Raw genomic sequence first — 72,089 nt, 5'->3', positions numbered from 1 at the left:
ATGTGTGTTTTGATTTGTTAGTTTAATTTGAATCATGCATATTGTTGTTTGTATTATTGTCTCTTTGTTCATCCATTAATGGTCTAAATTAACCAGGATTGGTTCCCGATATGGCTGATTTATTTCCATTAATTTGGAGTTTGTGTTGTTCATCATGTTCATGTAAATTGTTGTTAAAGATTGTTGAGAAATTGGTCATCTTGACTATATTTTGGTTGAGTTATGATTAATTGATTGTTTAGAGCAGAGGGGTAATTTGGTAAATTGTATTGCATTCGGGGTAGATTTGTAATTGCAATAAGGTCGGAGGGGTAGTTTGGTAATTGAACATTATTTTGATTCTTTATGTTAAGCATGGGGGACAAATATAATGGGGTGAGGTTTTTGATGTACTTGTTTAATATAATGGGGGACAAGACAAAACATAATGGGGAGGAATCTTGTACTTGTTTAATGTAGGCATGGGGGACATATTGTAATGGGTTGAGAGTGTGGTATTTGTTTAATGTAGGCATGGGGAACATATTGTAATGGGTTGGAAATCTTGTACTTGTTTAATGTAGGCATGGGGAACAATATTTAAAATAAAGAAGACATTTAATAGTGGGCCAAAGCATGTCATTGGGGGAATAATTTTGGGGTTGGGAATGGAAGACTTGTCTTGCTATATATAGAGTCATTCTTGACATTAAGAAGGAGACTAGAACTTGAACATTGAGAGGATTTTTTAGAGAGAAGAAAAAAGGTTGAACATTATTGAGAGATTATTGTTGAGAGACTTTTACACTTGAGAGTTGACATACTTTTATACTAGAGAGAGTTTGTGATAGTAAAAGAGAAAGACAATTTGAACTTTCACTCGAACAATTCTGTTTGCTTTTCTTCGAGTGTTATTCAAAAATCCGAAGCTGCTGCATCTCGTATCTTTTTTCTCTTCTGCTTTGACTGCGATTGTACTTTTGCACTGCTGAGTTTTCAATCTGTTACTGGGTCATTCTACTGGTTGTTACTGGTTTCGCGGTGTTGCTGAACCTGCTGTTGCTGTGTTATTACTGCTGCTGACTCCTATTTCTTTTGTTCTTGTACTGCTATTTCCAGGTACACATTTGTACACTCTTGACTTGAAGCGAAAAATGAAATATTAATCAGGCTCCTGTTCCTGTTGAATTCTTTTGTTTGGATCTGTGTTTGAATATTAATTTTCCTCTCTTGGTATAAAAATGTAGTTGATTGATTAAATGAGCAATGATGTCACATATGTATAACTTCTTCATCTAATAATGTTAGTTTACATTAATCGAAGAATAGTTAATCTTTTTTGATATTATTTTGTATTTATCTCATGTTCTAGCAAATAATAAAATGTGGAATGAAAGCAGTTTTTCCTTGTACAAACGCGATCGCAATTTTCCGTTCACATTAGCCGTAACTTAATAACTAATAAATTGCGTTTTTCAGCATGTAAATAATTAGGAGATTTTTTTTATTTTTAGAGACGAACTTAATAGAAAATGTAGTCGCTATAGGTTTATCCTTTTAAAATAAAAATGAGACGAGCCTCGCCAAATAAATCACAAACCGCCGGGGCCCTCAATAAAATACATAACCATTGACTAGACTTTGGATTTGGCCGTTTAATGAACCTTCACGGCCTCTTCCTAAAATAACAATACGTTAGACTCTTTAGGACGCGCCTTAATAAATCTTACCTTCGTAAACTCGGGTGCACATTTATGTGACCCAAATCCAATTCTCAACGGAGTCGAAATGTGTTTCTAATCACGGGTACATTGATTGTGACGTGGTTCGAGATGCGTGTCCATGACGTTGCAAATTCATTTTAAAAAATAAGAATGAGATGAGCCTCGCCAAATAAAATACAAATTGCGGGGCCCTCAGTAAATATTTGCTTTAAAAATTATTTGGACTTCGGGATGGACCGTTTAGTAAAATTCCACGGTCTTACCCAAAATAAATACGCTAGTCGCTTTAGGCGCGCCTTTAATAATTTAATTTCCTTAAACTCGGGTGCACATTGATGTGACCCAAATCCAAATCTCAACGGAGTCAAAGTGTGTCGACGACCACTGGTACATTGATTGTAACACGGTTCGAGATACATTTTCACAACGTTGCAATTCTTGATAAAAACAGTAAATGATAAAAGCGGTTAAAAGTTAAATTTTGCACATAAGTTCACACTTGTATAAAATCAGATAATCAAGCCGAATATAACAGTTGAGCGACCGTGCTAGAACCACGGAACTCGGGAATGCCTAACACCTTCTCCCGGGTTAACAAAATTCCTTATCCGGATTTCTGGTACGCAGACTGTAATATAGAGTCATTATTTTCCTAGATTCGGGATTAAAATTGGTGACTTGGGACGCCCTAAACCTCCCAAGTGGCGACTCTGAAATAAATAAACAAATCCCGTTTCGATTGTCCTTTAATTGGAAAAAACTCCCTTGCACCCCCTCGGGTGTGGAAAAAGGAGGTGTGACAGCTCTGGCGACACTGTTGGGGAAGATAAATGACTCAGAACCACCAGTTTAGGGTTAAGAATTCGAGCTTAGAATAATTGTTATTATTTGGCTTTATTTATTATCTGATTTTATTACATGTTTTGAGCCTAATGTGCTAAATGCTGATTTTACCGCTTTGATATTATTTGAACTGTACATATAAACTGTGCCGAAACCATTCTCTTCTTACCTCCGGGGAGAAGCTCGCTGGCCGAGACTCCCTATTATGTTAGTGTCGATACCTGAAATAAGAAAGAGGCAGGATAAGTTACAAAGCCGGACGATCCCGCGGGTCCCCGGTACGTAGCCCCCTCCTCGACTCGAGTTGTCCGCTCGGGTACACAGTCTAGAACAAATACCCAGATTATGAACCTAGAATAACTCAGTTTCATGCCGGATCCCTAGTAGGAACGTTTGTTTGCATCACATGCATTTGACTTTGGAGGCTCAACACAGGGGTTGGGTCTGTTTAGGACAGGTGTACCAAAAATGGAAATGACCATCCTGATGCATCTTACTTGCTACTACTTGCGCATTTATTTGATTCAGACTTGTGTGTTGACTGTCTTGTGAATATCAGGAATAACATTTTGAAATGCGAAAAAAAAGGAAATAGCGGTTAGAGAATTGATTGCTTATTTTTGAATAAAACCAAATGCCCGAATACTGTCAAAACTCTGCCGAAATTTTAAGAAAAATGAGAAAAAAAAATGTTTAGTTTGTTTTATTAAAAGGAAAAATATATATAAAAAAATCATCATTGTTCTGTTTTGTTTTTCAAAAAAAATAGAAAAGAAAATAGTTTGTTTTGCCATGAAAAGAGTCTTATTTTTTTTAAAAAAATGTTTTTTATTTGTTTATGAAAATGCAAAAATAAAAAAAAAATAATAAAAGAGTCTTTCTTTATTTGTCACAAATATATATGTATATATATATAAATCCAAAAAGTTTTTTTATTTCCAAAATAATATATATATGTCTTTATTTGTTGCAAAAATATTTGTCTTGCCAAAAAGTCTAGAAAAGTTTTTAGACCCCCAATTTTCAAAACAATAAAAATCCAAAAATATTTTCCATTATGGACTTCTTTAGAAAGTCTTTCTAATTGTTTTTTAAAAAAAATAATAATAATAATAAAAAAAATCCGAAAATATTTTGATTCTTCTTTCAAAATTGAAAAGAAAATTCTAAATTCAAAAAACATTTTAAGAAGCATTTCTTTTATTAAAGGTAAAATTCCGAAAAATATTTTCTTCTTTTCTTTAGAATAAAAAAAAAACGAAAATTCAAAAAAAATATATCTTAGAAGTCTTTCTTTTAAAAAAAAAGAAAATCAATCAAAAAAAAAATACTTCCTTTCTTCTTTTAAAGTAGTTCTTTCGCAAATTAAAAAAAAAAAGTTAGTTCATCTACTTATTCTTGATTGCCCGAACTACGCAGGTTTGATTCTCACTGGATGTGAGATACGTAGGCAACCCTCATCGGGTCCAACCCCCTTTTGCTAAAATAGCCAAAAACAAATTAAAAAAAAAACATGTCAAAATTTCAATTCTGTCATAAAGAGTTCGGGTGATGCTGTTTTGTCATATATAGCCGAATGTTCCCGAAAGGGACGCCGGAAGGCTGACTTTGCATAAACAGCCACCTTCGGGTCATTTTTTTTTAAGATTTGGTCGAGTTGACCCACATAGCCTTAAAAAATCTTCGTCCCCGAGACGTTGAAAGGCCGTGTTTGCAATATTGAGTTTTCTATTTTTGAAAAATGATAAAAAGAGTCATAAATAAATCAGGTGATGTTGTTTGTCATAAATAGCCGAATGTTCCCGAAAGGGACGCCGGAAGGCTGACTTTGCATAAACAGCCACCTTTTGGGGTCATGTTTAGGAGTTTGGTCCAGTTGACCCGCACAGCCTTAAAAATCTTCGTCCCCGAGGCGCTGAAGGGCCGTGTTTGCAACACCAGGTTTTATTGTAACTTGAAAAAAAAAACAAAGAGTCAGCTGTCAAGTGAATACCGTCTTTTGTCAAAATAAGCCAAGCCAGCTTCGGCCGCGTCTTAAACCGTTCTTGCCGAAATAGCCTTAGAGTATCGTTGAGTTGTCGAAAGGCTGTTTTCGTAAAAGAACGGACGAGTTTGTAAAGTGTCATAAAATAATCCTCCCTGGCCTTAAATTCATGTGGAATTTGGAAGGGGCCACATTTGCAAAATAACCATTTGGTTGCATTTGTCGAACAGAGGAAAGGAACTAGCCGTTTGTTTTGAGTTTGTAATTCTTTGATTAGAGTATGCGAGTTATTTGATTTTCGAGGCCGTTTTTTGTCTTTTGTAAAAAAGTCTGTTAGTATGGTTAGTTTTTAAACTTTTGCAATCAAGTTTGTTTTAATTTGAAAGTTGGAAATTCCAAAAAAACATAAAATGTGTTTATTATTGTTTATCTTTTAGTGGTCCGAACTACGCAAGGTCTGATTCATGCGGGGTCATGATACGTAGGCAATCTCCATAAGATTCGACCACCATTAAAAAAGAAAAAATAAATAAATAAAGGAAAGTGTGGGAGATTTTCAGAGGGGCACAATTGTCTAACTGCTTAGGTGCATTGTATCTCTGATATATGATTGTCTGTCAAATGCCCTAACACTAATGTGATGGCTTCCCTTTGCTGTGTTCATATACAGAAAAGTGGTTGGTTGTGGTAACTCCTCCCTGCAAAGCAAAATCAAAGGACAATGGCTCAGAACCGCAGAACCGAGTGGGTCGGTATTGATGACCGACAACAATTGGTCAACGGAACAACGGGTTGGTAGAAGAAGTGAGAATGCTGAGACAGCATGTGGCAGACATGTATCAGGCATGGATAACGGGAAAAACGCCACCCCCTCCACCGCCAAGTCTCTTGAACTCGGTCATTTCCCAAGCACCCAACACCATAATGGAAGATCCCCCATACTCTCCATCCCAACCCACTTATGGCAGCTTTCCCAGCTATCCGAGTAGCTCCATCACTCCTCAATGCTTCTCCGCTCCCCAACACCACTTCTTTCCCCGTGACCTCAAAAGCCATAACTCACTTCCCAGGGACCCGACTCCACGAAATGCTTACCCACCCATACAAGCCCATCAAAAGCCATCTGGATCAGGTTTCCAGCCCTGTCAACATGCAAGAATGAAGAGGTTGCTGAAACGAGGAAAGGCTCTCACCCCCATCGGGGTATCTTATGCCAGTCTATTTGAAAGGCTAAGGCATGCTGGCTCGATTGAGCCACTCCCCACATGTACTCTAAATCCACTTGCAAAGAGCTTTGATCCGGCAGCGCGATGCGCCTACCACTCCAATGTCATAGGGCATAACATTGAGAGCTGTCATAGTTGGAGAAGGGAAGTAGAGAAAATGATCCGAGAAGGGCAGGTTGTGATTAATAACAGTGACATGGATCACTCGAACCCCCTCGAGAACTTGCCGACGGAGGTTGATGAGGTTGAAGCTGGTAATGGTCTAGGCAGTATTGATGCAAAGTTCAGTGGCTAAGATGCCAGTTTTGATAAAGTGGGAAGACACTTCGTTCCTTGGTTAACAAAAGAGAAGCTTGTGGTGGCCTATTTTGTTGTCATTTCTGTTGTTCGGATCATTAGGATTGTAATTCGGATTGTTTTGTGTCAATATCTTGCCGCTTATCTTTCTGTTTTGTCATAGCGGTCTGTTTAAGTTTTGTCCAGGTTGTTTAGGATTTTATTCCGGTTTGTTTTTGTTTTTTCAAACCATTTCACCGGTAATCTAATGCAAAATCCGGTCTTCTATTATTTTCAGTTTTCTTTTGTTTAGCCCTTTTATCATTTTTATTCAACGCCGATTCTAGTGACATGACATGCGCACACACTTTGGGCCTAATCTTAAAAGTTAATCATAAAACCCCGAAAAGGTGATCAAAGCATTTAAAGGAAATAAGAACGGTTTGACATTATTTGGATCCCGAGTCATGTGGAACTGGGGCAAGTTAAACACAAAGAAAACCGTTAAAATCAAAGATTCGCCAAATTGGCATGAGGGTCGTTCATAATAATGAGAATGAGAGTGTCGCCCAACGGTGCTTTAGAAGTGACAAATGAACAAACAGATGTTGAATATAATTGTCAAGTCCAGCACCATCAGAAGAGACTACAAATTTAAATCGTGTTGTTTGCACTTGGCATATTTTGAAGACTGGAATGACGAAGACATTTTGTTCTGCTACCCAAACACTTTATCCTTCGTTACCCCTTTTGAGCCTTATTTATTTTATTTCATACCCCTCGTTCGGAATCAGTGACAACTAAGAAAAAAAGAGAAAAAAAGAAAAATCAACAAAACGACAAAAGAAAAATGAAAAAGAAGGAAAGAAAATGATGAAAAAAGAGAAGAGAAAAAAGAAGAGGAAAGTCAAATGAAAACCGAGTAATTGGGAACTACGTTTGACCTGATTCCTCAAAGAGGATACGTAGGCGCTTCACGGCTCGGTCATAGTTTTGAAAAATGAAAAAATCAATTAAAATATCCCCAAGCAAGAAACTGGGGCAAAGGTTGCGTTTGTTGTAAATAAATCTAATTCCGAAGGTTGTAACTAAGAACCCAAAATTAATGTATTTTTTGAGCCTTTTATACCCTTTCTTTCTAGCCTATCCAAAACCCACATTACGGTCCAAAGAAAGACCTTCTAATCAGTCTTCAAAAGATGCCAAGTCAGACAAATGAAGAGTCTTACCGGCGAACATAACATTCTGTTCCACAGCAGAAAAGACTCTAATCTCCAACAGAAAGAGTCATACCGACAACACTCCAAATCCCCCCAGCTGGAGAGAGATATAAAACGAGAGAGTCTTATTGGTGAAAACCTTCGCAGGCACCATAAGGCGATGAAAGCTGAGAGAAGAACCCAAAAATGAGAGAGACTTGATAGTGAAAACCCTTCGGGCACTACAAGTCGAATAAGATTGAGAATCAGATGGGGAATCGCCAATTGAAGATCTTGAAAGATGATTGACGGTAGAAGATAGGCCACATGCGCATGTCATGGCCATTAGAGTCGGTATCTGCGTCTGATAGATTTTTATTTATAGTTTCTTTTGTAAAAGAGTCATCGTTTCCTTTGTCTTTTATTTTGTTTCTTTTATCTTTCTCCTTTCATAGAAAAATTCCCCAATAGAGTCTGTCTGGTCAGAACAAGTGTGAATTGACTTCAAAATATGCCATCAGCTTTCCAATTATACAAAATGAGATCTGACTAGTACATCCAAATGGTATAGTCAGCAAGGAACGAACGCGAGGCCAGTGTCAAGAAAGATATCCCCATCAAAAGGGAATTGACAAAGGGATTGACGAGTGTCGAGAGGGATATCCTTGCCAAAACCAAGGTTATAAACCTCAGCAAAAGGCCCGTGAACAAAGCAAGGAGAGCTGTGAGCATATTTGGGAAATTCATACGAGATTAAAATTCGGGGAAATGCCAGTTTCCGGGCTATGCCACAAAAGAAGAGGGATATCTACAGCAGGAAGGGATATCCCCAACAAATAATATCATCCCCAACAAGTTGTGGAACGCAGATCAAGGAAGGAGAAAGGGAAAACTATCCTAGTAGGAGTATCACAACCAACCACCGCATTTTAAACTAACAAATTTTGTTTGATTTGAAACAGGTAAAGGAAATGGCATTGATGCAGAAACGCATGCCACAAGGGATATTATCAAACTGGGGCAGAAAATTTTCCTCCCATTAGAAAATTTTCTGGAAGTCAGGTACCCCCAGCTGATAACATTTTACCCCCAACAGGTAAGTAAATAAGTCCCCAACAGTGTTATCCCTAGCAGTTTCGAGGAGTCCAACACAAGTTTGGTGAAAATCGGTATTCTCAGCGGTTCCTTTCGGTGAAGGGCAAAGCGAGTCTTAAGGGAGTTGGTCTTCGAAGAAAGAAGCTAAAATAAAAAAGAAAAAATAAAAAAAAAAAGAAAAAAGAAAAAAAGGGGAAGTAGTTTGCGTAGAGGAATGAAACATCCTACTTAAAAGGAAGTAGTTTTGGAAGGAGTAAGATAACATATTTACTCAGCAGAGTTATCCTCAGCAGTGTTATCCCCATTAGGGTTACTCAGCGGTTCACAGTGTTATCCCCAACGGATCATCGAGATGTAGAAGCATCCTCGACAGAGTTTCGACCAAGTTTCAAGAGGGTCGGACAACCCAGAGTGGGTAAGGAAGAAAAGGAAAATTCATCCCCAGCAAATTCATCCCTAACAAGTTTCGAGGTAAGACCTTTTTCAAGTTTTTTTATTTTTTTTTGGGTTCATCCGCCCTCGAATAGGATATTTTGGGTTCATCCGCCCTCGAATAGGATATTTTGGGTTCATCCACCCTCGAATAGGATATTTTGGGTTCATCCGCCCTCGAATAGGATATTTTGGGTTCATCCGCCCTCGAATAGGATATTTTGGGTTCATCCGCCCTCGAATAGGATATTTTGGGTTCATCCGCCCTCGAATAGGATATTTTGGGTTCATCCGCCCTCGAATAGGATTCTATTTTTAAAGTTGTTGTCCATACCAGGCGCCCACCTGTATAACGAGAGGAATACATTTCAGTCTTTAAATTTCTTGACAGGCGCCCACCTGAATAACGAGAGGAATACTTTTGTCTGTGCATTTCATATTTTAGGCGCCCACCTGTATAACAAGGGAATACATTTTGTGTCTTTACCATTAGGCGCCCACCTGTATAACAAGGGAATACATTCCACGTCTTTACCCATAGGAGATGCATTTCCTCCTAAGTTTGTTTTAGTTTCATCCATAGGAGATGCATTTCCTCCTAAGTTTGTTTTAGTTGCACTCATATGAGATGCATTTCCTCCTAAGTTGGTTTTAGTTTCACCCATAGGAGATGCATTTCCTCCTAAGTTGGTTTTAGTTTCACCCATAGGAGATGCATTTCCTCCTAAGTTTGTTTCAGTTCTACCGATAGGAGACGCACTTCCTAAGTTCAGTTCTACCCATAGGAGACACACTTCCTAAGTTCAGTTTTTACAATAGGAGACGCACTTCCTAAGATAAGATTCACCAAGAGGAGACGCACATCCTAAGATAAGATTCACCAAGAGGAGACGCACTTCCTAAGTTAGTTTCACCAGTAGGAGACGCACTTCCTAAGTCAATTTCACCAGTAGGAGACGCACTTCCTAAGTTAATTTCACCAGTAGGAGACGCACATCCTAAGAATAGTTTCATCATTAGGAGACGCACATCCTAAATTAAGTTTCACCAATAGGAGACGCACATCCTAAGTTCAGTTTCACCAATAGGAGACGCACTTCCTAAATCCATTGTACCAATAGGAGACGCACTTCCTAAGAATAATTTCACCAATAGGAGACGCACTTCCTAAGATAAGTTTTACTCATAGGAGACGCACTTCCTCAGATAAGTTTCGCCAATATGAGACACACTTCCTAAGTAAGTTTTACCAGTAGGAGACGCACTTCCTAAGAATAGTTCACCAATAGGAGACGCACTTCCTAAAGTTCAGTTTTACCATAGGAGACGCACTTCCTAAGCTCAGTTGTACCAACAGGAGACACACATCCTAAGATCAGTTTCACCAATAGGAGACGCACTTCCTAAAAAAAATAATTTCACCAATAGGAGACGCACTTCCTAAGGAGACGCACTTCCTAAGATAAGTTTCACCATAGGAGACGCACTTCCTAAGTTAGTTTCACCAACAGGAGACGCACTTCCTAAGCAAGTTTCACCAGTAGGAGACGCACTTCCTAAGCAAGTTTCACCAGTAGGAGACGCACTTCCTAAGCAAGTTTTACCAGTAGGAGACGCACTTCCTAAGATAAGTTTCACCAGTAGGAGATGCACTTCCTAAGTTCAGTTTCACCAATAGGAGACGCACTTCCTAAAAATATTTCACCGATAGGAGACGCACTTCCTAAGTTCAGTTTTACCATAGGAGACGCACTTCCTAAGTTCAGTTTCACCAATAGGAGACGCACTTCCTAAGTTCAGTTTTACCATAGGAGACGCACTTCCTAAGTTCAGTTTCACCAATAGGAGACGCACTTCCTAAAAATATTTCACCAATAGGAGACGCACTTCCTAAGGAGACGCACATCCTAAGCAAGTTTCACCAGTAGGAGACGCACTTCCTAAGAACAGTTTTTCCCCATAGGAGACGCACTTCCTAAGTTTATTGTACCCATAGGAGACGCACTTCCTAAGTTTATTGTACCCATAGGAGACGCACTTCCTAAGTTTATTGTACCCAATAGGAGACGCACTTCCTTAAAGTTTAGTTTTGCCCATAGGAGACGCACTTCCTAAGTTTACTTTTATCCCATAGGAGACGCACTTCCTAAATTAAGATTTCACGCATAGGAGACGCATTTCCTAAATTATTTTCATTCATAGGAGACGTACTTCCTAGTTCAAAATCATTAAGGTTTCACCCATAGGAGACGCACTTCCTAAGACTATTTAACCCCTAGGAGACGCACTTCCTAAGTTTAATTTCGTGCATAGGAAACGCACTTCCTGAATTAAGTTTACTTTAGGAGACGCACTTCCTAGTTTGGCTTTTTCAGGTTATACTTTTACTTTAGGAGATGCACTTCCTAGTTTGGCTTTTTCAGGTTATACTTTATTTCAGGAGATGCACTTCCGGAATTGAGATTTTACCCTTAGGAGATGCACTTCGTAGTTTGATTCATTTTGAGTTCGACCATAGGAAACACAATTCCTAGTCTAGTTCTTTGAAGTTTTCACCCTTAGGAGACACGCTTCCTAGTTTAGCTCATTCCGATTCAACCATAGAAGACGCACTTTCTAGTTTGAGTCATCGAGGTTTTTAGTTTAGCAGACGCATTCGCTAGCAAGAGTTTTTGGTTTTACTCGTAGGAGATGCACATCCTAGTCTAGTCTTTAGTTTACTCTCATCATTGCATCAGTAGTATAAATAGGTTACAATTTTGCTAAAGACTCACAAATCTTCCCAGTGCAAACTGGGTTAGAAAATTTTAGTTTGTTTTGTTTGTTCTGGTTGTAGGATCCTACCTGGAGAATAGAGGTTGTTAAATTCAAGATGATGAAGCCAAGCGCCCGCCCATAATAACAGAAGAATACATTCCAGTCTTTACTTTTCAAGTGTTGAAGTTGGGAGCCCGCCCAGATAACAGAGGCATACATTTCAGTCTTTAATTTTCAAGTAGTGAAGTCGGGAGTCCGCCCAGATAACAGAGGCATACATTCCAGTCTTTACTTTTCAAGTGTTGAAGTTGGGAGCCCCGCCCAGATAATAGAGGCATACATTCCAGTCTTTACTTTTCAAGTGTTGAAGTTGGGAGCCCGCCCATACAATAGAGGCATACATTTCAAGATCAAGTCAGAAGACAATAAAATAGAGGGTTACAACAAGAATCCCCAGCAGGAAACAATAAAATCCCCAGCACCGGGAAACAGAAGGTTGCAACAAGAGATCCCAGCACAAATTCAGGCGTCTGAGTCAAAAGGAAGAAAAGAGGCATCTTGAAAGAAGCAGCTGGTGAACATTAAATCATGCCCAACATAACAAGTCTTATGAAGAAAGTCGTACCCACCAGAGGAACCGCCAAAAGCTTAATGAAGAAAGCCATGTCCCCAGCGGACCGAGCAAAATGATATTCAGAAAAGCAAATGGCCAGTATCATTCCAAGTTCAAGGAAGAAAAGCACCGGAAGAAGCACAAGCCGACAAGAAAGCAAGGCAACAAGAACAAATTTCAATCTAGCCTAGCTTCTTGTTTTATTTTAAGCACGGTGTAATAAGGAGATCAGTAAGCAGTGATAACAGCATGCAACAACAGTAACATTGCAGTCCCACGGTAGTCCCAGCTACCAAAACTTCCCGAACTACATTAAACTGATTCCCCTTTAGCCAGGGATATGTAGGAAACCTTTGAAACAAAGGTTCGGTTAAATCTTTTACAAAAAATGCTTCACACGGAGTACTCGGATAGGCAAAAATCGCTCGCTTTATCTTTACACGAAAACCCTTCGTGTCTCCGGGCAAAGAGGGGCAGCTGTAAGCACGTGATTTTTGCCCTATATGAGAAATACTCCCAAAAAATGCAAAATAAAATGATTTTCCTTGGTGTGCAATTTTGAATATTTTTGTGACATTTTTGGATTATTATTTGTATTTGTTTGCGTTTGCTTATTTGCTAACTAATAAAAAATACAAAAATATGTCGCATTTGCATGTAGGATTTAATTCTATAATTGTTAGTAATTAAATTAGTTTTACAAAAATTAAAAAATTACAAAAAAATATGCATCTTTTGCATTTTTAGCATTTAATGTCCAAATGAACAATTTTATGCTTAATTATTACTTAATTGTGCGTTAATTGTTATTGGTAGTTAACTTGCGCTTTTATAACTTAATTTAGTTCTTAATAATAATTTAGGTATTTTTATAATTTAGTTTTAGAAAATAAAAGAAGAAAAGATAACAAAAATACAAATAGAAATCGGATTGGGCCACTTCTTCAATTTTCAACCCCAGGCCCAAACAATTGTCCACGACCCAGTCCACTACAGACCGGGTTGACCCGGTCCGCCCCATTAACCCATTAACCCAATACCCCTATGTTGCATTTCAAAGACACAAAACAAAAGAAAAAAAAACGAAAAGAACAAAAAACCCTAAAAAATGGTCCGCCCCCCTCCCTTACTTTCTTCTTCCCCAAACTCAAACACCCCAACGTCCATGGCTGCTGCCATTCACCAGCCCCGTCGACCACTGCCCAAACCACCACAAAAACACCACCTCCTTCCTCCAGCAACCACCCGCGAACCCTACTGCCCAAACTGCTAGCCCATCGACTTCTTCCTCCGTGAAACCCATCACTACTGTCGCAACCATTCCTCCATTGAAGCCGACGACCACAGCTGTTACTGCTGCGTCGTCACTACTCAAACGACCCCCCACAGCTGCTCAGTCCCTTCAAAATGACCACCGTAGCCCCGACGAGCAGCAGTTGTTGCTGCTGCGTCGTCACTGTTCCATCACCGTCGTCACCGCCGTTACGCCCAGTCGTTTCCATGGCCAAGCTCGTCAACCAGTCGTTTTGGCTGTGTTGTTGTTGCCTCAACGAACAGCTGCTTCTCTCTCTAAGTTGCTGCGTCAACTTCCTCCCCGTCTGTTGCACCGAACAACTTCAAGCTCGAACAACCGGAGCGCACGAACAACTGCTTCAGTCTCCGAACTGCTGCTGCTCGCGTTTCTGGTAGTTGAATTCGCTGGCCATGGCAGCAGCGTCATTAGCTTCTTCTGCCTCCTTCGTCGTCCCGTTTGCTACTGCTTCATCGTCCAGATTTTGCTACTGTCCCATTTCTTCAGTTACTTCTTAATCGCGTTCATCATCGTTGGTTCGAGATTTGGTCGAGGCTCGTCAAGTTCGTTTTTGGTTTAGTCGTTTGTTCGTCGTTCATCTCCGGTTAGTAGATTTTTGAAGTTTATTTTGTCCGCATTTCGTTTTGATATTTTCGAATCTAAAATTGGCAAAGGTTTGTTTTGTTTATCGTTTGAATTAATTTTTAGTTCATGTTCATGTGTTGTTTGTTAAATTAATTTTTCAGATTTCAAATGAAAGATTAATTAATTGTTTTTCATGTTTATTTCATGTTTGTGTTGTTGATTAAGTGAATATTTGTTAGTGTTATGTTTGTTCGATTCAAATTGAAATTTAATTAATTATTTCTTCAATTTGTTTCATGTTGTTTCCAGAAAATATTAATGTTGTTTGAATCGTTAGAATCCGTCATGTGTGTTGCTTAAAAACAAATTTAATTCATGTTCATCTTTGTTTGAAGTCCATGTTTAAATCCAGCGATTTAATGTGAGTTTATGTGTGTTTTGATTTGTTAGTTTAATTTGAATCATGCATATTGTTGTTTGTATTATTGTCTCTTTGTTCATCCATTAATGGTCTAAATTAACCAGGATTGGTTCCCGATATGGTTGATTTATTTCCATTAATTTGGAGTTTGTGTTGTTCATCATGTTCATGTAAATTGTTGTTAAAGATTGTTGAGAAATTGGTCATCTTGACTATATTTTGGTTGAGTTATGATTAATTGATTGTTTAGAGCAGAGGGGTAATTTGGTAAACTACATTGCATTCAGGGGTAGATTTGTAATTGCAATAAGGTCGGAGGGGTAGTTTGGTAATTGAACATTATTTTGATTCTTTATGTTAAGCATGGGGGACAAATATAATGGGGTGGGGTTTTTGATGTACTTGTTTAATATAATTGGGGACAAGACAAAACATAATGGGGAGGAATCTTGTACTTGTTTAATATAGGCATGGGGAACATATTGTAATGGGTTGGGAGTGTGGTATTTGTTTAATGTAGACATGGGGAACATATTGTAATGGGTTGGAAATCTTGTACTTGTTTAATGTAGGCATGGGGAACAATATTTAAAATAAAGAAGACATTTAATAGTGGGCCAAAACATGTCATTGGGGGAATAATTTTGAGGTTGGGAATGGAAGACTTGTCTTGTTATATATAGAGTCATTCTTGACATTAAGAAGGGGACTAGAACTTGAACATTGAGAGGATTTTTTAGAGAGAAGAAAAAAGGTTGAACATTATTGAGAGATTATTGTTGAGAGACTTTTACACTTGAGAGTTGACATACTTTTATACTGGAGAGAGTTTGTGATAGTAAAAGAGAAAGACAATTTGAACTTTCACTCGAACAATTCTGTTTGCTTTTCTTCGAGTGTTATTCAAAAATCCGAAGCTGTTGCATCTCGTATCTTTTCTCTCTTCTGCTTTGACTGCGATTGTACTTTTGCACTGCTGAGTTTTCAATCTGTTACTGGGTCATTCTACTGGTTGTTACTGGTTTCACGGTGTTGCTGAACCTGTTGTTGTTGTGTTATTACTGCTGCTGACTCCTATTTCTTTTGTTCTTTACTGCTGTTTCCAGGTACACATTTGTACACTCTTGACTTGAAGCGAAAAATGAAATATTAATCAGGCTCCTGTTCCTGTTGAATTCTTTTGTTTGGATCTGTGTTTGAATATTAATTTTCCTCTCTTGGTATAAAAATGTAGTTGATTGATTAAATGAGCAATGATGTCGCATATGTATAACTTCTTCATCTAATAATGTTAGTTTACATTAATCGAAGAATAGTTAATCTGTTTTGATATTATTTTGTATTTATCTCATGTTCTAGCAAATAATAAAATGTGGAATGAAAGCAGTTTTTCCTTGTACAAATGCGATCGCAATTTTCCGTTCACATTAGCCGTAACTTAATAACTAATAAATTGCGTTTTTCAGCATGTAAATAATTAGGAGATTTTTTTTATTTTTAGAGACGAACTTAATAGAAAATGTAGTCGCTATAGGTTTATCCTTTTAAAATAAAAATGAGACGAGCCTCGCCAAATAAATCACAAACCGCCGGGGCCCTTAATAAAATACATAACCATTGACTAAACTTTGGATTTGGCCGTTTAATGAACCTTCACGGCCTCTTCCTAAAATAACAATACGTTAGACTCTTTAGGACGCGCCTTAATAAATCTTACCTTCGTAAACTCGGGTGCACATTTATGTGACCCAAATCCAATTCTCAACGGAGTCGAAATGTGTTTCTAATCACGGGTACATTGATTGTGACGTGGTTCGAGATGCGTGTCCATGACATTGCAAATTCATTTTAAAAAATAAGAATGAGATGAGCCTCGCCAAATAAAATACAAATTGCGGGGCCCTCAGTAAATATTTGCTTTAAAAATTATTTGGACTTCGGGATGGACCGTTTAGTAAAATTCCACGGTCTTACCCAAAATAAATACGCTAGTCGCTTTAGGCGCGCCTTTAATAATTTAATTTCCTTAAACTCGGGTGCACATTGATGTGACCCAAATCCAAATCTCAACGGAGTCAAAGTGTGTCGACGACCACAGGTACATTGGTTGTAACGCGGTTCGAGATACATTTTCACAACGTTGCAATTCTTGATAAAAACAGTAAATGATAAAAGCGGTTAAAAGTTAAATTTTGCACATAAGTTCACACTTGTATAAAATCAGATAATCAAGCCGAATATAACAGTTGAGCGACCGTGCTAGAACCACGGAACTCGGGAATGCCTAACACCTTCTCCCGGGTTAACAGAATTCCTTATCCGGATTTCTGGTACGCAGACTGTAATATAGAGTCATTATTTTCCTCGATTCGGGATTAAAATTGGTGACTTGGGACACCCTAAACCTCCCAAGTGGCGACTCTGAAATAAATAAACAAATCCCGTTTCGATTGTCCTTTAATTGGAAAAAACTCCCTTGCACCCCCTCGGGTGCGGAAAAAAAAGGTGTGACAAAAACAGGATTAAAACACATGAAAAATTGAAAACACGGAGGAATAAGCAAAGCAGATGTCCATTTCTCTTCTTAATACTAAGGAAACTGAAATTCACCAAATTATTCCAAAAAGAATACATAACGCTGGTAACAAACACAAAAAATAAAGGATATAAATTTAAAAAAGAAGAATGAAAGAAGAAGTAAGACAACAACGACGGCCCAGTATAATCCCACAAGTGGGGTCTGGGAAGGCTAATATGTACGCAGACCTTACCCCTACCCCGAGGAGCAGAGAGGTTGTTTCTAGGAGACCCTTGGCTCAAAAAAGCAACAAGAGACGATATATTAGTACTATTAATAGACTCATAATAAAATAACATAACATAGCACAAAATAACATAAAATAATAAAATAACAGCAATATAAGAAATATAGGAAATACGAAAAAGATGGAAGGTATAATAATATCCAGCAGATAAAGCCTGCATCAGTAGCTGACCAGTAGCATCCTAAGACTAACTCCTAACTGGCTAGTATCACTCTAGTGCGCTGTAAAAATATTCACAACTTCCCCCTACCGTATAACCTTAATGCTTGACCTCCACAACTCCCTGTCAAGGGCCATGTCCTCAGTAATCCTAAGTCGCGTCATGTCTTGCCTGATCACATCTCCCTAATACTTCTTAGGTCTCCCTCTACCTCTCCTCATGCCCACCACAATCAGTCGCTCACACCTCCTCACCGGTGCATCAATGCTCCTCCTCTGAATGAAGAGCTCACCAAAAGGGGAGAAAGAGCAAGCAAAACTATAGAAAATAGGGGAGAGAAATTAGCAAGGCAAATGATAAGTTGCTTAGATCCATGCTATTTACTATTTAGGCGAAATACATAAACAACCCCTCCAAGTTGTCCACAACGGTCATTTGAACACCTTAACTTGTTATGTGACCATATAGACACCTATATATTCTCTTAAACCCCTTACGCTGACATAGAAAATTTTGTGTGTTACACTTACATCTAAGCGCATGAAATTTTTTAAAATTAGGCTTATCTTTTTTGGTGGGTTTGGATAAAAAACAACAACTGAATTGGGATTTGAATTTTCATTCAACCTCTGCAAGATGTGATTTTCAGTAGCAGTTCAATAACTTTCCGATTGATGAGACTATCATCGACAGCAAGAACATGAACTTCATCAGAATCAAAAGACGGGCACAAATTATCAAACTCCTCCATCTTCTCCGCCATCCACTGCCGCGAAAATACTCCATTCCTCGCCATGACTAAAATATACTTCAGAAGAAGTGAAAAACAGAATTTTCTAGGGAGAAGAAGTGAGAAAACAGTGATATTTGTTCATATTATACAAAAGGGGTGTTGGAATGTTAGTAAAATGTTTTCTTCATATACGAATTACGATATCTTTTACTTTCTCTCTCTAATTCTCAGCTACGAATATAAAATTTGCGTAATAGCCATAAAAATTAGAGTTTCGTGGCTATTCACAAATTGCTAAAATTTCTTAGCTACAAAAATTAAATTGGCAAAGCTAATACCTCATTTTTGCTATAATTAATTTATGTCGTGGCAATAACTGCCTAAATAGCTACAAATTTTTTGCTACACTAAAATTTTGTAGCTAATTATTAGTTTTTGCCACATATTTGAACTACTGTAGCAATAATAATCTTTTAGCCATGACAAATTATGTCAAATAAAATATTGAATATTTTTGCTTCAAGTTATAAAAAGCATGGCAATAGTGGGGTCAATAGCTACGATGGAATATCATGGCAAAATAATATAGCCACGAATTTATATAGCTACAATAAGTATTGTAGCTAATTCTAATTTTTTGCTATGCATTTGACATCACAGTAGCTATTGTAATATTGTAGCCACAATATATTTGTTTGCACATATTTTATAGCTAAAAGAATAGTCTTGCTTCAATTTTCAAATCTCGTAGCAATTGTTGGGACATAATAGCTACATTTATTTGTCATAGTAGCTACATGTATTACAGATTCGTGTTGAAACCGTGATGTGCTAAATTTATATACAACATGGAATCTACATGGTCCAAAGATGCTGAAAACAATTCATACATAATTACAAAGGTGGCTTACTGTGGGAGTAAAACAATGCCACCATTGAAGAATTAACATCAATATATATAGTTGCTCATGCGTGCTATACATATTTTAATCTTAAACTAGTAATCTTTTAGTTGTGTTTCTACCAAAAAATCTGGTGTGTCGTGTTGCTCTTTTCCTTGGAAGAAATCTTAAAAAACCATGTCTTGGGTGCTCAAACTTGCGATGCGACACTATTCTTATCTTACCTGTAATAGCTGGAAAAGAAAAGGCTAAGTGGCCTCAACCTTAAAGGAGTATCATAAGCCAACCACCTAAAGAGTACTCCCTTTAGCTTAGTGTGAGAAAAACATTATTTCAAGTAAGACAGAAAATTAGTTTTTACTTTTTCACAACATACAACTGGAATCTCCACACAAAATAATGTCCTTATAGTAGTTTGATAAATGTCAATAACGTACTACAAAAACTGTGTTTACATTAGGAATATAATAACACACATATTAGTAATCTTAAACTAATAATACACTACTCTAAAATCTGGAAAGTAAAAATGTCTGCTCTGGGTTTAAATTGCTGATTTTGGAATTCTGATTGAAACCACCCCAGAAAAGGAACTAGAGTTAATAGAAGCAATCCCATCACAATCTCATAACATACATCCCATATATTGCCTTGTTAGTCCCTTTATAAGGCAGAACATGAATTGAAAATTCGTACTAAATTTCAGTTGTCCATGCCTGGATTCTCATTAAACAAAGAAGCATAAAATTTAACATACTATAATTGGGACCGACAAGCAACAAAGCTCAGACCATTAACGGCATTGCCATGAGCACGACTAAAGCTCAAGTATTGAAATTCACAGCTGATCAAATAAGAAAAAGTATCAACATTAATTGAGTGTAACCAAATATGCATCTAAAACTTCTAAATATTTATAGTAACAAATCTTCATCATCGGTTTCAGGCTCTGATTCGATGTCTTCAATAATATTATCAGCTAAGGTAACATCAGTACTGATAACATCGAGATCATTTCTTCTCCAATTTATAAAGTCTTCATCTTCCTCAAATGTATATGAGAAATTTTGAGCATCTTGTTGAAAAGTTTCTTCACTGACAGCACCACCCGTAAAATAAGTAGAATGACCATTCAAGACAATGGACCAATTCGGATGAAGATTATCCTTGACATAAAAAACTTGTTCTACTTGAGATGCAAGTACAAATGGTTCATTTGTTGCTAGCTTTCGGTTAGTATTAACACTAACAATGCCATGTTTATATATCTTCACTCCTTTCCCAATGTGATCAACATCCATCCAATCACATTTAAATAAAACAATTCGTTTGCCTTTGAGGTATTGAAGTTCTACTATTTCAGTCAGAACACCATAATAATCTATATTTTGACCATTCATTATTCCTCGTACTAAAACACCACTATTTTGTTTTACTCTATTTCCTTCCAATTGTTTAGTATGAAACTTAAAACCATTTATTTCATACCCTTTGAATCTTTGGACTCCATCAAAAGGACCTCTAGCCAAAGAATACAACCCGCGACTTGCATGAGAATTTTTTTTCTTGCGCATTTGCACGATCTACATAAAAATAAATAATAAAATAATGATGCTAAAGAAGTATTATAAATAACATTAAAAATACAATGAAAACTTACAAGATGGAAAAACCAATCATCGAAGTTCATGTTCCTATTGTTCTGCTCGTACTCACTGTTTAAAATAATCATAATAATGAGAAAGGGCTAACAAAATTAAATTCACAATATATAATACCATAAAGAAACAATAACAACAATATGCTCAGTGTAGTCCCACAAGTGGTGTATGGAGGGTAAAGTATACGCTGACCTTACCCATGCCTTTAAGAAGGCAAATAGGATGTTCTCGGTAGACCCTCGGCTGAGGGAGGGGGGACAATAACAAGCAAACTAATCTGACAACCGAAGCAAAATACAAAACTAGTAGTAGGTAATGCAATCAAAAAATCGAAAATAAAAGACAACAATAAGTAGTAATAGAAGTCTAGTGATACCAAAAAGAAAAAAACACGAAAGACGCCAAATGATGTATCAACATGTATTTTTAGGAAAGTGTTCGGAGAAAAAAAAAGCACGAGAAGAGTTTGACATTTTCTTTTAGGTAATGATTTGATTATTACCATACAGACCCAAAGGAAACTTTTTAACAGGGAAATTAGAAAATACATGCTACATATCTAATGTGCACGTTACAGTAGATTCCTTGACTAATAAAGTTCTTACTAAGGCGTTTTCACCAAGATGATTATAGCCACAAAAAATCATCAAAAAGAGTTGTAACCAATATGAATCGGAAAGATTTACTTGATGAGATTTAAACAAAGATCATAAACAACAAATCATGTGCTTATCTTCACTGGACAATACCAAAAAGAACTTTTATGGTCGAACACTTCTAACTCAAACTCTTATAAATGCTTGGATGTTATTGTAGAAACAATAGCATAAAGAAAAACAATACCATAGAAATGCTTGAACTTCTTCACAATTTCTCAAAACATAAAGATGCACTTGTTTTCGCTCAACCTCTTCAAGAATTCTAGATGTATCGCTTAATAAAGGGCAACCCTTTTGCTTAAATATTGATAATCCATTGCATGACTCAGCATGATCACCTTCATAATTTTTGTCCACTGGATTATACCCTCTTTCTCTTCCATAAAAATACCTTGAACAAAATATTAAACTTTCTTCAACAATATACCCTTCTGCAATAGATCCTTCAGGTCGACATCTATTACGAACATAACATTTCAATTTGCGCAAGAATCTACATGATATAAAAGGCAGTTAAAACTCATAGCATGATAAATTAAGTTAAGCTCTTAGCATGATAAACTAACAAGCCACAACAAATTAAACTGAAATTGTGAAATAGAAAAACATACCACTCTATTGGGTACATCCATTTGTACTGTACAGGTCCAGCAATCTTGGCCTCTTGTGGAAGATGAATGATCAAGTGCACCATAATATCAAAAAAAGCTGGTAGGAATATTTTTTCTAATTTGCTTAATGTTATTGGAATTTGAGCTGCAAGCCGATCTAACACATCAACTCTTACTGTTTTTGAACACAACTCTCTGAAGAAAATACCTAGCTCGGTAATAGCAGCATAGACATTGTTCGGCACAACTCCGCGAATTGCAAAAGGAAGCAACTGTTCCAAGAGAATGTGAGAATCATGACTCTTTAGTCCATAAATTTTTCGATCCTTTACTTTTACGCACCGTGATAAATTCGAAGAATAACCATCTGGAACTTTAATAGTTTTCAAAAACTTGCATACTTTAGACTTCTCTTCCGGTGATAAAGTATAGCATGCTGCTGGATAATACCACTTTCCATCTCTTTGAGTTGGATGCAAATCTCTTCTTATACCCATTTCCTTCAAATCACGACGAGCATTCAGATTATCTTTTGTTTTTCCTTCCATATCTAATAACGTCCCAATAATATTGTCACACACATTTTTTTCAATGTGCATGACATCTAAATTGTGACGTATTAAATTATTTTTCCAATAAGGAAGTCTGAAAAAGATGCTTTTCTTCCTCCAGTTATGAGTGGCTTTATCCCTTCCGTGTCTTTGTTTCTTCTGGGTCTTACCAAATTTAAAGCCATCCAAACTAGCCAACTGGTTTAAAATATCATCTCCAGAAAGAATTTTTGGAGCATGTCTTCTTTTTACTTCCCCATTAAAATCACGTTTATTACTCCGCCACTTATGATTAGATGAGAAAAATCTACGAGCACCCATGTAAGAAAACTTACGACCATACATTAGACGAATAGACAGAGTCTTTTTATTGCATGAAGGGCATACACCCAACTCCCAAATCACGATACGGACCTAACGGAACTGTCAAAATACTTATCCGAGTCCGTTTACTCAAATGTTGACCGAAGTCAACTCAGTTGAGTTTTAAGCTCTAATTATACGGACTGCGCATGCAAGTCAAGAAATGATTAATAGCGATTTTCAAGGTCTTAAAACATATAAATGATCATTTAATTTAAAGATGACATTTTGGGTCATCACAATATGTTTCCTTTCATATAATTCAGATTTATCTTTTTGAATATTTAACCTCCTATAGAATTTATTCTTGAGTCCCAGCTTGGTTAATATCTTTCCACCCGTATGATTTATATTTTTTCGTCTTTGCTTGGTTTCTTTTACGTTGTTGCAGAATAGCTGATGGATGTTTACTCTAGCCATCTTTTATTTTATTTTTTACTTTATCATCCTTTAAACAATAAAAATATTTAGAGAGTTTTGTTAGTATAGTGGATGAGTAAAAGTGAATGAAGGAAGTATTAAATCTTTTTCTTATTAAACTAGCTAGGTAAGAAGTCCAAATATTTAGATATTTGAAATTGATTAATATTTTAACTTATGTGAATTGAATTAATTGAGAAATAAATCCATTTTACAATACTTATAAAATCAATATGAGAAAGATTTTATAGGGTGCCTATAATTGATTTCTTATTGACTCGAAATATGGGACATACAATCACATATTAAGTTAAATCTAAATTAAAATAGTCTCAACACAATAATTAAATATGCATTCTAATTTTATTATTCTAATCATACAAAAGAATTAACCCACGTTAAATTTAGAACCAAAATAATTTGATAGCCTCCAAAGTAAAAATGAAAGATTCCCTCCACATTTTTATCCATGTTAAATTTAGCACCAAAATAAATTGATAGCCTCCAAAGTAAAAACGAAAGATTCCCTCCACATTTTTCCCTCTAAATAATTTGTCCTAAATCAAAGCCTACTTTTCTATTAAAGAGATTAGGGAGAATAAACTAAAATCACGTCACTTTTCTATTAGAGAGATTAGAGAGCAAAAAACCCTAAAGCACTAAACTCATAAAAGAAAACCAAGAACGGAGGGTTAGGATTTTTTTTTATTACTTATCTTGTCATCCCTAGAAGCAAAGGTTCTATTTTCTTTCTCTGTCTCAGTCCCACTTTCAACCTTTAAATTTCTATTATTTTGTCTGATTTTGTAGATTTTGACTACTTTTATTGTTCTTAAATTATCGGCATATATTACCTTTTGTTACTTTTTGGTTCAATTTTATTAAGAATTGAATTCCCGGTGATTGCTTTTTGTGAGACCTTAAAAATAAGAAATTTACATTTTTTTCTGTGTTACTTTCAAACTCATTGAAAAAGATGTGGTTATATGATGGGTACAGATATTTTTAAAAGTTCTAAACTTTGTTGCTATATATTATATTTTTTAATTGAGTTATTTGATTTTTTAGTGTTATGATTTATCGGCATTCGTAGTTGACTTGCTTTGCTCAAATTTATTTTCTTTATAACTTTATCTAATTTGATAAAATTTACATTTTGAGGATTTATTCAATTGTTAAAGTTGGTACTTAGTACTTATAACAAAGATGATGATGATGATGATGTATTTTAGTGTCTTACAAATTCTTGTTTGTAATCAGACATGGGTAGGAATGATCTTTGGAAAAGAACTAATCGCATAACTGATAATCATGAGCCGGAAACTGTTATGAGTTCTAAGAAAGGATCTATTACTCAAAACTTGCTCACGCAACATGCAGAAGAACTTGTTTATCCAGGTAATTCCAATATGACTATTATGCAATATTGAATTTATTATTAAATCTTTTTTTAATTAGACAAATTTGTATCTTTGTTTAATCTTATCTAGCTAACTCATGTATCTTCAATAATTTTTTAGGAAGCATGGACATGATAAGGGAGAAAGAAATTAGCTATCATTATGGTGGCCATTTTATATTTTCTCCTACTAGAAAATATGTAGGTGGACATTTAAAGAAAACAAATATTGATGTTGATTTCATATCTTTCTTTGATTTGTTGGACGAGTTAAAAGAGCATTGTAATTTCAATATTTGTGAGGGAGAGAAGTTCTTTTATTTGAGAGGTGATAAAATTATTAGTGATTATGATGGGCTAGTTGAATGTCATGACGATCAAGATATTAAGAACATGCTTGTCAGTTATAAAATGCATAAAGAAAGGCCTATTGAGATTTTTGCACTGCTGAAAAATGATATTTTTATGAGTACTTCTCTTGGAGAAAATAGTTCTAGGGGTAATGAGTCTGAAAAGGTGATGGAAGCAAAAGAACATGAATCAACAAATTCAACATGTAATCATTATTTTTATTGATCTTAATCACATATATCGATATTTTTACTTGACGTTATTTATTTAATCTTCTAGGTTCCAACGCTGTGAAAAGAAAAACTAGAGGTCCTACACGGTGTGTAGAAATAATTAATTTACAAGAGGGACAAAAACTATCAGTAGAATTTGATGAGGATCATCAAGCAATTGGTAAGAATGCAAGCTAATTAATTTGGTTTTTGGGCCAAACAGTTAGAAGCCGAACTTGTTGCCCTTTAAAGGTAAATAGTTGGAAAGAGATTGAGCAAGATAAGATCAACCATATGTGGGACATCGTTTTGGTACGAAAAACTAACAAGCTAATAACTCTATAATATTTTATAATTTCTTATGGATTAACATTTACTAGAATATATGATCATAAACTATGATGGTATTTATTTCTTACAGGAGAAGTTTAATTTTGATGTGTCTAAGGGAAGAAAAAGCGCAATTCTTGGTAAAATGAGTGACCTCTATAGAGACTATAGGTACAAGTTGAAGAAGAAGTATTTTGATTCAAAAGCAGGTTACCAACTTCGCCTACGCAACAAGCCTAAACTTGTTGCCGCAGATGAATGGAAATATTTGGTCAATCTTTGGAGTGATGCCGACTTTCAGGTATTTAAATTGTAAATTAAATTTTTTATGCTTTTATTATTATTATTATTATAGTTTCATAGTTTGATGATCTCAAATAATTTATATAATTCTTCAGTCCGTCTCAAATTTTCTTTTTATTCACTTTCGGACGAATATCATTTTGATATCCATTTTGAAAATACGAGAACTTCTTCTTCTTTTTTCAGATTGAAGGGCATATTAAGCTCTCTTTCCTCAATAACTAATTATTTTAATTCTTTTTTAATTTTTATTCAGAAGAAGAGTATGCAGAACAAGGCAAATAGATCAAAACGTTCCTTGCCACCATATATTGTGACCAAAAGTTATGCAAGACTAAGATACGAAATGGTATGAACACTATAATAATATTTTTAGAACGAATTTAGAAGAATTATATTCATATATTTTATTCTATTATTGATACCGATTATTTTTTTGTAGGAGCAAAAAAATGGAAAACCTCCTTCCCGTGTTGAAGTTTTTATGGAATCTCGCAAGAGAAAAAAAGGAAAACAAGTTGATGCTTTTCAACAAGATGTTATTGTAATGTTGATATATTCTCTTTTCTTTTTATCTCCTTTTTAAAGTATACATTGGTACACATATGTAATTGATTTGCATTATTTGATTGTTGGTTCAATTCGACCAATTTAAAAAGCAGCAAAAAGAAGGAGAAATTTCTTTAAATGATGATGATATCTTCGAAAAAGTTCTTGGGGCTGAAAAAAATGGATATCTTCGTGCATATGGACCCGGAAAAAATATCAGTGAATATTTTGGTGGTAGACCAACAAAAGTACATCTTATAAAGCAACTAGAATTCACCAGAAAAGAAGCAAATGAGCGTGTGAAAGAAGTTAAAAGGGAAGCTAAGGAACAAATTAAAGAAATCAAGAAAGATATGAATGAACAACTAGCACAAATGAGTACACAATGGGAAGAAAATTACGAATGATACTTGCAGCACAAGGTCTACAACAAAATGATGCAATCTAACGGTATGTAACTTAGACTTTTATTAATATCTTTTTATATTAATAAATTAGTATATATGCGATTCTTTAAGGTAGTATTCATATTAAAAATAAAATTTAATTGTTTTATATAAAAATGCTTCATTGTATCATTTAGTTATTTACTTTTTTCTATTGTTATTGCAGCTTGTGGAGGACTTATAAAAGCATCAAGGTCACCAAGCACATGAATAATGTTTTTCCTCTTGTCAAAGCTTATTGATATGTTTCAAACGATGTTTTAATATTTGAATTGATATTGTTGAACCTTTGTTAAATCTTTTTACTAATAAATTGCATTTATTACGTAATTGAAGAAGATTTATGCTACATTTGCCTATATGTTTCATTGCCAAAATTTGATTGTATTCCTAAATAGGCTTTATATGAAATATTGTGGCTAATAATGGTTGTGGAAATTTTTTTAATTAGTAGCAATGAAATTTATAAATTTGTAGCTACACACACACATATATTTCTATATAATAAGAACATGGCTATACATTTTTTCATAGCAAATGAAGAAAATTTATTGCTACAATTTTATGCTTCATGGCAAAAGAAAATGGAATCTTAGCTATGGAATTTTGAATTCGTAGCTAAACATATACTCCTACAATTGCCACACATCAAGAACATGACTATTTATTTTTACTTTCCGTAGCAAATGAATAAAATCTTTTACTATAGTTCTATATATTTCATGGCTAAAAGTATGGAATTTTAGCTACAATATGAAAAGGTTTATGGCAAATGCTTCAATTCATAGCTAGGAATTTTTAAGTTGTAGCTAAAGATGAGTACTATTGCCACGAGACTAGGCTATAGAAATAGCCACAAAATTTGAGTTTGCATAGCAAATAAATTTAGTCTTTTTGCTACGATACAAAATTTCGTAGCTACAATATGAAGATTGCTACAAATTTTCTTTGTCGTGGCAAAGGAATAAAATCATTTGCTATAAGTATATTTTTCGTAGCAAAAAGCTTCTACAATCATAGCTACAACACACAAAATTTCTGTAGCAATAAGTATTATTCCTTAGCCACAGACCATGTAAAGTCTGTAGCTAACTTTTAGCTACGCTACATTTTACTACGAATGCTACGGAAAAATATATTGTGGCTAAAGTGTTTTGCCACGAAAATTTTCATATTTAGCTACAATATTTTTCATAGCTATAGATGTGTAATGTTGTAGTGAAACACAAAAAATAAAGGATAGAAATTAAAAAAAGAAGAATGAAAGAAGAAGTAAGACAACAACAACGGCCCAGTATAATCCCACAAGTGGGGTTTGGGAAGGCTAATATGTACGCAGACCTTACCCCTACCCTGAGGAGCAGAGAGGTTGTTTCCAGGAGACCCTCGGCTCAAAAAAGCAACAAGAGACGATATATTAGTACTATTAATAGACTCATAATAAAATAACATAACATAGCACAAAATAACATAAAATAATAAAATAACAGCAATATAAGAAATATAGGAAATACGAGAAAGATGGAAGGTATAATAATATCCAGCAGATAAAGCCTGCATCAGTAGCTGACCAGTAGCATCCTAAGACTAACTCCTAACTGGCTAGTCTCACTCTAGTGCGCTGTAGAAATATTCACAACTTCCCCCTACCGTATAACCTTAATGCTCGACCTCCACAACTCCCTGTCAAGGGCCATGTCCTCAGTAATCCTAAGTCGCGTCATGTCTTGCCTGATCACATCTCCCTAATACTTCTTAGGTCTCCCTCTACCTCTCCTCATGCCCACCACAATCAGTCGCTCACACCTCCTCACCGGTGCATCAATGCTCCTCCTCTGAATGAAGAGCTCACCAAAAGGGGAGAAAGAGCAAGCAAAACTATAGAAAATAGGGGAGAGAAATTAGCAAGGCAAATGATAAGTTGCTTAGATCCATGCTATTTACTATTTAGGCGAAATACATAAACAACCCCTCCAAGTTGTCCACAACGGTCATTTGAACACCTTAACTTGTTATGTGACCAGATAGACACCTATATATTCTCTTAAACCCCTTACGCTGACATAGAAAATTTTGTGTGTTACACTTACATCTAAGCGCATGAAATTTTTTAAAATTAGGCTTATCTTTTTTGGGGGGTTTGGATAAAAAACAACAACTGAATTGGGATTTGAATTTTCATTCAACCTCTGCAAGATGTGATTTTCAGTAGCAGTTCAATAACTTTCCGATTGATGAGACTATCATCGACAGCAAGAACATGAACTTCATCAGAATCAAAAGACGGACACAAAATATCAAACTCCTCCATCTTCTCCGCCATCCACTGCCGCGAAAATACTCCATTCCTCGCCATGACTAAAATATACTTCAGAAGAAGTGAAAAACAGAATTTTCTAGGGAGAAGAAGTGAGAAAACAGTGATATTTGTTCATATTATACAAAAGGGGTGTTGGAATGTTAGTAAAATGTTTTCTTCATATACGAATTACGATATCTTTTACTTTCTCTCTCTATATATGAAAAAGAACGGTGTTCAAAATCAAATCTGGTGAATCCAATTTTCACTCAATTTCATGGGTGAAAATTGCTGGAAATCACTAACCACCACTCAGTTTCATTCAATTTTATGTGGGTTTTTGTCATCTAATTTCTTGGAAGGTGCTAGAAAATCAGTGTGAGGGGTTATTTGGGGGGAAAGGGGGGTGGGGGCGAGACGGGGGAGGGTTGGTTAAAATAATAAAAAGATTTTTTTAATGTATTTAGTTTATATTTATTAAAATTTTATTATAAATTACACATGTCATTCTTTAATTGGTTTATTTGACATGTCACTGGCGAGGGCAACTTATACATATAGTCTGCCAGACTCGGGTGTTCACGAGATACATTTAATATTCACTTGAAATATTAAAATGAAAAAGGGATCAGTTAAGATATTCAAATGACCGTTGTGAACAACTTAAAAAAATTATTTATGTATTTTGCCTACTATTTATCATAATACCCACACTGATTTTCAATTAAGAGTATTGAACAGGGGACGTAATAGGAAGTGCAACAAAAAGAGATTAATTACCACGGGGACTGCTTTACTTTTTCCAAGAAAGACCAAAATAAAGTGACGCGTGTTATGCACATGTTTAGTACTTAAATCAGCATGGAGTCTTTGAAAAAGGTGTCAATGTTGTCGTCATTTTAGAACAAATGTACGCACAAAGGTATCGTCTGGCAGGAGGTATTAAAAAAATAATGAAAGCATTAGTTTTATGTATTACTAATATCTTATTTGGTATATTTTTTAATTTGTGTTTAACTAATACAAGTATTAATTATACAACATATTTGGTATTATATTGTATATAAGTAATGCATAGAAAATCATGACATTAATAATACCAAGATTAATGCATGCATTAGTATAATTAAAGACAAAAATATCCTTAAAGTCTCTTAAAGCTAGAGAATATGGAGAGCATTTTTGTAAACAACTACTCCCTCCGGTCCAAAATAAGTGATTTTTTGGCTTTTTTCTTGTGGTCTAAAATAAGTAATTTTTCCAGATTTCAAGAATGAATTAATTATTTTTTTCCTATATTGTCCCTGGAGTAAATAGTGTTGGAATATGTGTTAGGAGTATTTATGTGAGATAATAAAGGTTAATATGGTCAATTCTATTGGTAATTAATGCTAAAAGGTGGATTTCTTAATCTGTATGAAAATATCCAAAAAATCACTTATTTTGGACCGGAGGGAGTAATTTTCTTAAAAATTATGCAATGCATTATAATTTTAATACATCACACCAAACAATAGATAAGAAATAATATCTGCATAACTAATGTTTGCATTACTAACTCATGCATTACTAATCCATACATTACTAATACACTTTATTCCGTATTATTCTTGTACACCCTACCAAACGACCCCAAAGAATGTTGTATGTACAATGCAAAGCAATTTAGAATTACCAAAAAGCCCTTCGTAGTACCATCAACCTTCACTTATTATATAGTTAAAAAACTAGCGAGGTTTTGCCCGGGGCCAACGGAAACAAAAATATATTGTTTTGTTATTCACTGTGTTATCCTTTTGATTCTAATTGTAACATCGTATGAACTCTACCTGTGAGGATGATTTACTAATTTTTCAGATTCTTGGTCATTGTTTGTAAGTATTAAAGTGAGACATAATGCAGTACTTGATATGTTGGCGTGTAATGAGCATAGATCACTATAATAATCATTCAATCTTCAGCAAATCATATAATATGTGACATACTTAAAAATATATACGTTTGATCAAATGAAGGTTTTTTTACTAACGATTCTAGTATATTGACATCAGCGAATATTTTTCACAATTAAAAAAATAAAGTATCTTTTGGAGATGTTATTTCTTATAAAGAGTGAACAACCCTATTTTTTCACTTCAAAATAGGGTTGAGTTATTCCAAATGTATGAAATTGTTTTGATATCTACTTAGTGGTACAAAACCGAGATTATTACATTATAAGAATTTGTAAAAATACCTTAACCGTCAATATATATTTCTTATAAAATATAATATAAGCCTTAGTAAGGTTGAGTTATCCAGTGGTAGGAGTTAGCGGTAACCAAGTGAATGATCAAGATACGTACAAAAACAAAAACAAAAACAAAATTATGTGACAAATGTGTTCTTTTTAAATTTGAAGGCATTCTAAAGTCTTCCACTTTACTTGGAGATGTACCTTTTTTACATTTAAAGTTCAGAATGAATACTAAATAAACACTAGTTCCAAACATCTTTTCTAACCATAATCTAGCTCAAAAAATCCATAACAATAACATAGAAAATACTTTACACTTGATATACTGTAAATTGAGAATAATGTACAAGTACTGGAATAGTGAAACAACTAATTACATCATTATGCAGTTCAACAGTTATATTATCCCAGGCATTGATGAAATGGAATTTGCAGAAATTGTCTTGTTCGGCAAGTGCAATCTTCAACTTTCAACATTCAGATCGCAGCTGCTTCAGCTTCCATGACTAATATAGGACCCCGCGATTTATTCACATGGCTACTTCTGTAACCATATGAAACGGTCTTTCAAGCATTTTGCAGGTTCCATGATACCGCTGAGCCATCCAAATCCGAAAGATAATTGATTTGCTTGCAAGCTAATGAGGCGTTGTCTGTAAGGTATCAATATGTTCCTGAGGCCTGCATTTAGCACAAACAGCATTACCAAATCAGTCATCGATACATGAGTATACCTTAAATATAGAATAAATCTGGGAGCCTGGTGCATGGATCATCCCACATTCACGCAGGGTACGGAGAAGGACCGCACCCTAAGGGGTGTTTTGTAGGCAGCCTCCTTGATGCAAGTATCGTGGTTGATTCCACGGCTTGAACCCATGACCTATAGGTCACATGGAGACAACTTTACCATTGTTCCAAGGATCCCCTTCAAAAATATAGAATAAATCTACGATAGCAAATTCTTTGCACCTGAAATGCACATAGTCTTGTAAAGCAGAGCTGTATGAGGATCCCCTCGCGTACTCATGTGAGGCTTCTCCAAACACTCAAGGAATGCGAGGTCTGCCTTGAGAAGCTCAGCTTGGTCATGAGTATCATAGCCCATGTCATGACAATAACAGCAAAAATCCAACCAATCAATCGGTCTTCTATCCCAAACTAAAGACCCTCCATCTTTCCCACTTGACCAGTTTGGTCCACAGTAATGACCATATCGAGGGAAAAACTGTGAAAGGAAAGCTCTTGGACCTGTATGCCAAGGAACTTTCGAGACATATGGTCTAAAGCGTATGGTTGACGTCCGAGCTAGAGAGTTTACACTTTCACGAGATTGCCTACGCCTTTTCAACTTCTTGTTGACAGTTGTTGGCATCTGAATATTACCCTCGGATCCTTTGGCCCAAGGAACAAATGAAAACAGGGTCCATTTCCAAAACTTAGCATCAAACTGAGCCTTTTGTTTAGGTACTTCCATTAGGGTACTAGTAGATACAACAGTTGAAGCCATATCCTTTGCAGATTGGGGTTTCAATGACATGAAATTACTGAGAAACGAAAAATCCATTGCTAGATAGTGGAAGACGCTACCAATGCACAACTTCAGCCACCAGAACTTGTACGATCGGAGTACCTATATCCATACATAGTTGCATCAGATGCAGCAACAATTTCCAGTTGCAATTTTCAAAAACAATGGACATGGTTGCTAAGTACCAGATATAATAACAAACTAGAAGAAAGTATCTTTCGACCAATTCATAGAAAAGGGGAGGTTGTTCCCATTCATATGGAAAAGAGACCTCGTTTTCCTCTTTCTTCCTTCTCTCTCTTTGGTTGGAGAGAGACGAAAGTTACTATTGTATAAAGGAAGATATTTTGCCGTTGCATTGACTAAGGAAATTCGTAAAATCAAAAGCATTAGGTAACTACTAGTACAGTCCATTTCAGTACAAACAATTTACCAAAATAATATGTGCACTCAAATCACACTATAATAGCACTTGCACATAGCACATATACAGTGTAATCCTCCCTTTATGGGTCATGCTCGAGTCACAGAATTTGGAGATGAAACATCAAAAGCTCTATACTTGTTTATATTCAAGTTGACCAAATAATTACATTATGGATTCAGCAATCCAAGTGAATCATTTCTTCATAAATACACACAGCTAATCTTATACACAATTTTTCATTAATGATCTTTTAGATGAGTGATATGAAGAATAGCAAAACTAAGGCATTTACCAATAGCTGTACAGTCATAATAAAAAGATTAGCTGCTCAGAGCATAGTGCTTTTCAATAAAAGAGTTTGTTTAGAAATCATGCTTTTTTCTTTTTTTGCTTTTTATTTTTAAGGGTAAAACTGCAAAGAAATTGTACTAAAGATGCAACAAGGGGATGCCAACACTGTACATGGACTGTAAAAAGGAAGCACAGTGTAGTTGCTCAATAGCTTCAAGCTCCTTCAGACAACCAGGAAAACTAAAGTTTTCCGCAGGTTTTCATTCTTGACCCACCAAAACATTTTAGTCAAATAAAGGGTTAATAAATTGGTGAATACTCATATAAGCTTCTGTAGAACTCAAGGAAACAGGGATAGAGTCTATAGAACAGATTCTGTTCAAGTAAGGTTGTTAGGTTAATACAAGATTCTAGAAACATTCTTATGTTCCTTTCCTTCCGATTTCACCAAAATAAGCATGCACCACATACCTATCCCCAAATTCCAGCATAGCAGTAGTTTCTCTACTTCATGCTTTCCTTTATTTTCTTTACATTTTTAAAATCTATTTCTTCTCAACCAAAATTATTTTATATTCTTTAGATTTTCACCATCGACAATAATTCCGAAACTAAAATGCATTCTAAATATAGCTTCTTGGCTCTTGTAGATACAATGGTACTATCTAAAACTCTAAATATCTTTAGAAGAAGAGAGTGCACAAAATTGGGAGGTTGAAAGTGAGTCCAGGTACTACGTAATGCGTTGGCCGCTGGTAACCAGTCAAAGGGCAAAAAGGAGCCAAGGGGAGGGGGGCTCAGCATAAGTTGTGTAACTGCTTCACCTTATTAAAAAAAAGGAAGTGTAACCACCTCTTGAAGTGGACTACAGATTTCCAGAAGATCGAGGTTTTGCTTAATTTGTCTTTTCTAGGTAACGTATAGATAATTGCTATACTTTATGAAAGTGCATTCTATATACAAGAGCATGGATCACGGATCTTGCACGTTTTGTATCACATCTTCCCGCAGAAAGGGATATATATCTTGCTACAAGCGGATGATGAATACTAACCCACTAGGTCATTCCATCTTATATTTGATGTTGATTCATCCCTATAGTATGAGTGACAAGGTGTATAGCAACGAATGAAGGAGTAAATCCATCAAGTTAAAGCTTGAACGTAGCCACAAATTAATGTTCCATCAAACTTTTGGTGGACAATAGGCGTCTACATGATTTTTTTTATATGAGGCACTTACAAGATCAGAAAACTACCGGTTGAAGATTTTCCAAAAGATATGCATAAATTTTGTTAAAGGTATGCCTCATTCAATAACATGAAGAAGCTCCAAACGTGCATATTTTCAGATCTTACTAAGATTGTATCAACTGCTATTCAGACGGACAAAATCCGTCAAGGAATTCCAGGTCTTACACGGGCTTCTCTTCAACATTTCTCACTATTTACATTTAACGAAAAGGCAGAGAATGCTTGATGAAAAGACTCAACTACTCGCTTTTGCATTGTGAAATTGATGCTTCAAAGTGGGGAATTACGTCCCTTCATCTGGATGCAAGATGAATGCATTTGATTATACCTAACTTGGTCCGATCCTTACTATCACCATTCCACAGATACGTTTTCAATGACTTTGAGAAATATTCAGTAATTGCAGAAAAAATGAGGTCTTATCCATTGGGAGACTTTAAACTTCTAATGAACTTACTTTTGGTTAGACCCCACTGCATTGTTTCAACAGCAAGGTAGTAGATGTTATAGGCATAGCCACCTTGAGGTCGAATGAACCAAGTCTGATATTTAAGTGAAGAATGGTAGAGGGGTGAACCTATTAGCCACCAAGTTACAAGGCTAGAAGCACACTTCTTGGTTATCTAAGGGAAAAAGGGGAACTTACTTTTCGTTATGTAAACAGATCAACGAATCAACTAGTCTTAAATCCCAATATGAATCCTCGACAACATTACACACAACTGCCTTGATAGGCACGTCCAGAGTTCACCATTCAAAGAATTCATCATAGTTATACTATTTTTAAGCTGGCCGCCGATCTACTACAGCCCTCCTCTTTTATCCATGCTTGAAACTGGCTATACTTTGAGAAATTCAAGTAGACGGATGTTGGTTGTGTAAAAAAATAATATGAAAAAAATTTTAACCCTTCCCCTAACATAAATGTCTAAGTATCTTTCATATTCCATATGTTACATGGATTTCAATTAGTAGTACTATATAATGTATGATTCATGTGAGTACTGATTAAAACAAAATATGATTCATGTCAGTTAAAGATCCCGGAGCAGACAACTAGCAAGTTCATACAATAGTCAAGATATGCATAGCTATCAAGTTGGGGGTGATCCTGCACAGTTGCAGATGTGGTTATAAATTCGAAATAACCACCTAACAAAAGGGTGGTTCCCCCTCTCTTAACCAGAAGTTCTAATTCGAATATAGGAATGAATTCATCCCCCATTTGACAGGGAGCACCTTACCCCGATATTAGTTGGTTTCAGATACTAGATGCTAAACAAAAATAAAAAAGATGCCAAGTACTAATAAAAATATCTCATTCTCTAGGACAGTGAAAGAGGAACAGAACACACTACATAGAGTCATAGACGAAATATAAATACTCTTGAAGGGTCTCTGTCTTATTTTCTCCAGATTTTCATATGATTAGCTTAAAGATTTTTCATTACGGGACAAGTACAATTAATTTTTTGGATTTAAATTATATGCACTGACAGGGTAAAGATATTTTTACAATATCACTGAATTTTAATCTATGATAGCAGGTTAGTAACCATTTTTACCATATTATCAAATTAATACTTATCAAGAAATTTATCTGATATTACCTAATAAGTGACCTAATTGTGTAAATTTTTCATACACTATCAGTGCATAGTGCATAGAACTTAAGCTCTTATAAATATGGGTCTCTATATTCTTTTATTTCCAACAACAACAATAAAAAACCCCATTGTAATCCCATAAAGTGGGGTATGGGCAGAGTGGAGCGTACGCAGACCTTACCCTGCCTTATGAATGTAAATAGGTTGTTTCCGAAAGATCCCGGCTCATATTTCCATTACCCAAAATATGGGTCTCTATATTCTTTTATGTCCATTACCCAACAACAACAACGACTCAGTGAAATCCCACTAGTGGGGATTTCCATTACCCAAAATTGACCACAAAAACAAGTTTCTTTTTCCATTTCTCTTCTTCTTCTTCTCCTCTCCTACTACCCACCGCCTCACCATAATTCAAGAACCAGTGAAACCAACATGCTAAAAGAGAATACAAATTCAATAACAGAATCACAATAGAAACATATAAGTTGAATATTATAAAAAGACAAGACTTTGCACTCTAACCATAAAGCTAATACAGTTTAATAACCAAAAACAAGAATGTTTTCTAAAGAAAACAAGAATCAGTCTAGTCAGAGGACAAAGTACCTGAGAATCTTCATTTATTAGCAGTTCAGCACAAAAATGGGTTCATCCGACCCAATTAATCTCAATGTTGTGTGTGGGTGTATAAATTTCTTTGAGAGGAGTCTATGTTTGGTTGAAGATTATTGTTGGTCTGCTTCTAATTATTTGTTTGGCTGTGGGAAAATGTGACGCTGAGATGGAATTTCGAAGGTTCTAGCTGCTTAACACGTGTGGTGGGTCCCACTAGTTTTTTATTTTTATATTACACTACCTTTTTTAATTAATTTTTAGGCTATTTTCACAGGGTTAATTCAAAAATAGCCTCATTTACAAGAGTTAATTGAAAAATAGCCACAGTTTCAAAAGTAATCAAAATTTTGTCACTTTTCATATAAAGATAAATCTGAACGAAAATACTGTTCAAAATCCAAAAAATATTCTAGCATTATACACTGGAGTTTGAATTTTTTACATGTGAACTTCCAGCATAATATACCGGAGTTCCAGCATAATATATTGGTCCAGCATAATATGTTGGAAGTTCATACACAGGTGCTCCAGTTTCCAGTATATTAAGCTGGAACTTTCCATGTGCTGGAGTTCCAGCATAATATGCTGGAAGCTCATATACAGGTACACCAATCTCAAGTATATTATACTGGAACTTTCCGTGTTGCAGCAAAATAGTGGCTATTTTTTAATGCCTTTACAAACGAGCTATTTTTCAATGCCTTTACAAACGCTGGCTATTTTTTGATTACCAGTCCGAAAACTGGCTAGCCCGTGCTATTTTTACATTTTCACACATATTAAATAATTCATCTTTTTAGCATTAATTAACAATGAAGTTGATCATATTAACTTTAATTTGTTCGTTGGAAATATAACAAATATTGCTAGGCTCTTTATTCTAGAGGCAGCTTTGAAAAAAAGAAGTTAATTCTTTCTTGATATCTAAAGAAATCAAATATTGTGGACAACAAAAAAATATCAAAATATTAATTAAAGTGGACCGGAAAGAGTAGTTATCTTGTATTGTGTTGAATATTGATTGATGCAATTAATTTGAATGCACGGTAGAAATGCACAGGGTATTTGCATCTATACCCTCTTTTTGTGTCACGTTTTAACTTGTACCCGCTTTGCAAAAAAAATTGCAAGTGTATCCATTTTTTCACATAACTTCAGCATACGGGGCTGAAATAGCAAAGAAAATCACGCAAAACTTCAGCATTCTAGTAGTTGGGTCTGAAGTTCAGCTCTAGAGCTGAAGTTTTTGTTTTGTAACTGTCGAACTTCAGCTCTAGAGCTGAAGTTTTTTGTTTGTAAGCTTCAGCTCTACAACTGAAGTTTTTATTTGTAACTGGCGAAGTTTTTGTTTGTAAGCTTCAGCTCTAGAGCTGAAGTTTTTATTTTGTAACTGTCGAACTTCAGCTCTAGAGCTGAAGTTTTTGTTTGTAACTGGCGAAGTTTTTGTTTGTAAGCTTCAACTCTAGAGCTGAAGTTTTTGTTTTGTAACTGGGAACTTGAGCTATAGAGCTGAAGTTTTTTTTTGTAACTGGCGAACTTCACCCTTCTTAGAGTTAAACTTCAGCCTACTACATTATGAATACTCCATATATCTTTTCAGCTTGTTGGAAGGTTTGTCTCTTATTTATGTCTTTTTCTTTTTCAGTATACTCTTTTATCAAATATTTCTCATTTTCCCATTGATTTTCTTGGTCTGAGGGAGAACTTGATGTAAACTTTTAGAAACCTACATATGTAATCTGTTTTTTCCTTCTTCTTTTTTTGGTTTCGATATCTTTTTCTGGGCGAAAATACGATTTTACACTTACAGTAACAGAAAAGAAAGAGCCAACAGGAGTTTAGAGCAATTTACTTTTACCCATTAGGTCATAAAGCCTTGCTGCAAGAGAAGATAAGAAAAAAGCTGAAAAGTTTTGAATTTCTTCTAATGGAACTATCATATTGAGGGCGGATATAACTTTGAGGAGGAGGAGGAGAGAGAGAGAGCTGAAGTTGTTTAAAAAATGGGTACAAGTTAAAACTTTTTAAAAAAATAGGTATAAGTTAAATGGGGGCGACCAAATAGGGTGCCCCGTGCAATTTTTACGAAATGCACAAATAACCTTTTTTTAGGATCTTTATTTAAAGAACAACTTAAATTTACAAAATTCTACAGTTTTAAGTATTTAAGGAAGTTGAGCAGATATTTGTCAAAACTGGTTAAACTTTATATAATATTTAAAATTGAATATATTTTATATAAAAGTGCTCAAAATGGCTACCTAATGTCATTTTTATTTGCATTGTTGAAAAATTTTCATTTCAAAAGTAGAAATCGTATCACGTCTCAGATGAATACTTAACACTTTTATTTGTTTCAAAAGGCTAAATAATTTTTTTCATTGACTATTTTTATTCAGTTTGAAAATATGTATGAAAATTTAATATTTGTATATGATTTTGAATATAAAATATTTATCTTAAAAAAGAATTATAAGTTGATGTCCTGATCGGCTATGTTACATAGTACTTGCTATTAATTTCGAGAAAGAAAATATTATTTATTCTAAACTTTAAAAAATACGTGTTCATCCTAATTAACGATGGAATGTAGGTCAAATTTTGAGTCAAATTCCTATGCTGAAGCTAATTGTGAGTTAATTTAGTTTAAGATTAGCCATAGGAAATTGACTCAACCACCTCCAAAATAAATAGGTTAATTAATGAGAACCAAGTTGCTCATCAGATAAGTTATTTTATATGTTTTACCGTCTGATACCCTTTGTTAAATTTTGCTTTAATCTTTTTTAGATAAAAATATAGATAAAAAATATGGGTATTCATAATATTTGTTATTCGGTCAATTTGTTACGTATCAAAGGACAGGCTCGAGTTTATCTATTTTTTGTCTAATTTATTTTTTACCTGTCTATATTCGATACGTCCGGCACTGCTCACAATGGCAAAATAAAATTAGTATTTCAAAAGATTTGAAATATATATATATATATATATATATAAAAAGTCAATCATTTTTACCTATAAATAGCCTAGTGATAAGCAACCATTGTTATCTAATTTTAATCAAGAAATAATCATCTTCTTATTCATTAATCACTACTATCACTAGCTAGCCACCTAAAAATAGTCTAATCATTCTTCTTCTTCTGCCATCATTTTTTATTATAAATTATTTATTTGAATTTTATTGTTCGTGCTCCATCTATTATGAGGAAGACTTTTTAAATATTAATTGGGGAAACTTTTATTCTATGAAATAAATTTTTAGTATAATAGATAAACAAAATCTAAATTAAGGAGTTTGAATTCTAATTTTGGGATGATTTGAAATTAGAATTTATTCGAGTTAATGTTGTTGAAATAGATCTATATCTTTAGGGGGTTGAATCCCAATTTTGGGACGATTTATTGGAAATTTGAGGTGTTTTGAATTGAAATTTCAGCCAAATTCGAAGTAGACGATGAACATTAAAAGAAGACGGTTTGCGTATTCCCTGAGTACCCTCCGTCTTCTCCTATATATCTGTCTATTCCTATGTATCCGTGTATATTTGTGTGTGATATACGTGGATATATAGTGAGGTACATGTGTCGCAAAAATACTTTTCCAATTCGATTTCAACTTCGAATTTTGACTCCAAACCTCCAAATCACCTCCAATCTTTCTCGAATTTTGTATATTCCCTTGTTTATGTGTTTTTAACGCATTTAACTATACCCGTTGAAAAAAAAATTGAAAAACAAATTCTTATGTATTTTGAATGATGTATATCGTTAATAACTTTTTATTGGCCAAAAATGATTAAATGATATGTTGTAGCTAAGTGACCATAAACGTTTTATTTTTTTGGTACATGTCTGTAAATCTGTCAAAAATAAATCTAATGGACGTTTTGCACCGAATGAAGACCAAATGTAGAAGAAACTTAAAGGAAATGCGAAAATGAGAATTATTTAATATTTTGGGTTGATCAGGAGTGAAAAGAAAGGAAAGAATGATTTTTAGGGGTGATTGGGACGAATAAACATGAAGTAAAAGAATGAAATTGATAAGAAAATCTGAATATTTAAGTTAAATATACTGTTATAAATATTGTTTGTTTTCGAATGATCTCTTTTCCATCCCAATGACCCGTTAGTTAAGGATTTATATCATGAATAAAAGGATCTTTACATAAATAATCGGACGCATTCGTTGTTTACTTTTCCTAGTATGTATACATAAATTATACACAGTTATACATATATTATAGCTGGATTAAATTTATGTTACATATTTGCCAACTATTTTTAGTTTAAGTGATTGAATGAACGACTATTTAGGCTAATTCTTGATAAATAAATGCAATCTTTTTTGGTAATCCAACAAATTTCAAGAAAATACGACTCATATCTCTCTGCCATCCTCTTTTGAACCAAAACAAAAACTTATCTTTTTGTTTATGACCTTATCCTCTTCTTTCTCTCCCCCTCTTTTAATCCCTAAAATCCCAAGAAGAATAGTTCTTTTTTTTGATTTCCCACCCGATATTTGGTACCCGCATTGAAACTCGACTATATCTGAATTCGCGCAGCGTAGGATAGACCATTACAAGCACTCCATGCAAATTCTACCCTTGCCCAAATTAAAAACCAATCGGAAGAGAAAACCAAAAAATTACAAAGCCAAAATTGTGATTCAAAATTCAGTTGCAGATCCAATTTTCTCTAAATTATTAAATGTGACACAACAAAAGAAGCTTGGGAAAAGCGTAAAAAAGAGTATCGAGAAAGTGATCGAGTCAGACAAATGCAGATTTTAAATTTGAAAAAAAAAATTGAATCGCTTAGAATGCAAGAAGACGAGACTATCACTTGGTATTCTAATAGGATTTCTTCTACTATTAATAGAATCAGGTTGCTTGGCGAGGATTTCAAAGATGATATAATAGTTGAAAAAATTCTTGTGACGGTTACAAGAGATTCGAGTCCAAAATTTCCTCACTAGAAGAGTCTAAAGATCCCTCTACCATCTCTATTGCAGAATTAATAAGTGCTCTTCAAGCACAAGAATAAAACAGAGAATTTAGACAAGAAATAGCTAATGAACGTGCTTTTTATGCGCAAAACAAAAAAGAAAAGATCAATTATCCTCTTTGCAAATACTTCAAAAAGAAAACACACCTTAAAAAAAATTGTTGGTGGAGACTAATGCAATATGTGTGTGATATTTGCAAACAAACAGGTCATGTTATAAAAGTGTGCAAGTTCAAAGATACTCAACACAATCCTCAAGCATAAACAGCAGAAGCAGTAATTGAGAAGGAGCAATTATTTTAGAGCAACTGAAGCAATGGAGGAGTATTGAAGATTTGCTTCAGTTCCTGTTGCAATTTTTTTTTAGCACAATAAGTTGCTTAGTTTTAGGATGAATCTACTTTTTTGAATTTAGTTAGATTTATTAGGTTTTCGAGATATTTTAGGTTTTTTTGAATTCTTGTTATGCAACATTTCCTGCATATTATATTCTTAAGTTGACTATTTAAAGCCCTCTATATATAACAAAAAAGAAGAGACATTTTCAATCAATACTTCAAATAGTTGAAGCAAAGGGATATCAAAATATGGGAACGTTTCTTTGTCTTTAAATGGATCGTCGCTGAGACGAAATCACCTGACGTTTTTTGTCTCTGCTGGGATTTGAATCATGGTTTCCCTAGTAAGAGTTATTAAGACTTTTGGGGAACAAAATGGTTTTGATGCTTTGGAGATTTCATGTATGAGTCATGATATGGGTTTAAGCTCCTTATTTAAACATCTAAGAAAAACTAAAGCAAATCTATAAAGTAGAATAATTCAGTCCATATTCTAGCCTATAAAATGAAAAATAATAAGAACATGTGACACAAATATTTGAGCTTCAGTCCTAAATAACATGGCATGCCTCAGAAAATTACAGTATCAAATATACATGAAACTTTTTCCAACTGCAGCAAGGTCCCTTGTCAACCATACCACACATTAATAGATTTTTATTACTTTACAGTATGAAGTTCAGAATTAATGAGATCACTAACAAGACCAAGAGGTATCGTCAATACAACCAAAATGAAAGGGAAAAGGCGAGAACGAAAATGAAAACTCGCAAAAATAGTATTTGAGATAACTACAGACTATGATACACAGGATATACAAATAACGGGAACTTTTGCAGCTTTCCCTTTGCAAACTTCAAACACAAACTTCATTCAATTCCATGGAGGAGATGAAGGTTTGTACATAGGTTGTTGATGAGATGTTGATCCATAGTTTAGGTCAAGGCTATGGAGTTGCTCCATCAATTGAGAGCGTCTTTCCTTGAAGAAGTCAAGACGTGTTGTTAATTCAACCAAAGTGGAAGACGCAGCCGAAGGGTGTCGTGTATAATCCATCACCTGCTAAATTTATGGTCAAAAACAAAATGGCGCTAGACTTACAAATAGCCAATGTAGTAAGCTTGATCCAAGAAAAAGTGCTACTCCTCCCCCGTTTATATTTCTACTACCCTCGTATGGCTAAATCAAAAGGAAATAGTGGCTTAAAAATCTAGCTGAATTGACACTCAAGGGTGTGGCCTAGTGATCAATAAAGTAGTGCAAACCATGGCGAGACCAGGGTTCAAATCCCAGGAGAGATAAAAATATGCTACTTGGTTTTTTCCCATCTGCCTAAGCCTTTGTGGGTAAAGTTATTCAGGTACCTATACTGGTAAGAGGAACAAGGTACCCAGTTGAATAGTCGAGGCGCGCACAAGCTAACTCGGACTAGAGGCGGATGCAGCATGAGGATAGCATGAAGATACCAGGTTAATATGAACCCAGTACTTCCGAAGCGGATTATAATTTTATGTGTAAAAATTCACTAAAATTGCAACAAATAGTAGATATGAACCCATAACATTAATGGGTTCAAAGCCAAAACCTTAAAGGTTTAACCCATAGACCTTAAATTTTGGATCCGACCACCATTATAAATAAGATCTAGCTAAACTGCGATGTATTATCTCTACACTGGTGGGGTCATCCACATGCACTTATGAGTTAGAGCCCTTGCACACCCCCTTGTACCTGAATTTGGGTGAGAACAAAAAGATTGAAGTTTTCATTTCTTACCTCAGTGGCTTTTGAAGTCGAATGCAGGGGGGCAGAATCAACCACACCGCATTCACCCACAGACAAACTGGTTGATGCTTCACTACTCTTAGAATCACTTAAGCTTGTCTCTCGGAGTTGTTTCCGAGAAGGCTGCCTAGTACCAGGGGTCAATATCATTACTTGTCCTTTAATATTCCTCAAATCTGAACCCAGCAATTCCTGCATTGTTTCAGAAGTTCACCATATAAAAGAATTCTATAAACTATACAACAACAACTACCCAGTATAATCCCACCAAGTGGGGTCTGGCAATTCTATAAACTATAAATATAGAAAATCTACAGACGAATTTTCAACTCTCAACTTCACATCAGAATCTGGAATAGTTTGCATTAATTTCTCTTTTAAAAGTAAAAGGAAATCTCGCGACTCCCAACATCTTTACCAGAAGTCCAAAACTTGGACATCATTCGCAGTTAATTCTCATTTATGAGTAAAGAAATTTAGTCACGGTAAAAAAGTCACCAAGCACTAAATGAATGTCAACTCCTTCAACCTTTTCAGATTTCTGCAAACACTAAATGAAACAAGAATTCGAATATAAGACAAATGTTTATAACATTTTTGATTGGGTGAACATGCCATCTAAGATAAAAGCCTGAATACCAGAGAATATACCAGCTAATTGTTTCTTCAGCTTTTACAATCAGATAATTACCAGCACATATTCTTTCAGGTTCAATGTGATTGATAGACGAATGTTAATCTTGACATGAAATTCGCAAAGAAAAGACAGAAGTTGATCCAACTAATAATAGTTAATATATACAGCAACAATGGGAAAGATGAGTAGATACATCTACTACTTAGGAAATAGAAAGAACGCCAAATGGTAGGAACAAACACTTTTGATGAGTTGAAGAATGCAATTATCACGACTCCCAAATATACAGGATAAAATGCACAATCATCTATATGCTTATATAAACCCAAATATACAGGATAAAATCACCTCATTTCTTTGTCTTCTTTCATGATTACAAAAAGCAAGTGTCGTGTCAAAATTTTGCTGGTAATATTTCCTGCAGACGAAAATACACTTGGTAAATATAGGGAAAACTTTATCTCAGATATGTAAGTTCAAGAAACGGAAAGTCCATGCAATGCTCCATGTAGGATCACTTCTCTCATTCTCTTTGGAAAGGGAACACAGTGCGCATCTGTGTACTCTTAACATGATTGCAGTCCAAAAAAATAAACGAAAACATGTTGCACAAAAAAATAAAGATGGAACAGCCCATGATCAAAAAATGGAATTCCCTTCCAGTCGGTTATAAACAACAATAACATTCTCAATTGTTGCATATTTTTTATAACTTCCTTAATTGTTGCACGCACTAAGAAGCATTTGAAATTGAAATAAGGGCACTAGAAAGTACAAAAAAACTGAATTGACACTCACAGCTGAGAAGTATGATTTGGTTCATTTTGATAACGATCACAAGCATCAGCTAACGGGCCATAATGATGCTGCCGTTGCTGATTAAGTTGATTGTGCAACTCAGCAACCTTTTGCTTTAATCTAGCCACATCTGCTTCGGCAAGAGCTATCTCTTCAAGCTCAGCCCTAGTCTTCATAAAAGTAAAATACCTTTTAGAAATAGAGCAAATTGATGGGAAGGAAAATCATAGTTACCCAATCACCAATACAACCTTGGAATCCATAGGACGAGAACCTGACAACTGTCCTGAAGACATGCTCAAACCAACTTCCAATGCAGCTCTTAGGTCTCTCTCAGCTTGTAACTGTTCTTGTAGTCTAGCCACCTTTGTAAATGTTACACGTGATCAAATATTTTCCATAAAAATAGTGAGCTTGTAAGTGCAAAATCTTCAGCGTACAAAGTGCAGCACATATCATAAAAGAACACTAGGAATCATATTAGAGTAGCAAAACCTGCTATATTTCTTATTGTCACCAAAAGACAGTTTCTTGGATAAAGTAGAGAAGAAATGGATGACTGGTAAGAGCATTAGTCAACAGCAACCAATTCACCACAAAACAAGGGAAAAGGATTAAAAAAACATTTACAATATGTAGTCCCTCAATCCCAATTTATGTGATACTTTCCGTTTTAGTAAGCTCCAAAAAGAATGACACATTTCTATATTTAGTAACAACTTTAAAATGCCCCTTATACCCTTAATGAGATGAACAGCCACACAAATATCTATGGCTTATTTTGGACCACAAGTTTCAAAAGTCTTCCTTTCTTGCTTAAACTTTGTGTCCAGTCAAACACCTTCACATAAATTGGTAAATTGGGATGGAGGGAGTATATACTAAGGAAATGAAGCAAAAGATTACTAAGAAGCATGCTTTGAAATTGAGTAGAGCAGATGCTAAATTATTAAAGAGAAACCAACAGAAGAAAAAAAATAGCTAAAGTGGACGACACTTTTTGGTCTTATCAGGGACTAATTACTCTCATACATCTTGTTCAAGGGCCAAGCGACGCTCGTGCAAAGCTTGCTTTCGTCTCTCCAGGCTTGCCTGCAGAATCGCGTTTCCTCTTGCCTAACACAGGTTAAATATCAATGGTCTAAGCAAAGAAGATCATGAATGTAAAATAAAATAAACTGAGATCTATACCTCCTTCGCGATCCTATGGCGCAAGTCATTTTTCGCTATCTCAAGTTTCTGTATAGCAAGCCTGTTGACATGTCGTTAAAAGGTCCATCTTAGAGATGATTTTGAAGGATAATGGGATGAAACGAGGGTTATACTAGCTAATGTACTTTGACCAAAACTTTCATTGATAGAGGCATCTCTAAAGTTTATAGCCCACAGACAAGCTTTGAAACAAGAAATTTAGTGTCACTCCAGCTTACCTGGAGCATTGTATCTTTCAGTGCTGAATTACAAATAAATGCAAAATACAAATTCAAAAGGATACAGGTAAAACGTGTATATTTGGATGAAATGGCATTGGCCCAGTTACACACTAATGCAGCACTTCTCAAATGGCAAGATACAAAACAAGTAAAAGATGCATATTTGCACAAACATTTCGTCCAAAAAAAAGCATTATAATCGCATACTGTAACCTACCTTCTCCCTACCCACCTTTTTGTTCCATTAGATACTAGAGATCATAATTTTTTGATAAGCTACTAAATATCACAAAATAATCTTGGTGGTTCTATTATTCTATTATATACTTAGTCTGCTAAGTCTCTTGAATCGTCTTGTTATTTGTTGAACATGAACTAACTAGTATAAGCTTTCAAAACCCTACCATGCAGCAGCAAAGGGGACGAACCCACATACCCTAATGTGTGTGTCTAACTTGTTTCATCATAAGAAAGTAAAACGAGTGAAAAGCTTCAAAAGCATATCATGGCGTCCTGATGACATGATAGCAGATGCTCCTTCACTTACGTATCCAAGTTTCTCAAACTAAAAAATATGAGCTTTTAGGAGCTTCGTGCAACTGCAAATGTCATCCAATCAATTATTAGTGCAATAAAATTGTATTATGCAAACAAGCCGAGCATATCAGCACCCAAATCACACTCAAGTACCCGACAAGCTTAGATGTATGCTTTTTATCAGCACTCAAATCACACCCCCACCCCAATGGCTAAAGCATATGATTAGTGCTATCATTACCGTTTCAAGTTACCCTTTAGAATATCAAGTGAAGTCACCTATTTTAATAGATTAATACTCTTATATAAGGAGCCCTTCTTCAAGTGTCAATAACCAAGTCTATAAGAAGTTATTTTCTACAATTTTCAAATGGTATCATAATTGATCTATGGTAAGCCCATTCCTCGCATATAGAAGTCTGTACCAAAATTGATGTGTGAATCCTTAAATTATAATATTATCCCGCTGAGTTATGTAAGGGTTTCTAAAGGAGTAACGACCCAAAAAAATGGGTTTCTAGAGGGGTTTATAAAGGTCATGATTTACACCTATCCATTGTGCCTTAAAGTCTGTGTTAGATGTTAAGATTCTTTCTCATAGTACCAAAACCTCTGATCTTGGATTCTTGGTAGACATTCAATTAACCCACCCATGGTGTACGGCCTTACCACCTCCTCGACCAGTATTTTGTCCTCTTTTTTTCCCTCTCGACGTCTGTTGCCACTTCTTGGTAACCTTTTGCTTCGCTCATCTATCTCTTAGGGATGGTACCCCACTCTTCAGTCTCCTATAGCCAATGCCTGGCTCTTCTCTCTCCTGCGGGCAGTGCCACATTCCTCTTTCCGGTGGTAGGCACGGCTCCTCTTTTCCTCTGGCAGCTGGGCCCACTTAATTTTTTTTTTCTTGCAGCCGCTGCTGCCCCTATCTTCTTTCAGTGGATAGTTTTGCTTTCTCTTTTCTTTTGACGACTGGAACAGCCCATCTTTCTGACAATTGCTGCAACTAATCTTTCCCGTGGCCGGGATCGCTCCTCTCTTTGGCAACTGTTTCCGCTCCACTTTCTAGGGGCTGACTCAGCTCCTCTTTGTGGTAACCATTCTAGTGGTAAAGTCCATACTTTTTACCATCGTTTCAGTAACAGTTTGTTCGGCGGGATTTTGGTAGCAGCTTTCTATGCTTTAAGAATAGGCAAACTCAAGTAGGTTTCCTCACTTTGAATTTGGTGGATTTGTTAGAGTATCAAGAGAATAATATAATTATAGATAGAATTGACCAGATTAAGTGCTAAAAGGACCGGTCTGAAAGTGAAAGCTCTGATTTTAGCACTAGCATGATTTGCTTCAACCGCATCATTAGCGTCAATGAGATCTTTCCATCATTTCTTAGGGATTTTAGATATCACATCACTTCCAGATTATCCAAATGCTTACACTAGATGGAATGCTCTTAGAGAAGGCTCTTAAATATCCGTAGTTGGGATTGGTCGTTTCTTCATGGTTGTAACAATAACTTTATAATTAAATATAATTGACGAACATGCAATCATAGCGTAAAGTTTAACTTGCATATTCTCAAGTTACTTAAAACCTGTTGCCTGCAGCTACTTCTGCATCTTCCCAAGGAGTAAAAGCACTTATTGTTCTTTCTTACAGCTGTATGCTAAGGATTTAATAGCTAACTGTTCCCATTCAAAGGGATTATTTTGCATGGAATTTGGGGTAGAATATATTTTCTAGTCTCCACTTTCTCTTCCGATTTTTCTGAACCCATTCTATCCAGTTTTAGCAAATTTAATATCTTCCCTTCACTACTTTTATTTGAAGGAAAAGGGACTGGTCTCAATTCAGCTAAACTTCTATTAAAGGTAATATCACTTGTTACAACATGACCTCTACTGCTCCCCCAACACAAAAGCTTGTCTTTCTCCCAACTTTCCCAAAACACGAGATATACCATTTGTTGAAATTAAAATCATCCTGATAGAGAAAAAAATTAAAATCCACTTAGTTACCAGAGGCATCATCCATTCATCGTCCTAATTCTTATCTCAATGGAGTCATATTTCAATTAATTAAAATAAGTTTCTCTAATACCAGGTGGGAGAAAAAGTGAAAGAAGCCTTACTCTTCCTCCCCGGAGGAATCAATTGATTCTGTTGATGGAATACTTCTACCCTGTGCAAAAGTAACAATCAGAAAATCAGATTCCTTATTCAGCTATCATGCTAGATTGATCTAGTGTAAGACTATTCTAGAGACGAGAAAATCTATGGACTTTTCACATCAATCCCAGAATGAGTAAAAACAGGACCTGGTACACGGAATTAATGCCTCATCTATTGCACTAAAAACATCAGAGTATTCGTAGTTTCAAAAATAGATGCCGACACTCACATTGCTTCTCCCCCAAAATGTCGACCTTTTGACGTTCTGGTTTGAAGGTGTTAACTTGCTGCTCGGTTTCTCTATACATGAATCAGGTCCAGGGACACCAAGGGGTGGCCCCGGATCCATAGAGGAGAGTATCTCACCCATGGATCTCTGAGACTCGGCACCAGCTAATTCGCAAAGAGCATTTGTCTCATTTCCACGTCTTTCTGGTTGTTCATTCAAAGGGACATTAGAACCCGCAAGAGACTGAGAGTCCACTGTTGGTCTCAATTTTACTCCTTGTAAACAACCGTCTCTTGGAGATCCAACATCTGAGTCGTTCCCTCCAAACCCCTGCATAGAAATATTAATGCATAGTTCAAATAAATACTCATAGAAGTTAAAATATTGAATTAACTTTCTCTGAATTTTTGCGAGGTTATTTGTGGAATAATTTTTCATGTTTACATGATTAAGGAGAAAAAATGGACAAATAACCAATACATTTTGTTCAGACGGGTGCCTTTTAAAATATATATTAAACACAACATGCCTTTGCTTTGCAGGAAGTTTAGAAGTCATCATCGATGACACTTAATCTACTAAGAAAATGTAGCCAAAACCTCACTGTAAGTTCCATAACTAGTGGTTTATTCCACGGCTCAAACTCGTGACCTATAGATCACACGGAGACAATTTCACCGTTGCTCTAGGCTCCCTTTCGTCATCAATACAAAGAAATAGAAAATGAAAGGGAAAGTAGCTAACCAGCTATCTGATTTACTCAAAAAATCCTTAATTTAGTTCAAACACACGACACATTAGCCGTTGGGCCTCCCATTCTGTTTGTAAAATTGGCCCAAAATTATACCTGATAAAATATATTGGCCCACAACTATTAAAGTTCTTCATAACAAGAGAAAGAACCTTATAATCATAAAGATCACTGGCAGCGGAACCACTGCTTTCGCTCAATTTTCCACTCAATATTCGATCACAATCATCATCAGTATCTGGGTCGACCTCATTTTCAGCATCATGATAACCATTCTCCTTCATATCCAGATTTTCATCATCTGATGATTCTTCAGTCCCACTATTTCCAACTTGAGAATCCGCTGAAATAGAGCACCTATGTAGATTATCATCCTGTAAGAAAACACAACGAAAAGCTAAGCACGTCCATCGATGTAAATTCTGCAGAGGACAATCCAGTATGACAAATATAGATTGTTGTAACTTGTAAGATTGCCCAAGCTAAAACCAACAGAGTAAATCAGGGGAAAAGAAGAAGAAAGAGAATCACACCTCAAAAGCAAATTTTAGATACCCAAGATATAAAAATTGAATGATTTTCACTGTTTTCTTTTTTATGAAGGATTTTGACAGATTTTATTTAAGAGCAACTTACATCGAAGATATTCTCATACTCCTCAAGAAGGGTTGTAATGATAGCCTGAGCATTATTGGCTGCATTAGCAGCAGCAAGAAGCTGAGCAGAGTTATCACCATTGACATCAAAATCATCCTCCAACTCACATTCGCCAGCTAAAAGAGGCCTTAAAAGTAATGGCGCCATACAAGCAGCCACAGCAGATGGCATCATCCGATTTTCAGATGCATTTGAAGAAACTGTATGCATCATCTTCAGAATTCTACAGTAGCAACTTCACAAGTTAGGTTGGTAAAGTGAAAGGTATTTTAATTAACCAAAAAAAGTATTTACATTAGCCTACAAAGTTCATCTTCCCTCAAATTAAGACAGAGGAAAACTAAAACATGTCCAATCTACAGCGAACTACTAGAAAACTGAAGATTTCAAAAGTTTCTTTCTCTCATAACTAATCTTCTAGTTCAAAAGTTTGCAATATGGGTCTACAACAACATGGCAGTAAAAGGAAATGTCTAAAATTGGGCAGAATACCTTTGTGGGTTAAACCACCTCTCAATAGAATAATTACAAATAGAGACACAGAGGGAAGTCTAGTATTAACCAGTGATGTGCATTAAATGGGTGAAACCATTTGGAGAAAGAAAGGGGAAAAGGCCAGGCAGGGTAGTGGTACAAGGTTTGAAACTCGGTGGACAATGGGCCCATGCCTCTACCCTTCTCCACTTAAATACCAAGCTTTTGTCCGTGGCAGGGTTCGAATAGGTGATATGCGTCTAACCCACACATTACAAGCTACGCCCTTAATACTAGACCAAAACCCCGGGGACTTCATGTTCTGGCAGCATAGATGATAAATTGAAGTTTCCTTAATTTGGCCTACTAGTTTGTACCATAAATTGGACTCCAGAAAGAATTTTAGTAAAATATTCAAAACTGCACCTTTTGATTCCTTGCTTTCATTTGCTCATTAGAATTTAATTCCATCCAGTTCGTCTTTCTCCAATTAGGTTTCAGATAATTAAAGTTTATTTCACAAAATTAGTACTCGGCAATAACAATAGTGCAGCATTTGAATTTGATGCATCAACACACAATAGTAAGAGAAGTGTGTGGGGGCCACCCATGCAAATTCACATATGAAGCAAATCAAAGGCCTGAAATATAGATATGTCTCTGTTCTATTGATCTTCTTGAACTTTTGGCAATGAATAAATTAATGTCTCAAAAAAGACTTAATGGACAAGCGAGAAAACCGTTCTCCAACAAACCTAATGATCTAAATCCAGATTAAATAATTATTCTGCCTCGATAATAAGTCAATGGACAACAGCGGAAACAATTATCCAGCAAACCATAATGATATGTCCAGCAGATCATTTTTTGTTTCCTGTAACATTTAGAGATCAGTAAGACTTCCACGGCAATTCATGGCAAAGGAGTGGCTAGATTAGATATTCCACTCAGCACTACCACATTTTGTTCAACTTTTCCACTAAACAAAGATTGTAAGCATCCAATTGCCAAACCAGATTCATTATCCATCATCAAGAACTTGCCATACCAAGAAAACTAGCAAAAAATACCACCACCATAAAAGATTGTAACAGAAACTGAAAACACAGGATCAAATTAAAAATTACACAACCATATCAGCAAAATACAAAAAAGAGTTACCTCTGTAATAAACGCCTATTTGGATCAGGAAATGTTTCGAGAATGGCAGAGCGCATAGCATTAACTCGAGCTTCATTTCGATCAATTTCTATGGGCAAAAAAATGAAACAACTGGAAGTTAGAAAACCAATATGTTTAAATTAACATCCTAAACTGAAAAATGCTAATTAAATACAAGTAGCACATGTAATCATAATGAGCAGAAATAGTTCCAGTGAGCAACAAATGGATCAACAGACAGTTTCACATCCAGAGACCTCATAAAAGTGGCATATCTACAATCACAAAACGAGTTTCCACCTGAAAAATACAAAAGGAGAGGATCCACGGCTTTGCCAGATTTTTGGCTCATACAACACCAATTGACGTATGCAATCCTCCTCTGTCTCAAATTCTCAGCTATCAAGACCCCCCCCCTCACTCTTATGTGAGCACATTAAATATATTGTTCAAATACATCACACAAATTGAGCTTAAGCATACTCAAGCCAGGCTCTTATAACATATCGGCTCAAAATTGAGCGTGAGCTGGCTTCATACGCAATAAAAAGCTCGAGGCACTCACATTGAGCTAAGCTTTCTTAACATATAGCATTTATAATTCTACTCAATAAAAAACTCGTGACTTGGACCAAGTGAAGTGCATCAAGGACGAAGAAGGTAGAGTTTTGTTGGATGAGGGGCTTATCCGGATAAGAAACGAGGGAATCTTGGTGCAGAGGAGTAAGGGTCATTCCCAACTTAGGGGTCTACAAACAACAACAAAAAAAATCCAGTGTAGTCCCACAAGTGAGGTCTGGGGAGGGTAGAGTGTACGCAAACCTTAACCCTGCCTTTAAAAAGGCAGAAAGGATGTTTTCGGTACACCCTCAGCTCAGAGAGGAAAAAGGAAAAGGGAAGGGGAGATAACAAGCAAACCAATCTGACAACCAAAGCGAAAATACAAAACTAACACTAAGTAATGCAAATAGAAAATCGAAACAAGGCAGCAACAAGTAATAACAGCAATCTAGGGATACAAAGTACCCGAAGGACACTAAGAGATGTATCAAAGCTACTGTGACAAACCAGGACAACACTCGGCTACCTAACCCTCTACATTTATTCTCAACCTCCACACTTTCCCATATATGGTCATATCCTCAGTCAGCTGGAGCAACGCCATATCTCGCCTAATCACCTCACCAACTCCGGGGTCTCCCCAAGAGCAAATTAAAGTACCATTTACAAACAGAGGCAAGGAGAATGGAAAAATGTAACTTTTGAGGCTGAACTTCTTTTAATGACTGTGTTCGAGCGAGCTAGCATAAATTCAACTAATCCACTAGACAACCAAAACTAACAATCAAAGGTGTCGTGTAAATCTACCCACCAAGAATGGACTCACACCGGGTTTTGTAGCTGGGATTCTAATTGCAATCTCTAGAATGTTATTTTTGAACTTCAACAAGTCATCCATCCCCTTGGACTTGGAGACATTATGACATGAATTTTCATGTGTTGAACTTATTTGTATCATTATTTGCATCAAACCCACTCTTCCTCAGGGGCATCACTAGCTTCTCATCAGCCTGTGTCACATAACTTTTGGTTTTTCCCAATATCTGCACAACCATTTCCTGACTAGACCATCATTCCACCCTAACCCTGTCAAGGTTACTTGTCAGCTTTCCATTGCGTTTGAACTCAATGACTTATCCTCTTCGAGCTTTATACAAATTATTCTCTAGGGGGTTCTTTGATGTACATTATCAGGATAGCACAAGGTGGACCATGGACGCATAGTCGCATATTACAATTTGGCTGAATACATATGGAGACACCTAAAATTAGGCTTTGTCCCGATTGAACACCTGCAGAATGCTCGTGTTCATTCTCCTCTACTAATGTCCTATGAGTATTTTCGACGCATAAATGTATGTTCGTACACACTTTCATCTCTTAATTACTCTATTTTCACTTGGAAAAAACTACTAATTGTGGTTCAATTTTTGGCAAACTACAGCCAGGAACATCAAGCCAAAGAGCATTCTACACGGTGCAACTCACGCTATCAACCATGTCAGTAGAAAGTGTCTCATTGGTACACTTTGGGCCTACTACATGTGTTCAATCGGAACAAGTCCTACTTGAGGTGTCTAAATGAAAAATCGTGGCAACTTTAGGAGTCTCTATATGTATTCGGCCTTAAATTTTTGTATGCATATAGTATGCTTCTGACAATGCTGGTGATATCAAAGTAATGCTGATCAATGTATGTTCCAATGTCAAACCAAATTTTACAGTTGTTTACATAACAAATATTTGGGGCTTTCAACTTCATCAATCAAAACGTTCAGTTTACTAATGGGGTCAAGAGAAAGTTACGTCTGCAACAGGCATAGATTATAAAATACAAGAAGATGAGAATCATCTCTCACTTTTCCTACATATCCATATAAATAGAAGCCGGCCATACTGGCATTTACATTCTGCAAAATTTCCAATTCATAGAAGCCTGCTTGAATATAAGTAACTCATTATTCTACAAAAACAAACATATATAATACTGCAAAACATACAGTCTAAATAAAGATCAGAGGATAGAAACAAACAAAAACCGTAAATGTCCCTGAAATTTGATTAACCTTACAGTAGCCAAGACATTCCAGAAGTTTTGGACAAGCCCAAAAAGGATCCTAATTGAACTTTAAATTAAGGCACTTTATTCATCGGATCTACACAGTAGACAATAATAAAACAAAGCAGAAAAGAACTACGAGAAGTAGCATGAAGGGAGCTGTGATGATCGTAAGAAATAACCGCAAAGTAACAAAACTTAAATATTCTCAGAAATAATCGTAAAAATCTCTTAACAAATGTTGTCAAGTTTTCTTACTGTAAGCTTCTAACAGAGCAGTACAGCAGGAAGCAGGAACAGGAGATGAGGGCAGCTCCCGAAGCACATGCTGCATAAATGGTAGCTCCAATGTTAGTTGAAGAGAATTAAGGTATTCAGCAGCAGAATGAGATGACAAGGAGCATCAAACAAATAATAAACTCATCAGACCTATACCTTAACACAGTCACCAATTACATGAGCATCCTCTTCGGGGCCAAATTCAGTTTTGCCTTCGAAAAGTTTTCAATAGGTTAGCAATGCTTCAATGGAGAATATCTTATTTAGAAAAAAAATCAGGGCACATAATAAGCCACTACAAATTCTTAGTTCATGTTCTCCGACATAATAGCAATTAGCTTGACCATATTTCTAAACACCAAAGACAAGATAGGATAAGAAAGAGAAGAGGGTAGAAAAGTGAATCACACTTTAATGATGTGTGTTGCAAGTCAGCATAAATAGTATGCAAGTAACTATTTTGTGGCTAGTTGTCAACCAAAGGAGAGCTGTTCGATAGATTTCTTTTTCCCTCTTCTCTAAATCTAGCTAAAAATTAAAATTACATTAACATTTAACCATGAGAGACCAGAAATGGACACAGCACAAACAGAAGTTTGTTTGTTGGTACCTTTCAAAACTTCAAGCGATTCTACATCGGCCACTTCAGTGGAAAGTGTGGTCCTTTATTTCCTCTAAAGGATGTGAGATGAATTTAGCACCATTAACTTCATGATTAGAGTTTTTTCTAGATATATTCTAGCTAAAAGTTTCGGTTGCTTCACTTGAAAGTTGAAACCTTTACAATTTCTTTTCATTTTTTAGCGGAGGTATCAATGCCTAATTGCATGCACCTCGACTAATGCATCAATTACCGGCAATATACCACATAACGAAGACGTACAGAGATGGAAAGAATTCCACACTAATAATCTACCAAGAGTTCATACTTCTTTCCATTCTAGGCACCAACTATCTCCACTGTCAATCTCATGCTTCCTTCAAAATCCTCCTCCGCCTACGGCCATTTCTCAGCAACGAACAAGAATTTTACCAACATGCAGCTATCTTGTTGAATATATTTATTATATTTTCTCATTTTGTTTTCGAATTTTCCCCCAGTTTGTTATCTTTGCCAATCTTGTATCTCCAGTATCTCAACCCAAAGGAACCTTGCCATGAATTAATTGCTTCCACATTCTAGTTGTTAACTTCATCTATTGATGCAACTCATGCGCTGTATTTCTTCAATTAACATTAGTGTGGGAGTAGTACACTTACTTTTGGGTTATCTTGTTGGACCTAATAGTCGTGCATGGCATGTTTATTTTCAAGCTTTTAGTAGAAATATGAGCCCCTGAGGCCTAGACACTCACTTATAACATCTAAAATTAACTTGTTTGAACATTCCTAGGTTAATGGAATTTGAATTCTCTGTTACCAATTTTATCGGTTGGCCTTACACAACTTGGAATACCCTATACCGGTCCATGGTCTATATGCATGTTTGACTTCTGAATAGCATTCTGCATCAACTATACAAAGTGATGAATTTATGTTCGGTGAGTTGTCGAGCAAACTACAAATTTTCAATTTCTTTTACTGTAATAACACAATACAAAAGCCATCTGAACTCTACTCATTTAGGGCATTTCTTTCGTAGAAATACTGTGACAAGGAAGCAATTTAAGCAGTGGCAGAGAAACATCACCAACATTTAGCTAATCCAGCGAATAGATCATAACAATCATGAAAATACCGGAACAGTATGGAATTTATAGAATCAAGATGCATTGGGTACAACAGTCTGTCTATACATGCACAGCCATAAATATACTTCAGTTCTCAAACATGAAAAGAAAAAAAAAACATCGTGAAGATATACAAGGTTTTTTCCAAAAAATTTCATTACATAAGAAAGATGTCATCCATCCAACAAAAACAGATGTACCTCCTTCATATTCTTTTACTCTCCGCTCCACTTCCTCGACATCTGCAGACTGTCGTAATATACCTTCGACCTTGGTACCTATGAGAGCAGAAAATTTAGCAGATTCAATTAAAACAGACTCTAACCATCTCTGCATTTATGCATTCTCGCTAAAGATGCTCACCATACTGCAAAGATACCGTTACAATTTAAAGTTAGAAAATCTATTACACATCATCCAACAAGGATGACCCAAAAAAAGCATATAGAACTATAAATAATAAAAGCAACAGATGACAGAAATTTCCTATTTCATGTTCTTCCAACTCGATTTCCTATTTTTTTCAGTTCTTGGAAGATATTTGGAGAACAAGAAAGGGGAGATTGAGTTGTTACGCCTACGAACCTTCTTGTTCTCCAAATGTCTTCCACTCATACCTATGTCAAGTGATCTCCAACTTGATGTTACCTTTTCCACCATCCTTGGTAACAAAAGGGCAACAATGAGCTCCCACTATGTGCGAGGTCCGGGGAAGGGCCGGACCACAAGGGTCTATCCTTGGTAATGACAAAAGATATTAAACATAGAGAAGACCAAGGTCCGGATATGTGAGTAAAGCTACGATGCGAATCAAGGTAAGGTCCTTGCTTCTTACATAGACAAGAACAACTCATAACAATTTGCCTCTTCTTCCTTAAATTATCCGCAAGTATGATCACATCCTTGACTGTTTACCATGTGATAAGCTACTTCTCTTTCCTTGGTCTTCAACAAAATTTTCCGGATCTTCCTTTGCTTTCTTACTAATAGCTCAATGGAAAATGATTTAACCGTGAATATCTTTACCCATGATCGTGCAGGTGCACTCAATCAAGAATCATATTTTTGTCTAAGATTCTCTACGTTTCATGTATCGTTTGTAAACGAATTTACACCCATTTATATCAATATAATTGTTCCTTTAAAACAGAAAGAACAAAACAGAAAAGAAGACGAGGAAACTTCTTGACAGTAAGTTGTTCCTGCAGTAGATCAGTGACTATCCAATAAAAAAGAAAAGGCAAAAGCTACAAGAACTTGGAAGCCATTTGGCCTAGGTTACATGGTGACATTATTGTGTGACTTTTTTGGTTATTGTAGATTCATTCAAGCACTACCATCTTTGTCTGAATTGGCTAGTTTTCTTCAACTGCTATTACTTTTCTGGTCTAGCTTCCTGATGAAAGTACAATAACCAAAACGGTCACACAACAATGCCACCATGTAACCTAGACCAAAGGGCTTCTCGATTTTATTCTTATACAACTCCATTTCCAGGGGAGCAAATGGTGGGCTTACCATACTTCTCAAGAAATCTCAGTGCTTTCTCAAGAAAGGATGGGCCTCCGTCTATGTCTTCTAAGGCGAGTAGAATTGGTCTTCCAACAACTAAAGATTTAACAGGGCGCTTATCCTTCCCTGAATAAAAAGTAAACTGGTCAATGTTTATGCAGAAATAATAAAAATGGAAAAGATCGAGGTTCATCTGAGCATTTGAAGATGAAAACAAAGTCTTGGCAGATAACAGCAAAGAGTGCACTAACATTGATGGAAAGACCCTTCAAAGGAATCATTGGTGTCATTCCGGAAAATGCCATTGTGACCCATCACCAGAGCAGCACTTGGCGCTTGGACAAGAGCATGCTCAAGGGCAGTCTTCCACTCGTACAAATCATCTGCGGTCTCTGCCTGCAGTAGAAAGCTTGAGGCTTAATAAAGAAAATTCCATTGATCTCTTTTTTTTCTTTTTTTTTTTTTGAGGGGGGTGTTGATGTACAGTTACTGTAAGCGGAATAATTCTACAATTAAAATGAGTTATTTGTGTCAAATATAAGATGATAGGATTGCCTAATCAAATACTTATTAAAAAGGAAAAGAGAATGCCTCATCGAAATAGTTTCAGAAAATTACAATCATTTAACACTATCACCGGAGCGCTGCTATGACTAGCAAATTGTACACGATGATTCTAGAGTTTAGAATACCCATAGACGCTTACAAAGAAACTTAAAATGTATAGAGAGATGTATTGAAAAAGACTTATTCTGCTAGCAACTGGTCAAGTGGGTCACTTCTGAGTTGCATCACACGTTTCTGAGTTTCTGAAAATTTTTTGAATGTAGCACAGTGATAAAGACAGACACACACACACAGAGGGGCAGGGGGAGGTAGAGAAGCACCTTAAGTGTAAAAGCTCGTCCATCACGTCCATCTGGAAACAGCACAGTCAATAGCTTTTTATCTTCTCTGACGACAACACTGAATAACAAGCAGTTGTTAGCACAAAGACACAAAAAAAAATTAGATAACTTGAATATGACGTGTGTATTACCTCCCTGAATTATTTAAGTCAATTCCTCCCAAAGTTAGATTCACTTCACCACCTCGCTGAGGAAGTGTGCTCTACATGAGGACATTAATTGTAAGCATATATGTACAAAAATTGAAACTTGACACCTTTAGGTATAGTAGAGATTTAATAATGAAGTGGACCAAAAAAGAAGTAAATAATCACCAAAATTTGAGAATCTTGACAAGCTAAAAGTGAATATATCAACAGAGAAAAAAATCAAATGACATGTAAAGCCAAAAATATTGTATCTAGGCACATTTTTAGCACTCCATGTCTCTTAGAAATCCATTTGATAGATTGATGAAGACAAATAGATGCTATGGCTTTAATACGTTAAGGTCACTGACATCCACAAGGGAGGAAAAATACATTAAAGTGGATCTGGAGTTTGGAATCGAAGCACTTTTATGCAGAGAAACGGGGAAAAAACAAGGCGATCTCTGCCACTGGCTAAATGACGGATAGCCAGCTGAATCTAAGGGAAGGAAGACAAATAGAAGCAAATATTTACAAATAACTTGCATAGAACAAGTTCATTTTCAAAGCTCAACAGCAACAAAAAAAGATGCAGATAAACTCCAGCAACCAAATGAAAAAAGCTAAAAAATGTTCAGTTTTCTCAAAATCAGTTAGGATCTTGTACTTCTGCTCCATATTTTTGGAGCTACTCAACGGTCGTACGAGCTAGGAGTGCTCAATGAGCTAGGCATCATACTCCCTATGTCCCATTTTACGTGACACTTTTCATTTTACTCTGTCTCAAAAAGAATGACATCTTTCTCTATTTGGAAATTAATTAATATTAGATTCCTAATTTATCCTTAATGACATGACTTGTTTGGACCGACGTGAGTTAAAGTTTATTCTCTTACTAGGAGAGAGAATACTTAGATTCCTAATTTATCCTTAATGAAATGACTTGTTTGGACTACTTGATTTAAAGTTCATTCTCTTACTGGAAGAGAAAGATTGAAAAGACATGTGGAACTCTCACCACCACTTAGGAAAATTTTGGTACGTTGCATATAGTTAGCTTAAGTGTCAAAAATCTTCCTTTATTTCTTATACTCATGTCCAATCAAACAAACACCTTCATGTAAAATGAAATGAAGGGAGTAATAACTTTTCTTGTTACTATGTTCTCAAGACTTTTGCCTTCGGATAAATCAAAATAAACTTATTAAATAACACACCAAGATAGTGTCAAAAACTAATTACAATGTCATTGGATAACCACCATCATCTATCAAATCAACCAAGAGCTTGTTACATGCTAACATCTTCTCTTCACATCAAAAGAATAAGCAAAAAAACATCTTGAAACACATTCATAGCCCTCTAAGTACTGTGATAATCCCAACCAGAAAAAGGCAAAAAGTGGACCTCTGAATTACCTTGTTCTCCTTGCCGGTCCTACGTAACTCGAACTAGTAATTATCTCGAACATTATCCTAAGCTTTACCAAGACATCAAACAAAGAAAGTGTGAAATTTGGTAGTTGTGTAGTGAATTGGCAACGTAGTAAGACATGGTTTATGTCTTTTCCCCATTCCTTATAAAGGCTACCAATCCATCACTACCTTCCTCTTCTACCTTGACTCACTCTTTTCACACCTCCCTCCTATGCTAAATATATGGCGCATGATAATTGTATTTCAAAAAAATTACAAGTGGATATGGCTTGTGCATTCAATCTCTACACCTATAAATAGCATCACTTGATCCATCCGAAATGCTTTCATTAGCTAATAATTACCTATAATCATAGTGTCTTCTCTTTAGCCAATCGTTACTCTTCTACACACAAGCATTATCCTCGATTGTTAATTATCTCTGCTACCATTTTATTTTCTAGAAATGTTGGAAAAAGCAAGGGGTAAATAACAATGTTACTATAAATACTATTTATAAGTGGATACATAAATTGGCTTGAGTCACGCTAGGCACTATCCTAAAAAACCATTTTTGCAATATGAAATATTTTTCCAAGATAAACAAGCCCACCTCTTATTAGGAGGAACAAAAATAGCAAAAATAAATACTCCCTCCTTTCCAATTAATGTGAACCTGTTTGACTGGCAGAGAGTTTAAGAAAACATGACGACTTTTGGAATTTGTGGTCCTAAACAAGTCAAAAAGGGCTCAGAGTATTTGTGTGGTTATAAAAGCTTTTCAGCAAGGGTAGAATTGTAAGTTTAAGCTAAATTGTTACCAAATTTAGAAAGGGATCATTCTTTTCGGAACGGACCAAAAAAGAAATAGGTTCACATAAACTGGAACAGAGGAAGTAATAAACTAGCAAGTTTGGAAAATAAAATGGAGAGAAAGAATAATTAATATAATAAGAGATAATGATTATAGTAACAAAGTAATAATTAGCTAATGGAGGACGTAATCATTAGCTAATGAGAAAGGTCTTGAAGAAGAAGAAGAATATGTTGATGATAATTCAGATGAATCAAGTGATGCTATTTACAGGTATAAAGGTTGCACTTTTTCATTACGAGTATCATCCACTTGTCCAATAAATCTAATGCATAGAGACACTTATGTCTCTTAAGCCACTTGACTATAACATTGTATGAATTGAGCCACTTAGCACCACACGCACAAGCCACGGCCACTTGTAAATCTTTTGAAATATACTTATCATGAATCATATTTTTAACAAGAGGTAGGCTTGTTTAATCCTAGGAAATATTTTACATTGCTAAAATAATTTTTTAGGATAGCATCTAGCACAACTCAAGCGAATTCGTGTATTCGATTATAAACCATATTGTAGTAGCAATATCGATTATAAACAATATTGTAAAAGAAGTGGAAGTGAAGATTGGTACTTAAGTCATCCGCAAAAGAGATAGTTTCAAGTATCTTGGGGCTATTATTCAAGGTAATGGGAAGATTGAAGAGGATGTTACTCATCGTATTGGAGCAGGGTGGATGAGATGGAGGCTCGCCTCGGGGGTTTTATGTGATAAGAAAGTACCACCCGGACTTAAAGGGCAAGTTCTATAGAGTGGTGGTTAGACCAGTTATGTTGTATGGGGCTGAGTGCTGGCCTGTCAAGAAATCTCATGTCCAGAAGATGAAAGTAGCTGAAATGAGGATGTTGAGATAGATGTGTGAGCATACCAGGAAGGACAGGATAAGGAATGAAGTTGTCAGGGACAAGGTAGGAGTGGCATTGATGGGGAACAAGTTGCGGGAATCTAGGTTGAGATGGTTCAAGCATGTGAAGAGGAGCAACATAGATGCACCGGTCAGGAGGTGTGAGGGGTTGTCCATGGCGGGTCTGCGGCAGGGAAGGGGTAGGCCTAAGAAGTATTGGGGAAAGGTTATTAGGCAGGACATGTCATTGCTTCAGCTTACCGAGGATATGACCTAAGATAGGAAGGTGTGGAGGTCGAGTATTAGGGTTATAGGTTGACAGTTAGTAGTGTGTTCCTCCTAGGCCTACCAGTAGTACTAAGACTGTTTTTGTATTATCTTAGTCATGTCATGGTTCTTTATTATTACATATTGTGTTTTTTGTTGTTGTTTTTGTTGTGTCATTCACGCTCGTCACCTTAATACATTGTTGTCACTTTTGTTTACTACTTGGTTGCTTTATCTTATCTTTACTGTTCCTTGAGCCGAGGGTCTATCGGAAACAACCTCTCTATCTTTATAATGTAGGGGTAAGGACTGCGTACACACTACCCTTCCCAGACCCCATTTATGGGATTACACTGGGTTTGTTGTTACTGTTATTGTTGTTGTCTTTCCAACCGTAAGTAGATTTCATTAAATGCATCAAGAAGATACAGATGCCAAAAGATATCGAGTGCAAAATAATCAAAAAAGCCCGCTCCAATACAGAGAGATCTATGCAAAGGCTAGGGAACAAAATCCAAAAAAATTAATACCGCAATTCACAGTAGATTCCTTGATCTTCCTTCCTCCACGACGTTCCATTCTCCATTCACCTCCTGCAAAAGTTCCTCACTCATGTATCCTATGAGAAGTTCCTCAGTTTCCTCTCATTTCCAATCCTGTAAAGCCCCCTTACAAATAACATCTCTGGAGATTCCATGGTTTTCTTTCCTTAGTGGTCAAATTACACTGTATCCCCATTATTTATCACTCTACACCTAAAGGATTGATTCCCTATGAAACACCTAAAAGAAATGTTCCTCTATAGTTGCTTCTCACAAAAATTGAATGTTTCTGCATTACCCATGTTGATACTAGTATTACAACAACAACAACAACAACAACAACAACTACCCAGTAAAATCTCATAAAGTGGGGTCTGGGGAGGGTAATGTGTACGTAGACCTTACCCCTACCCGATAGGGCAGAGAGGTTGTTTCCGATAGACCCTCGGCTCAGAAAGACGAAAAAAAAAGAAAAAAAAAAGACAATTCATTAGTAACTCCAGTAGAAACCGTAATAGTAACAGAAGCATAACAACCAAAACATAAATGACATGCAATAACAGTAACCAGTAACTAAGGCCCGGGGCTAAGATAAATAGCAAGGATAGTGTGGATTCAACATAAACTGCAAGCCATCTAAGATCAACCCTAATCCAACCCCGCCTCACCCCCGGTATGAAGTAAGGAAAGCTCTACTACCCCCTAACCTACAACCCTAATGTTTGACCTCCAAACCTTCCTATCAAGGGCCATGTCCTCAGAAATCTGCAGTCGTACCATGTCCTGCTTGATCACCTCTTCCCAATACTTCTTAGGCCTCTCTCTACCTCTTCTCGTACCCACCACGGCCAACCGCTCACACCTCCTCACTGGAGCATCAAGGCTTCTCCTTCGCACGTGCCCGAACCATCTGAGCCTCGCTTCCCGCATCTTGTCATCCACAGGGTCCATGCCCACCTTCCTCCGAATATCTTCATTCCCAATCTTGTCTATCCTAGTGTGCCCGCACATCCACTTCAGCATCCTCATCTCTGCTACCTTCATCCTCTAGATATGGGAGTTCTTAACCGGCCAACACTCTGCCCCATACAACATGGTCGGTCTAACCACAACTCTATAAAACTTATCTTTGAGTATCGGTGGCACTTTCTTGTCACACAAGACTCCAGATGCAAGCCTCCATGTTGATACTAGTATTATGACAAACTATTTTTTCCCCTTATAGTATTCTTCCATAAACTAACTTCCAAGGGATTCATGATCCTCTTTGAGAACAATCCATCTATGTTAATCCATATTAATTAGTTATCTCCTTTCTTCGTAATACATTCTCCTCTTAGCAAATCTCCAAATATTTCCCATATGGTGACATGCCGAATGTTGACTATTGTCAAATTCCCAACACTCAATTCATTCATTGGGGCTGTTATTTTCTTCCAATCAACCAAATGAAACCACTTTCTACTTCTTTCCGTCCCACAAGAAGTACCTTATCATCCAACCAACCAAATGATACTTTTTATTCCCCTCTTTTTCACCTCACAAGTACCTCATCAATTTTCCCTATTTGTTACTGTTTGGCATGCAGAATAGGAAGATATAATATGTTGGTATTTTACATAAGATGGATTTCAGAAAGTTATTTTCTCTCCCTTGGACAGATAATGCATATTTCATCCACTCAACCTCTCTTACACTTGTCTGATGATTCCATAAAAAAAATTATAGCCAAAAAATCGTCGGACATGTAGCCTTTCGAAATTTGATGGATAATGGGCCCACCTATCTATCCCTTTTTACTTAAATACCAGGCTTTTGCCTATATCATAGTGCGAACCGTGCGAGCGCTTGATCCACAAATCATGTGTTGCGATCTTACCACCAGATCAAAGCCCTTGAGGCATAAATCTTTATCTTTAAACTTTCCCCCCAGCAAAAGTTCTAAGTAGGTTATTGGTAAAGTCGCCACCTTACAGCTATATAGTTACGAATTGAAAGGACCATATCCCTTGATGCCTTTTGCAAGTATAACGATAACTCAACAACTATCAGAAGCAAAATCTAGAAAAAACATTGAAGCAATGCAGTCGACATTTCCATCATTTCTCACAAGACTTTCCTATCATGAGCCAAGTATCAAAAGTTTTTCTTTTCCAATCAAAAGAAGAAACCCCTTGATGCCTCTTGAGATAATCAGTTTTTCAACCTTTACAAAGAGAAAAACAAAATAAAAAAGAAACATCTGGAAATCCTTGAACTAATGCAATCCTACTTTACGTTATCTCATCTCCAGATTATTTTACTAACATTCTTGTTGTTACTCTTTTGAATTCCATAAAACAAATAAATATCCTGCATAGTCTTGAACTTTTACGAAAAGACTCCATTTTTAGAAAGATGATTGATGAAATAAATCAAGTGTCACCATTGATGTTGGAGATACAAAATGCTTATAGATATTTCTTTGATCAACTGCGCTGCAATCTCATGCTGATATTTTTTTAAAGATACATTTTACTGATGTAAATGGGATGTCCCGTACAGAAGTACATAAAAGCAGATAATTCACACAAAAATATGATTCTCCACAAAATGGCATCCAACTGTCTATAATAATCAGAATCTCATAGGTAACGAATGGTCATAGACATGAACAGCATAGAACAGAAGTCACTCTAATTTCAACTGCATGTTTTGAACGGAGTAGTGAATAGGATGTTACACCTGCTGTTCCATCAAATAAAAGTCAGTATTGGGATAAGAAGATACTAACAGGATCATTCTTGAAGAAGACCAAAGATGTGCGTGTAAGGATGAACCAACGCTTTTTCCAAGACTTCCAACCCAGTCCTGCAAGAAGTTAAAATATTAGCTTTAATATCAATTTCAAAAAATTAGTTTCCCTTTGGGTTTTCTTTTGTTGGAATAGGAGTCCAAAGAATAAAGGACATTCATACAGAAGAAAATGAATAAAAGCGTGAAAGAATGCTCTCAATCACTTGGTGGATCAGAATGTTGTAGAGCATGGGACATACATTTGCCTAAAACTAAAGAGATAACGAATAGACCAATCTATTACAGGCACAGAGGGGGGAATATTGGTCGAAGATTCAAAAACTTTGTAGACATATGTTTTCAAACTTGAACCCTTCTACTAGTAGCCACATGTTTTCAAATTTGAAAAATGAAGGATTCGCCTCCCAGTCCCCATTTTCAAGAAGTAAAGGCTTATGATCTAAGAATACTGGGAAGAGCAATCTGATTCACAGACTTAAAACATTCATTTTGCTTAGAGAAGATAAGAAATCTATCTTTTCTGAATGCCTGGTAAGAGTTTTCTCCCCTTTCTCCCTTCCTTTACTCTTCCTCATCTTTTCATTGTCACTCCTTGCCACCCACCATTTTTATTGAATGACAATCAGCACGTTACTAGTCTCTCCTCAAAACCTCCCTCAAAAAACGGCTACAAATTTCCTAAGCTCAAGTATTTTAATGCCCACCCACTATGTTATCTCCCTTATTGCGCATTTAAGTTGTAATTACTGTGATTATCATAAATCCCCTCTCTTTTCTCTTCCCTCCACTTAAGACAGAAATATCTACGCCGGTGAGGACAGCAAATGTCACCTAACTATAGGATATCTTCATGTAGAGATAAAACTATTTCTCCCCACTAGTTCTAGAGTTGTCTTCCCCCCCCCCCCCTTTCCTTTCCTCTAGACTCCAAGTATAAAAATCGAGTTTTTAGCATGTTCTTGATCGGCATCTTAGTCTCTCAACTAATCAGCCTAGTCGAACTTGGTTTTATAAGCTTTCTTACATTGGTTGTCTTCGAAAGAATAAGAGCTATCTCCCACTACTGTCTTCGGAGAGAATCTTGTTTTCGACTAATCAACTGAGTATTTTCATAATGTTTCTCCTTTGAGATAGTAATTCTTCAACATTAACTCCCATGGGTTTCGATGTATCTAGGGAAAAATAAATTTTCTTTTATACATTTTGGATTGAATAGTGTTCTCCTCATCCTTTTATTCAAAGAATTTGTAGTTCTGCCAAGGAATACAATACTTAGTAGGGCAAGGACCACCAACTCATGATCTTCTCTTATGTCTGATTCTGTCAGTTAATTATTCAAATGTTATCATCTCACGACCAGTATCCTTTTCATTATCTGGTAACAAAAAATTGTTCTTTCAATATTGGATCCAAAAAGAAAAGAGATCGTGCAAACAGGAAAACCCGCCCTTCATTTAACCTAAATTCCAATCTAGCATGTAAAAGTTTGACCATGTTTTTTTATAACCACGATGTCCAGGCCAACTTGCGTGCAGCTCAACTAATTCCAACGGATATCTGCTACCTCCCATCAGAGTAACAGGTATTAGGTAACTCTATACACTAAAGCTTTGAGAGATGGAAAGAAATTATCTAGTATTTTTGTTTCCATTGGGGTTCGAACCAGAGACCCTATGTTTTCAACCTTCTTCATTGATCACTAGGCCATACCCTTGGGTGCTTAAGTGACTTGTGTATGATAGAATATGTCAAATAACACGAATGTATCAAAGAAACTAGAAACAGCTTTACTGACCTTTGGAAGAGATGAATAGTGGCCCACTCTTGAAAACCTGCAGATTGTTACAAAATTCAAAATTTCAAGGCCAAGAATATTATCATAAAGCATGATTAGAAGCATTTGCAGCGACCATACTTTTTTGGAGAAAATATGGCTAGAGATCATGAACAATAATGACTACCATTTACCCAAAATTTCTTTTTTTTTTAATCTTTCTTTTGGGTTAAACAAGAACAACACCAATCACAAAAACAAAATTTTTTTCTGAACAAGAATCATTTGACTATCATTGACTTCATAATAATCCCACAATTTCTCTTCTTCCTTTTTCTAACTTCCTCTTAATGACATTTCATTCAAAATACAATCTTTTGGATAAAATTAATATAACCCAATTAAAAAGAACAAAGTTTTTTTCTCAATTTGAAAATTTTGACTACCACTCACCCAAATTTTTCTTTTAGGTATAACCAAATGCAACTCCAATAAAAAAAGTTCAATTTTTTCCTAAGCAAGAATCATTTGACTATCATTGACTTCATTATGACCCCCACAACTCTTCTTCCTTATTTCCATAAAACAAAAACAAAAAAACAGCAAAAAAAGAAGATGAAGACAATTTAAGTAAAAAAAGAGAACTTTTACCGTATTTGAAGAACCAACTCTTGGACGCTCAAATGCAGCAACTGAAGCTGACATTTCCCTTCTGGGGTTCAATAAACGCAACCAAATAACCCCAACATTGCACCCAAAAAAAAAAAAAGGAGAAAACTGTGGACTCAAGAAACTGAGTTGACTTAGATCAAGAAGATAAACAACAGTAACTGAAGAATCAGAAGAGATCTGAATAGGAAAAAATTTAGGGTTTTGTTATGAAAATGTGAAGAAAAAGGAAACAATAACAGTGACTGAACATAATGGAACAAAATAGAGGGTTATTGCTCCTCTGTATTGTTGTGTCTGGTCGCTTTTGTTTTCTTCTTCTTCTGTTTTGTGGAGGTGGGTGGGTGGATTTGATTAGGTGGCGTAGATTGTAATAGTAGTAAAGTATGTAAGTACTAATTATTTTATTGAGTTTTTTAAGCTATATATGTATTAGAATGATAGTGTTCGATTAGTTTGCACACATATCTATTACTATTATTATAGCTTGTTTGGATCGTTGTTATATGTTGTATTGTATCGTACCGTATTGTTACTTTAAATACAATATTTATTTTAATTGTTATTTAAATTTGTTGTATTTTATTATTATATACGTCGCTATGTAACGACAAAAATGTCACTTTATGGAACTACCGATTTGGTGTGACCGTATTGTTCCCTTATTTTATTTCCTCTCATCTTGCCTTTTCATATTATTAAATACATTAATTTTATCATTTATCCTATTTTGTTATATAATAATTCTACCTCATATCTTACTTTTTCTTTATAATGTTACAAATTTATTTTTCATATTGTTGGTGCATCACATCATGAAACGACAAAAAATAATACAATCTATCCAAATATTGTATACATCAAAATAATACAGTACAAAAAATAATACAATACAATAAAATATAATATATTATGAAACGATACATAACAACCATCCAAACAAGCGATTAATATTTGTTGTCGGTAGCATAAATATTAGATAATTCTATCTACTTAGGCTTAGCCTGAAATTTAAACCTGAAATCTTATAATTTTTATCACACTTTATTAAGCATTGGGTCACTTTATAATGACGATATAAAAAATATTATAATTTAGATTATTTATAAATTAATTATAAATAAATTTATGTTATAATTATTAGTTAATAAAAATAGTAATTAACATATTATCCTATAGTAGATTAAATTACTAAATGGTACTCTTTCCGGTTCATAATAAGTGACCAATTTGCTTTTAGCACGTCCATTAAGAAAATACTAAATTATATACAAAAATATCTACTATGACTAAACTATCCCTAACTAAATATTTAATGTGAGGAGTAAGAAAACTTTTTAAGAATATGTACATAGGAATTATTTTGTAAAAACAAATTGAACCAAAATAAAAAAGTAATTTGGTCAATTATCATGAATCGGAGTAAGTATGGAACTTTCGTATTGTGTGTGAATATGACTTGAATAATTATTATATGGAACCGCTAGTAATTTTAGGAAAAGGGGGAAATATTTATTTGTATTGCTTTTTACCTACTTTTGGCCGTGACTTGCTCTGTATATTGATTGCGCAGGGTTGGAGGGAAAATGCGAGTGAACAAAAGGAAAGTGGGGTATGTTTTCCTGGGGGTTATGAGGGAGTGGATGCCACGTTACTCCCCTGGTAGTTTGAGGTGGAGTGACAACAACAATAAACCCAGTTTTATTCTAACAGGTGGGGTTTGGGCCGGTAATTTTTAGGCAGATCTTACCCCTATTTAATGCAGATATAGAAGCTTGAGGTGGAGTGAGTTAAGGGTTTTTAATTATCTAATTAATGAGGACTAATAAAAGCTTAACTAAATCTGTATTTGGAATGGTGCCACTAAAAATTTGTAATTGTCAACATTACCTAATGTTTTCTTTTCTCGCCAAAGTTTAGATTAATTAAATAAATAGAAATCACTTCTTCTTTTTCTCTTTTTTGTCTTTGCAAAAATTAGAACTTAAGGCCTCGTAAGCCACTAATAACATATTTGGTCAACCTGCAAAAATCAGCTTATTTTAAAAGGTATTTTTTCTTAAAAATACTTTTGGAGAAAGGCAGTTTGTGTTTGACTAACAAATTTGAAAAACATTTCTGAACAACCATTAATGTTTGGCAAAGCTTTTAAAAAATTGATTCTAAGTGTATTTTTCTCAAAAGTTGTGACGACCCGGCCGGTCGTCTTAAGAATTAACGCCCCGATCCTCTATTAACTTCTTTCCCAGTATTTATTTCTGCTATTTTGATTTATCGGGATTGCCAATTTTGAGTTTCGGAGAGTTTTGGGACACTTAGTCCCTAAATAAGGGCTTAAGTGTTGGAAATTTGACCATAATCGGAACAATGTGAAGACAGCCTCGGAATGGAATTCCGATGGTTCCGTTAGCTTCGTTGGGTAATTTCGGGTTTAAGAGCGTGATCGGATTGCATTTTGGAGGTTCGTAGCTAATTTAGGCCCGAAATGCCGAAAGTTGAATTTTTGAAGTTTTCGGTTCGATAATGAGATTTGATCCGAGGGTCGGAATGGAATTCCGGAAGTTGGAGTAGCTCCGTAGTGTTGAA

At 35.7% G+C, this 72,089-nt stretch overlaps 3 protein-coding genes and 1 long non-coding RNA gene across 5 annotated transcripts in view; 1 reads left to right on the top strand and 3 right to left on the bottom strand.

The window, feature by feature from the left end:
- The window catches only part of LOC107817692 (uncharacterized), a 2,561-nt gene extending 1,223 nt beyond the window's left edge, over window positions 1-1,338 (top strand). Inside the window, exon 2 of the long non-coding RNA XR_012705470.1 lies at window positions 1,099-1,338. This is a non-coding gene — a long non-coding RNA (uncharacterized LOC107817692). The remainder of the gene's footprint in view (window positions 1-1,098) is intronic.
- An 18,621-nt stretch (window positions 1,339-19,959) lies between these two features.
- Window positions 19,960-22,872, bottom strand: LOC142176307 (uncharacterized). Its single transcript, XM_075243436.1, has 4 exons — window positions 22,004-22,872; window positions 21,550-21,858; window positions 20,706-20,760; window positions 19,960-20,628 (listed from the first exon to the last, which is right to left on the bottom strand). The coding sequence occupies exons 1-4, from the start codon at window positions 22,870-22,872 to the stop codon at window positions 19,960-19,962; spliced, it is 1,902 nt and encodes a 633-aa protein (XP_075099537.1).
- An 8,806-nt stretch (window positions 22,873-31,678) lies between these two features.
- On the bottom strand, window positions 31,679-37,194 carry LOC107775715 (uncharacterized). The gene is made up of 3 exons (XM_016595464.2): window positions 37,154-37,194; window positions 32,408-33,068; window positions 31,679-32,116 (listed from the first exon to the last, which is right to left on the bottom strand). Exons 2-3 carry the CDS (start codon window positions 33,000-33,002, stop codon window positions 31,974-31,976), a joined length of 738 nt encoding a protein of 245 aa, XP_016450950.1. The 5' UTR covers window positions 33,003-33,068; window positions 37,154-37,194; the 3' UTR covers window positions 31,679-31,973.
- Window positions 37,195-43,119: 5,925 nt separating this feature from the next.
- Window positions 43,120-69,900, bottom strand: LOC107775716 (rho GTPase-activating protein 7-like). 2 transcript variants are annotated; one of them, XM_016595465.2, is made up of 22 exons: window positions 69,486-69,900; window positions 68,856-68,892; window positions 67,038-67,114; window positions 60,324-60,394; window positions 60,172-60,250; window positions 59,536-59,680; window positions 59,291-59,410; window positions 57,973-58,050; window positions 56,199-56,254; window positions 56,022-56,091; window positions 53,144-53,231; window positions 51,488-51,731; window positions 51,004-51,225; window positions 50,101-50,430; window positions 49,832-49,881; window positions 46,928-46,988; window positions 46,769-46,852; window positions 45,988-46,101; window positions 45,737-45,906; window positions 45,287-45,356; window positions 44,293-44,493; window positions 43,120-43,578 (listed from the first exon to the last, which is right to left on the bottom strand). In XM_016595465.2, the coding sequence occupies exons 1-22, from the start codon at window positions 69,537-69,539 to the stop codon at window positions 43,390-43,392; spliced, it is 2,610 nt and encodes an 869-aa protein (XP_016450951.2). In that variant the 5' UTR covers window positions 69,540-69,900; the 3' UTR covers window positions 43,120-43,389. The 2 variants fall into 2 exon arrangements, with proteins under 2 accessions (XP_016450951.2, XP_016450952.2); XM_016595466.2 differs by having other exon boundaries at window positions 43,120-43,575.
- Between the last annotated feature and the right edge of the window lie 2,189 nt (window positions 69,901-72,089).

This window comes from Nicotiana tabacum, chromosome 22, assembly GCF_000715075.1.
Source record: "Nicotiana tabacum cultivar K326 chromosome 22, ASM71507v2, whole genome shotgun sequence".
Taxonomy (NCBI): Eukaryota; Viridiplantae; Streptophyta; class Magnoliopsida; order Solanales; family Solanaceae; genus Nicotiana; species Nicotiana tabacum.
Note: the sequence above shows the minus strand (reverse complement) of the source record. Positions and strands in the feature narration are given on the sequence as shown.

Excerpts from the sequence above, each read along its gene's own strand:
- LOC107775715 (XM_016595464.2), bottom strand. The coding sequence starts at position 33,002 with ATGGATTTTTCGTTTCTCAGTAATTTCATGTCATTGAAACCCCAATCT. Across the intron at positions 32,117-32,407 it reads CAAGACTATGTGCATTTCAG|GCCTCAGGAACATATTGATA; the intron begins GTGCAAAGAATT and ends TGCTAAATGCAG.
- LOC107775716 (XM_016595465.2), bottom strand. The coding sequence starts at position 69,539 with ATGTCAGCTTCAGTTGCTGCATTTGAGCGTCCAAGAGTTGGTTCTTCA. Across the intron at positions 56,092-56,198 it reads TAATTGGTGACTGTGTTAAG|CATGTGCTTCGGGAGCTGCC; the intron begins GTATAGGTCTGA and ends CCATTTATGCAG. Across the intron at positions 46,102-46,768 it reads GCTTGGCCCTTGAACAAGAT|GTGGCTAGACTACAAGAACA; the intron begins GTATGAGAGTAA and ends ACATTTACAAAG.
- LOC142176307 (XM_075243436.1), bottom strand. The coding sequence starts at position 22,872 with ATGTATGGTCGTAAGTTTTCTTACATGGGTGCTCGTAGATTTTTCTCA. Across the intron at positions 21,859-22,003 it reads AAGATTGCTGGACCTGTACA|ATTCTTGCGCAAATTGAAAT; the intron begins GTACAAATGGAT and ends TATATCATGTAG. Across the intron at positions 20,761-21,549 it reads GAAGTTCAAGCATTTCTATG|TGAGTACGAGCAGAACAATA; the intron begins GTATTGTTTTTC and ends TATTTTAAACAG.